Genomic DNA, 72,089 nt, shown 5'->3' on the forward strand with positions numbered 1-72,089 from the left:
AATGTCTTGGTAACAATAATAATTCAGCTACCAGTGTTGCTGGAAGAAGGGTGAAAATGAGTATTCACATAGAAGTGAAAGATGAACTAATCCCTCCAGTGCATCAGTTCTGGGACACAATCATGATCCAAGTTCTCATGTCAGCTGCGTCACAATGCAGCTCCCCTGATGCCACATAATCATCATCTCCACATTTAAAACATCAAAATGTAAGCAAAAACCAACATCTTCTTTAATCCACATATTCATTTTATTTCTCAGGAAAGATTAATTAACAGAGAGATGTATTATTTCATACCAGTAAATATCAAGTGATTTAAGTTGTCTTAGTAAACCATTTGGCTTAATGGATCTCTTGGAAAACAGTAATTGTCCACTGCACCAAGATTTATTCAGCTTTAATATGTACTGTATTCCAAACTAAAACATATAATTGTACTTCAATAAAGTTTAATGCAACTGGTTGTGCAGGTGTATACACATCTCAAAACACAAATTAATACCTAAAGAATATTTCACAGAAGAATACAAATCTAAAACAGGACTAATACCTTCCAAGTGTTTTTCAATTTGCCATTTCGATCAGACTTTTTGGTAGCCTACACCATTGATTTGCATTTCTTGTTTTACTAATACCACAAACACTATAAATAAATCTATACACTGAACTGTTTCCAGTGTTAAACTAACATGGGAATAAGTCTCTGATCTACTTAAAAAAAACTTATAATAAAAACAATGCCAATGAGTGGACTTATATTGATGTAAGTATTAACAATGAAATTTCATCAACAAGTCTTGATGATGCTCCATTGATGATACTGACAAAAAAGGATCTCAGTTCAGTACACATGTACTTGAGTCAACTGAACATGCAAGAAAAATAATTTTGTCAAAGTGTACACAGAAAAAATGCACAAATAATATGCCGGAAAGATGACCGTAAAGGTCAAATTATATAACAGATAGTATTTTTAATGTGCCTTACGGATAAAAATAATAAACAGAAACAGTCTGAATCTATCTATGACTTATTTCAGGGTTAAACTGAAAATTTACTCAAGCCAGATGAGACAAAATAAATAAGAACTAAATCATAACAATTACAGACATTAAACAAATATTTGTCTGACATTTGAAAAAAATACAGTATTTGTCATATTAAGCACTCTGCTCAAAGAACCTACTAATGAGTAAAACATTTTGAAAACATAATTTCAAGCGTCTTTTATCATGGACCTAAATATTCCTTTTGTTCTTACTTTGTCCATAAAGTTGTTGGTATATAACATTGAAGAATTTTGCAATTTCACTAATAACAGCATTTGTACAATACCTCTGATGAAGATTAGACAAACCCTCCATAACATATCATATGGTGGTGGATATTTTATACAAACCCACCATAACATATATGGTTGTGGATATTTTATACACCCAGTAAAGGAAATTTACACCAAAAAGGGGGTACCACTGATGAAATATTAATGTTGTGTGTGGGGTTTCTTTTAACTGTTTTAAAAAGCTGACTTCTAACTGGCTTGAACTCGCACATCCTTCATATAAATATCAGACTTGACTCAGGGTTCACCCAAGACAACCTGTGGAGGGGTTGTCAGATCTTCAAGCAGAGAGCTATAATATTGGATTAAAATGTCTGATTTTAACAATATTAAGGAATTTGAAAGCATAACTCAGTAAAAACATAATGGTAAGGAGAGACTATCTTTCAAAATGCATGTGCCCAAAGTGCTTAATATTTAGAATACAGTACTTATATATGTAACCAACTCACACTTAAAGAGATATCCAAGGATACTTGACTGTCAACTGATAAACACATGAAGTAATGGTGTAGGGATACTGTATGATATGATAGTATTTCTTTTAATATAATTTGTATGGTATAGCAATTACTCTGATGAATATTACCAGTAGTTACATATGTCAGTAGGGTATTGGGGAACAGATTGTTTATGAGCAGAGTAATTAATCAAAATCAAAGTCCAAGGCTGATAATGCTATGTTCACAGTTACACTGAGAGATTGTTTTCAGTAAACATCAGAAAAACAGAGCTCACAAATGCAGCACCTTATCAAACAATTCAGTTTGTCCTTTGTGGTCAAGACGATTGATATTATCCTAAATTGAAGGTGAGAACACCAAGATACTGTTTTGTATATTTTATTCAGACTTAGGCATATTGCCTAATTAAATTAAAAAATAATAAATTGAAATGAATAAACCAAATCTGCCCTATAATAAATGACATTAACTTTTAGTTGAATATGTGCATGTAAAAGGTTCTTCGAGAGGCAGTGCACATCGTACAACACTCGTCCACACCCGATGATTCAAGATGTTGCTTCTTTTCACTATCCAAAACAGCATATATTTATTCCAAAACATTGTTTTCAAGATGTAATTATGTTACACTTGAATTCAATGCATAACATTTAAGAACTCATCAATAATGTTATGCAATCTCAGACAGAATTCAAACTTTTTATTCTTTATCCTACCAGAACTGAATAGTAGTATTATGCAAAATAATTAATACTCAAGACCATATTTGTGTATACTGTCTAAAAGTCCCCCTGGCACTCCGTCAGACAAAATATTAAAAACAATAACGTTAATCTGTTGTTATTTTTGCTGAGATGACAAAATTAAAAGTACAGATTATGAGGAGGACAAATTATCACTTGGATTCTAGGCAGGGGACGGTGCCATGTTTTATCATGTTACTGTAGTCACACAGTCCTTGCTTTCAACACTGAGAGCATTCATACACAAGAATATTGTAAGTAACACATAGTGTCAGCATCATCTATACATAACTCAGTGGTGACACACTTCATCATTGTCTCGTCCTGGAATCCCCACAATGGAACAAATGAGGATGCATCTACAGTCTGTACATGGAATTAAATCTGAATACAATTTTCAGCAACAACAAAATCTGTTAAACCAGGTAACCCTTTCAAAACCATACTTCTTTATACAAGGACAGTGCCTTCAGAATCAAAAACTTTGTAGAAAGGGATGAAAAAGACAAATACTTTGCCAGTTTCACAAAGAACACTAACTTGAATTTAGAAGCAACACAAATGAAACTCAAATATAAATTATATTAAAGCAGTTTGGTTCAACAGAATACACTCTCACTTTGGCAGGGATATAAAACAAAGGGAGGTAACCCTCATAAACATCCTGCAGTGGTTAGCCAGAATAAACTGTTCTGAATCTTGTTCAGACAAGGTTGTTCGAAGTGAAACTGAGCATGTTTATGTCTTTTGTCTCCCCCACAAACCATCCCAATATGTACACCCAGAGTCCCCACCCCCAGGCACCAACGCAGACATTGCATAATGACCGGTAGTCAGGCACAAACTAATATACAAACGCCATGGCCAGTAAACACAGACACCATCTGAAACACCATCATGAAATCACAGATTTCTTTTATTTTATTCACTCTCAAAGGTTTTCTTTACAAAATTCATTACTCATTTTAATTTAATATTGTTCAATGAATCTCCAAAATATGTTTATTTCAATTTTGATTTTCATACAATACAGACAAAAGAACTGATAGATGGAAAAGATGAATCTGGTTTTACTGAAGCAAACAAAACTGCTCTAAGCACGCATCCCATTGTAGCTAACCTGTATCACAGATATGTAATTGCACATCAGATATTAAGTCTCTTCATCCTAGCATCTTTACACCACATCATTTTTCCCATATCAAGCATTGTAGCACAGTCTTACTGTATCATTGTATACTGAAGATCAGCAATAAGGGAGAAACAATTTTGTTCAAATTTGTCAATTTTTTACATGGAGTTTTCGAACATAAAATTGAATGTATTTGACAATTAAAAAACAGCTGTTGAACAATAAGAGTTGACATTCACATTATATGAAAGGAAAGCGCAGATAAACTACACATTCACATTCCAACCTGACCAGTCGTAATCTCAACACATACACTCGTAAATTTCCTGATTATTTCGTGATTTGGCCAGAAGCTAAGCAACACATGAAAAGTTGGAATTCCCCCAGTAATTGAGATGAGGGCATTTTCCATCCTCATTTGCTCAACCTCTACGTCCACTGCGATACCACATCTACAACACTGTCCCAGTCATCGTTATCCTTGTCCAATACCTGCAGCTTAATGATGTATATTACACTGATGGAAACCAACCCAACCATCAGATTCAGCTGTTACCTCGTTCCATTTGTGACACAAAACAGGCCCTGTCTGAACTAGCTGCTGAGTTTACAACTCTGGAGTATTATTTACTGGGTCTGTCGATTACAATGCATAATGCTATTTCAGTCCAGTATTGTATCTCGCATCCTTTGTATCGATACAAAACAATGTTTACACAGGAAAGACACTTCCACAGTTCAAAAATAATTGTCAATACACTTACTTAGGCTGTGTCATTGTCAAGAAGATTACAAAATGAACAAATTCAAGTTACATTTCTCTTTTCCTTGTAATTGCCATACAGTTCTACGAGTTATGAGAAAAAGGATTTTTTTTTTTCAGAAACCTTGGTTTGAGGTCCTGTAGAGATAGACAGATTTCAAAAGACTACGGCCGAAACGATTCACCATTGCTCCACAATATTAAACTTGATTCAGTACTCTGTATTCTTCAGTGTTCAATATAAAGTGTGGTCCTGATGTCCTTGAAGTTTGCTCCCATAGAAAATAAATCTAGGGACCCTCATATTCTTAACTTTTAATGACAAGGACCCCTTGCCTTGAACGCTAAATTTCAAATACAGTGTGCCATATCAAGTTCTGACTTCAGTGTATCATTTGAGCCCTGATAATGCTACAGTTCTGACAGTCATCATGCAGTAGATGTATTTAAGTATACAACATAACATTATCTTTCACTGGCATTCATGTTACAGCCTCATATTTTTCTCAGAGAAAAGGGTTGTTTTAGAGGAGTCAGCATTGGTTTGGAAGTAGGGGAAGGATGTGAGATATCATATACAGCGAAGTGTTTATATGGAGGATTGCGAAATACTAACAGCCCTTACTGTCTCTCACATCAGGCTAATATAGTAGGAACGGTACTCCACCATCAGCCAATTGGTAGCTCCACTGAAGAGCAACATCTATTCTTGTTAATGTTTTTGAAAATCTACATTTTCTTTGCTCAGAGAATAAGTGGCTCATACCCTTTCTTTCTAAAAATGTTTCTGACAAACACTAAAAATATTCATGTCATATTTGTTATTTGCAACTTGACAAGTTTCAAAGCTCCCAGAAGAGTTCCCATGTTAGTTCAGTTTGATAAGATTCAACAAAGAGGGTATCTCCTAACAGGACCGAATCCTGATGTCCATAGCCCGCCCTATGTGGATACACGCATCACCACTACTCCGGGGATGTCACTCAGGTACGAGGATGGGAACGCGCTTGTCCTCGGTCAGACAGCTGTGGTGTGTGGTAGCTCCTGCAGAGGCGAGGTTGGCGGCAGCAATGGCAGGCTGCAACATGATGTGGCAGCTGCGACAGACACGCACGGCCTCCTCTAGGTGCTGACGTGGCACGGGGGAGAAGTAATTTGAGCACGTGTTGCAGTAGATGCGACCACAGCTCCTGCAAAAGAATATGAATAATTCGTCAAGAACATGGGTGTGACTTGGACGTAATCATGGTAATGCCACTTTGAACAGTATATTAGTTTTAACGTGATGTCAGCTGAAACATTGGGGAGGTTCTAAAGACATTTATCAGTTTGACACTCTGTGACTACACATAAGAAACTACCATTTTTAGTCCACTGGTCCTTATAATAATAATAACATATAGCAAAACTCTTAAAAATAGCAAATGTCCTTAGGATACCTTATCTACTAGGCAGTTTGGCAAGGCCTATAGGACTAGTGCCAATTTCTAACGGGTCCCCACAAACCTTTGCTAAATGGATCATGTGGGTATCACATCCCAATTGTGTGGATCGATGCTCAATCAATGGTTCACACTCATTCTTTTACAGATCATCATAGCTGGATCATATCGGAGTGCGACGTTAAACAGAGAAACAAACAAAGAAACATTTCCTGTTTAATAAACATAACCTACTATAAGGTGCACTCAACACTTACAAATGTAAGGCTAAAATAGAGCAACACAGAGTGTGTCTAATGCCTTGATTTCCTACCTGCAATGGTGTTTCCTCCTGACGAGACTGAAGGCATAGTCGCAGCCAGCACAGTGAGTCACAGCATGGTCCGGCACCCACAGTGTCATCTTGGACTCGCCGTCATCCACCTGCTCCCAGCTCACGTCTGATGCTGGGTTGCTCACGTTCCCCAGAGAGTGGAAGTCTCCCCCTTCTGTAGACTCGGGCAGAGATGCCTAGGAAAATAGACAAGCTCTCTTAAAGACATTATTTACAATGAGTATGTGATAGTCAAACAGAGGAACAAAACAGCTGTGACACATACACAACGAGAAGGTTCAAAGAAACAAACAAGTAGCAGGCAAACAACATATTACCTCACAATCAGTTCTGCTACCTGGAAACTCTCATCAATGTTTGAAATCAAGATAAAGAGGGTCTTCGCCATAACAATGATGTACAACAACGAGTAGTTGGTCTGTTGATCAAGGTACCATTGTCAAACATCTGCAGGATTGCAGGAACTGTCTTCATTTCTGCATCATCAGGGTGCAATGATACATCCGAGTCAAGGGATATAACTGACTGCAACAGTTGCCATCCTTGCCGAACTAGGCAGGAACTTCTTGGCCCGATTGAAGCGCCATCTGTGGCCAATATGAGTTATGGCCTTGCTATGTACCTATTGATTCCACCTCTCGTATTACTTGCATTTGCTTCATAAAAATGGCGACAACCAGAAAGGCAATCTGATCGATAATCAAAATCTATATTGTGCAAAGTGCATCAAATCAGGTGAGCACCTTGATTAAAAACATGAAAATATTTGGAAAATCCTCTAAAGCTGCATTGGCAGTACACATGCTTTGCAAATCCTGCAATCGTCCGAAATCTGCACAGCAGTTTATGAACTGGATGTTGATTTCGTTATACGATTTTGAATGGACTAAAAGAGTTGTTAGTCAAGGCAATATGTAACTCCACAATTGCACCCTAGTTCGGCAAGGGAGGAAACTGGAACTTTACAGTCAGTTAACATCTCGCGAAGATGACAATGATACAGCCAAGTCGGACATTGTGTCAAACCAATCCTCGTTTTAATCGTTTAGTAAGACAGGTATGTGGTTCTGGAGACCTATTCCGATACAGAGTCCCCAGCTTCCACTTCAGGGCTAGCTTCAGGATATCAATCTCATAGTCTCTTCTAGATGTAAGACCCCTCTTTGCAGTATCGACAGTCATAATCAGGAAAATATGGTATTTCACATGACATCAATGCAGACAAAGAGTTTGGTGTACGACATGTATATTATTCCTTGATGACAGCTTACATTACTCCGGTAGACTTACGATATCATCTCTGTAGTCTGGATATGTCCTGCCATTCCCATTACTGCAGCCATTCTGCTGTAGGATTTTGCGAGCGGCAGCCAACTGTATCTCGAGAATCTGGACCCTGCGCTTGTACTCAGACTCCAACTGGTACATACGCTGTTGGACAGGGTCCACAAAAGTTGTTAGGCCGTCTTTGTCCAAGTGCCGCCCTAAACCATTGTAATGGCGGCTGAGAGGGGACTCGGACATCTACAAAAATAGAAAAACAAGTTGAACATGGTCATTGTGGTGATGTCCAATTGAAATTCAGAATGCAGAAGGATTATATGAAGCCTGCATTACAGGACATAAATCAAATTGTACATGCCATTACTTTTAAATGAGTGAGTGAGTGAGTCGGGTTTAACACCACTTTTAACAGTATACAGTTACAGTTATACAGTTATATCACGGCTTAATGTGGGAGGAAAGTCCGAAGTGATGCAGGTCTCAGACGTTTACCACTTCGGTGAAACCCAAGAGCACGGGTATGGTGCTGACAAACCTAGAAACATAATTGAGGTGAACCTAGATTTGAACCCACAATCATAGGTTTCTGGCGTGCCCAAGGGACGCAACTCTGCACAACGAATCGCGGCGCCTTAAACAACTGGGCCACCCGTGCCCCTCACGTTTAAATGAAACAAGAGTGGTGCACACAGCTTACATCATGGTACATGTTTATACTAAACGTCATATATATGAACAAAACAACATAACACTCTTTGTCCAGTCCACTAGCCCCAACATGCAGTGTGGTATTATTTTAAGTAGATTTGTCTTATGGAATAGAAGAAGCTTATCTTACTGGACCTGATGAATGTCACTAGCCAGGACTTGGTTCTTAGCATAAGTTTTAGTAGATTTTTAGCCTTATAACATGGACTATTCTTTGCTGAACTTACTAGACCGGACAGATTTATACTAGACTCTGGCTTCAGACCAGTCCTCCTAGTCGCTATAACTGACTTACTATCCTACATACAGGTACATGGTACTTGAAACTGGAACAAAACATGAGACAGTAAGAAGAAACAATTTCCATTCTGAACAATAGTAGTGTTTTTGTCTTCATAAATTGATAACAATAACATCTTCAACAGACTTGTGGATCAGTAGGGCAGCCGACTGGTTAATATGCTTGTCACCCTAAAGGCCCAAGTTTGATAACCCAAATTGTCACACCAGTTGAAGCCCATTTCTGGCGTCCTCCGATTGCCTAAATATAGCTAAAAGCTGAGTAAAACCTAAGTCATTCACTCGACAGATTTGTAATGGTAATTCATTATTTCAATCCCTACTGTCTAAACATAAGCCAATAAATATTCAGTAAATACTTTTGCATCATAACTCCTAATCAAACACAGACAACACAAACTGAGTGATCTGTTAAGCAATGTGGTCCATTACTCCATACCTTGCCATCCCCGGTGCCTGGTGTGGGCGGACATGTTGAGTTTGGCGTTCTGGAACTGACAGGTGTGGGGAATGGAGACGTTGAAGGGGATGGACTTGCACTTGTCTTGTCTTGCCGTGAGCACATAACATTATTGCAGTTGAGACGCATTGGGATACAGTGAGACAACTGTCTCAAATCTCGGCTAATCGAGCGCTTTTCTCCGAAAGCGCTATGTACATTAGAGTCACTGATATCTGTTGTACTGGTGCTAATACTTGTGTTCTGATGTTTCAGGTAATCCTTCGATGCAGCCTCCTCTTCATCTGCTACCCCATTCACATCCTCATCGACACCCTCATGGCAATTGTTTGCATAGCCATTCACAGTACCATGACTTTGTTTCCGCTCCCCATTATCACTCAAATCAGTTATCGTATCAGTTGAACTTTCAACCGATCTCAAAGTCCGTTCAGACAATTTTTTACTCATGATATCAATTGTTCCTCTTTGGGTTGGTTGTCTGTCGTTATTGTGACCTTCAGAGTCAACAGGAAGGTCATTGCAGTTCAGAGCGTCCTCACTGACTTCCTCTTCACTGATATGGCCGTTAACAAGACCATTTTGTAATGTACTTTCACTGCTTTCTTCCTCTGTATTATCCTGACTGATTGGAACACCAGTCTCTTCCACGCACCGCTCTATATCAGAATCAGAAGTCTCGCTTTCATTATCACATAACCCATCAGATTCTACTCCATCTGAAAGCCCATTCTCTACAATACCATTCTGGATAAGATCCATTTCATCATGGCCGTTCTCCATCACAGTCTCGTCTTCATCGGATTCATCTTTTTCATTTCCTGTCCCATGACTTGAATCTACTTCTTTTGCAAGAAGCATTGCTGTATCGGGTGATCCATGGATGATGTTCGGATCACTCATCCTGCGCCCGGGAATACTTGGATGCTCCCCTAATTTGTTGAGGCTCTCACAGGATCGTGTTTTCTGAAGTCCTGGGGCTTCCTGGTCTGGTGTGATATCACTGTCGCTTGTCTTCAAACACTCGTCAAGTATGTCAGGACTCGTCTCCAAGGAGTTCTTGGACAGATAGATCGATTTCCACAATTCTAGTTGATGCATTCCATAGTCGGGATACAGAACCTGAAATAAATTATTTGGTATTAATGATTTTTAGGAGCATTCATCCATAATGAACTTTACTTGCATTCTACACTGCGTGTGCCTGTGTGCGTGCATTTTTTTGTACTAGTCCGGGCTAATGTCAAATTTATAGTGCCAGCCGACTGCGATGCCGAGCACCAGACAGGATAACCACAAGTGCCATAAATAAATGTCTTTTGGTATGATGCAGCTGGGTGGTCAAAACCTGGACATTCCACTCTGCAGGCGGATGTTCTACCACTATACCACGGAGGCAGTGTGGACATATTGAAGACCTGGGTGCCGTTGTACAAAGTGATCTTAGCGCTAAGGTGATTGTAACTCCTATACCTTAACATAGACTTACGACAGTCATAGTGCTAAGGTTGTTTTGTACAATGAGACACTGGTGTGATGCTTGGTGTCAGCTGGAATATTGCTGAAAGTTAAGAAAACTCTCAACTCCCTCTGGATCACACATAGTGGCATCAGTGAACATGGTCTTATGGCCAGTCGCCCGGCTGGCTTAAAAAGTATTTGCGACCTGATCAGGGGTGTGCAAAAACTGATGCCCAACTTGCCCAAATCATTTCATGAAATCAGCAGACAAAAAAAGTAATCAGCTTCAGTTTCCCATGGAAAACCTTGCAGTTCAGAAGATGTTTAGTCATCTTTGATAAAATATTTGTAACAAGTTCTAAATGTAGCACTAAAAAGGATAACACATCATAAGAATGACCTTTCCAACTTACAACAGTGTATGTACTTCCTTGTTCTGATTTCGATCATACTTTAGGACAAGCTCTCTGATTGGTTTTCACTCATCTAGACATGGATGAATTCAATATCAAAATGAAACAAGAGTCATCCGAAGATGACATATCCCCCCGACGTGGCATGTCGGTAAACTGTGTGTACCTTCAAATGTATTTAGAATGGCAAGGAAATCTTTTTGCTTGATGCCAAAACCAGAAATATAATGAAGGTTATTAAATATTGGTTCATGTAGCTCACTTTCTGATGATCTCATGAAATTGTAATAACAATAACTTCGCAGATTCGCATATGAATAGCTCTGTAGTAGCCTCATGACACAAAGGCATAAAGAGAATGTACTAGGTTACGTAGCTCACATCATTTATAGTATATGATATTGGTAAACAGTACACCTTAGAATTATATGTCAGGGGCTACAAATTAAAAAGATTGAAATATAACAAACTGCACTACTAGTGAACATGATTGATATGTGCATAAAGTTTGGTGAATCTCTGTCGCAAGGTTTAGAAGATATACTCCAGACGAGGACATTACCCTCGTAATCGTAGGTCCATCAATTTTCAATTTAAATTGAAAAAAGAAAAAAAAAAGAAAAAATCTGTTAATAGCAAAGGCACCACTACATAACCTGCTTGATAGGTGTAAAAACTTTTGAGAAGCTAAGTTGTATGGTTCGGGAGCTAGGGTCCGGACAAGAGCACTACCCTCAAATTTCCTAAGTTCATAATATTTCCATGGAAATGACAAAAATATTAAATTCTAAAAATCTCTAAATAGCAAAAGGCACTTTCCCTGTCATTATGTCGGGGGGATAATAACGCAGGCAGTAAGAGATTGATTTTGGGTCAATTATCTGGAAAAGTAGACTTTTTCTCCAGACAAGTGAATTTTTCATATGCCAAGTTTTACTGAAATATGTTCATTCGCCCAGAAACGAACCCTACGCTTGTCAGAGACTGACATCAAAACATACAAAATAAAATCTGGAAAAATTTCAAAATAGCAAAAGGCACCAGTCAAGCTGATGAGCAATGCATATGCTAAGTTTCATAGAAAACATTGAAAAAGTTACCAAGTTATGGCTCAGAACAGGTTGGGAATGATGGCGCTGACAGAAACCAAGCCAAAAACAATAGACCCTTTGGGGGGAGGGGGTGGGCATGGAGAGACATAATAAAACAGGATAAAAAAGGGAGGGTCAAATATAAACAGTCAACTGAGAATAGATTGTTGAAACTATCACAACTATCACACATGTGACAGTCAAAATACAGGTCTTCATCAATCATCTGACCACATAACCATCAGAAGACACAGAACAGTGCCACTGACTCACATGTGGGTCCGAATTAGGATTGTAGAGCAGATTGACGAACTTGTCGTTGTTGAGTAAGAGTGTCCATACAGACTCTGTTTTCTCCGAGATCTTGTTGACTTGCCGTTCGCGGGCATTGTTGCACAGGAATGTTCCAAATAAGCGGGAATAAGTATGTTGAACCAGCTTTACCTGGAAATGAAAAAATCCACAACTGTAAACCTATAGATCATAACAGAATGCATGTATCTACTGTTTTGAGTAGCTGTATCAATGTAAAAATTGAGGAATATCATCAGACTCTTCTGGCAGGAAGAAAGTTAACATTTTACAGAGAATCCCATTTAAACAGGAGTACAAAATGCCAACTACGAAATCTCATTTTGCTATGATCAATATTCATTCAGTTCACAAAAAAAATCAATGATATACTTTGGTTGAAGGGGAAAATACATAAAGATGTAGCATCAGTCCTGCTGGAACGACTACATCATTTTTCTATCCTGTTTTTGTCCTGTTACACAAACACTGAAATGGACTGGGGACTAGTTTGAATTAACCATGTCTTCTTCTGCATCAAAACCAACTGACTAAAGTACTGCATAAATTCAAATTTGCCTTGTATTATTTCCCCAACCCAGATGTCAAGGAAATATTTAGTGAATAACCTATGAACAAAACATTTACGAACTTCTTCAATCTTGTTACTATGGTGTCATTACAAAATTCATAAAATGTATCAATATATTCAAACTGAATTTCCCTTCAAGGACTGCAAAGGACTGCATGTGTGAGTTTTGAAATGTACAACATTTATGTGTTAGGCATTGGAAGTTGATTGTGAGGATGGGTTAGGAGGGTGGGAGTGTCCAAAGCATATGACTGATGTTACTTTGCATAGACTAAGAATTGTCGGAAACCTTTCTTCAGTTCAGAAACACCTAGGGGACTATTTAATATATTCATGCAGGCTCTCTGTGAACGTATCTAGACACGTCAGAAGATATTTGCATGATTCTTCTTTCCAAATAAGAAAAACCAAACATCATATTTTCACCTAACATCCTTGTATATAGGAACATGTCCCCTGAAACTGCAAACTGGCAGTTTGTTAACTTCCCTATTGCCTACAGCAACTGCACTGATGAAGTAGAAAACATGTACAAATCAAATATTTCCTCCAATTTTAAGACAATGAGGACTGTGCCTAAATTCCATAAATATTCCACATAACTCATCATGACTGAAAGTGTTACTTAATAGCTATGTCCGTGCATAGATTTACGTTTACAAAATGAATACAAAACTAGTGTTGGAAAGAGACTATAGTCTCTTTATAGGAGAGGAAACAGTCTGTGATATAAACAAGCCCTAATTTCAACATACCAGGAAAGCTTCATTGAACTCGAAAGCACATGGAAATTTTCTGTATACTTGAAAGACACAATCAAGCCACTGTAAGAAGATCGGTGATCGTTCATTTGGGTCATCACAGTCAGTGGAATGGCCACAGCGATCGGCAAACTTGTGACCGAAATCCAGCCATTCTCGTTCTATTAAAGCATGGAAGCCCTGGAAAGTGCAAACATGAAAATACATCAATTCTACTTCCGGAATCAACAGAAGCAACTGATTTCTTTGACTTGAACTATGCTATGGTTCATAGATAATTTCTCTATAGATTTTGCATATTGACCAATTGTTGTATGAGGTTTAGTTGTTTAAAGTTGGTTCAGAACATCTTCCCAAGGCAAGTGTGTCCACTAGCCTATGTCAAAGCTACCCTTGCCACATCAAGGCAACTTTTCTTGGCTCTACCCTGGCGCCAACACGTGTAGATCACGAGGTGTTCCCCTTGTAATAAAAACGCGAATGGCAACTATGACAAACTAGTCAGTCAGATAACAAAAACATTCAGACAAGCACAAGTAATCGCTGAGACGAAAAAGACATATTTGTGGCAACAAAGACAGATAGTGGTAAATCACTTTTGTACGAATATGTACCAGTCGTGGATGATCACTTCAAGGACAACATTCTCTCACTGGACTATCCATATGTGCGATAGTCCAATTATATACTCAACAACAAAAGTTCCTGTGACACCAATATTTTAGTGTATTTTTCAATATTGTAGTACATGTATGGAATCATCGTGCTGACAATCAGTCAGAAAAACAACAAAATTATGCAATTATTCAACATTACGAAATGCAACGCCTGTCCGAAAATGAGCATCTGCTTGAAGCAGGATCGAGTCAACGTGATGTTGCAAGACAATTTAACATCCACAGAAACACCATTAGGTGTTTATGGCAACGTTGGCAACAGACGAATGCAGTCAACCTCGGAGTGGCAGGCCACGCATAACCAATAATCGACAAGACAACTGGATTCGAACAACACGCCTACGAAATCGATTCCAGCCAGCAACAGTCACTGCAAGAAGCATACCTGGCCTTCGAGGAATTTCTTCACAAACCGTACGTCGTCGTCCAGATGTGCAGGGATCGTCGCCAGAAGACCCGCCAGATGTCACATTTTGACAGGAAATCAAGCACGTCTACAGTGGTGCAGACAGCGTCTACGCTGGACGGCCATGCAGTAGGGACAAGTTTTATTCGCTGACGAGTCTCGTTTTCACCTCAGCCAAAGCGATGGACGGATTCGAGTGTACTGACGTCGAGGTGAACATTACCTCATTCATTGTGTTATGGAAGATCGGTTCGGGGGCGGCAGCGTTATGGTATGGGGATTACAGGAAGACGGAGGACCCGTTTGATAGTGGTAGAGGGAAATCTCAATGGACAGCGATACCGCGACGAGATCATTGGCCCTGTTGCTCTACCGTTTTTGCGTTGTCATGGCCCCAGCATTACCTTTCCACATGACAACACCCGGCCTCATACTGCTCAACAAAACAACGTGAATGTCATCCCCTGGCCGGCTCGCTCCCCTGATCTCTCACCAATCGAGCACATGTGAGATGAGATCGATCGGCGCCTTCGACGTCAACCACGGGTTCCACAGACACTCCAGGAACTTCGAAACATGCTCCAGCAGATATGGACAGATATCCCACAGGACTTTGTGCGATGCCTGGTCCATTCCATGAGATAAAGATGTGTTGCTTGCATTGCTATTAATTTGTAAATTGACATTTTGGCATGTTCATGTTTTTTTATGAAATCACGCATTTTCTGAAGTCAGTATGGCAAATTAAACCATTTGAACACTTACAGGAGTCTTTTATCTGTTGCAAACCGAAATTGTTTCAGATTTGGTAAATAACATAACTTTGCATTAAATCTTATTCAATGTCACAAGAACTTTTGTTGTTCAGTATATTTATCACAGGAAAGTGGGCTTGATGTGGCAAGCATGGAAACAAGACTTTGATAAAAAGGCTAGTGGGCACTCTTGCCCTGGGAAGATAGGTTCAGAATGGCCATTGAATTCCTGGCTCAGAACCTACTGCAACACAAACCTGATGTCACCATAATGGTTACAAATATGGTAAATTTTGAACAACGACATGAGTGATTTAGGAATTACACCACTGTCAGCAATATTCCAGCTATATCATGGCAGATTCAACCAGAAATGGGTGTGGAATGGAACCCGGGCCTTAAGTGGAGTGAGCAAACACCTTAACCACTTGGCTACCTCAACCACCCAAAATGTTTTCATGGTAGAAACTCTAGTCTTACTATCGATCTACATGGCCAGGAATCCTTGTAAAAGTGTTTCAGAATTCTAACTATTAAAAACTCTAAAGTTTAGCTGATATGACAATATCTGAGGACAAAAATGATCAATTATTCTAGCTGATGTCTAAATGGTTTGACTCCATTTACAGAAGATGGTTTTCATAAGGGGGAGAAAGTAGCTGTACCTTTATTGTCCTGTAGTGAGGGTCAAGGAGAACTTCAGCCAAGGACACAATCTGCGGTGTCCTATCCCAGCCATCTGAGCAGTGGACAAGCACTGGACGAGCCTCCTTGTCAATTGCATTGACCACCAAGGTAGCAGCCCTCAGCAGTGAGGAATTGTACTGCAACCACTTGGTGTGCTCCAGAGATGACAACCAGCTGGAAAACACAGCACACCCCACTATTGACACAGACAGTTCACAGCAACATTGTCACATATAACAACTTGACAGCTTTAGGAATGGTATCTTACTTACGAACAAAGACATGCATGATCTCTGCTTGAAATATTTTTAGCAAGATTACTGAATTCAAGTTATCAACGAGGAAGAAACATTTAACCTTATCTAGAGAAAACATTAGCAAGCAGATTTAGGGATCAACCCCCCTTATTTTTTAATAACATATGGACCAAAATTAAATACTTTTTACACATAAGAATAAAAGGGTCTCATGCAGATCTATATGTGCTCTATATATACAAAAATTCATTTCAAAATTTCTTTTGTTAGCAAAATAAAAAAATGATAACAGTGAAAAAATAAAAAAATAAAAAATATATAACTAAAAGTGTTGATGTGAAATGGGGTTTAACGTCGCGTCCAAGATTATTGCACTTATATAGCGATGTGCATGCACGTGTGTGTGTGTGTGGCTGCTTGTACTAGTCCAGACTGATGTCGATTTATAGTGCTAGCACACTGAGATACCATGCCGCAGTTTAACATGAATATCCCACACAGACACAGTATACTGACTCCGAGCCGACCAGCCCGTGTTTTAGCCCCTTAATGCCGAGAGCCAGACAGGGTAACAACAAGTACCATCTTTTAACGTCTTTTGGTATGACGCGGCCGGGGATTGAACCCCGGACCTTCCTCTCTCCGGACGGACGCTCTACCACTAGACCACGGGGGCGGTCATATAAATAAATAAAGAAAAAATATATAAATAAGTTAAATAAAAAATAACATGAAATAACAGGACAGGAATGAACTTAACTGAACAGAAGTGAACCCTACCTGCTCCAACCATCACACACAAATTCTGTGCTCAGGATAATACTTGCACATTAATCTAACCAGGCGTTCAATGAATCAAACAAGGCTTGACACATATGTACTCGGGTGGACAGACTCACCTAGCTGGATCAGGATGCGTGCTACACAAGGTTCGGAGGGCTATGAAGCTCTTCCTGATGGTGTGGATGTTAGCCAGGTTCATGAACTGAATCTCACAGGTAGGGTAGTAGTCTGAAGATACACAACAAAGAAATAAGCCTTCACACATCACAAGGATTCTAGTTTTATTTATATGAAATACTCCCAAGCTTCAGTCACATGAGTACTTAAAGTAAAATGTGCACCTTGGTCTTTTTTGTCATCCCACCTAAGCAACATTATCAGAGGTTTAAGGTCACCCCACACTGAAGTTCCACTGTGCAGTTTGTTGGCATAATTTTTATTTTGTGTGTGTCAATGTTATTTTCAATAGCAACCAAATTAACAATTCTTTAATATAACTTCAGTTAATGTGTAATGGCATGACAGATTAATTATAGTAATCTGAAACAATTGTGTGTTCTTTAACTCCTTTTGAGTAGTATATGTCCTCAAAAGCATGATTTGTTTAGTAACTATTCATAGGTAATAAGTAAATGGATTGATAACGTCAGAAATCAGTTACTGGAACAACTTAAAAGGTAGAGATTTTCATGTTCTGTGAGGCAGTGACGTCTGGGTATCAGATTTCCCTTAAGCACTGAGCCAAGCAATTCGGGACGAGGCTGGGATTCCCTTCTATAATTAGCAAACAGGCCTCAAAGTGTTACCTGTTGTTACACATTCCATTCTTCTTCAAAGATTTTTCCTGAACTGCGGCTGTGATGCACTGCCTGAATGTGGGTGCTGAGCTTACTCTGGCGCGTTAGTATTGTTAGATCTACTGTGTACACCAATATACCATACCTGCACTCTCACACCCTCCACCCTTGGCTCTGTTGGCAAATGCAGCCCCGTAAGAGCGACAATCAATCAACAACATTTTCTTGGGAGTCACAGCTGTCTGGACTGGAAAAGAACACAATAGTTAGTATGTAATGCACATGGATACAGGAGTGAAGACGTTGGATGTGTCAGTGCTTGGAACATAATTTTTGCTATTTCACGGCATGTCAGCTTCATGTGCAACTCATGGATGTTTACCAGGTTGGTGTGGCCCACAAGCAGGGTGCTGACAACCAAGAATCATAATCTGGGATTCAAACATATGACCATAGGATTCTGGCACACCAAGGGCATGCAACTCTGCATAGCAAACTGGAGCACCTTTCGTGCCTGGGCCACCGATGCTTCTAACAGATATAGGGTAAAACACATTAGCAACTAAATACAGCATTAATAGTTTTACTATTGTTTTTTTATGGGTTTAAAGCCACATCCAGCAATATATTTCAGCTATATGACGTTCGTCTAATCAATCAGGTCAAAAACAGTGATTGATGTAATATGCATCAATCAACTCAATCAGGTTACAACGACACACAATCAGTCACAGTCACAGAGTCTGACCATCCGATCCATGAAGTTGAATCGTACGAGAAATATCATTTCCCAGGGACCAATTCTAACCCGGAATTGTAACATGGAGTTTAACTACACCAATACTCACACTGCTAGTACAATAAAGATAGTATCTTCAAATCAAAACAAAATGCATCTAGGTATGATGTAGACGTGAAAGTGGAACTTTTTAGTCTGTGTAGAACTGAAACATGGAGCTTCGATTTCATCTATATCCATGACAAAGTATTCAATCAAAACTATATGGCACTTTTATATCACTTTCACATTATGTACAAGAGTGTTTCGTAGACAGTGGTTAGTGGGCACAGGTTATGGCACCATGAGCCAAATCAAACTAGTCCCTAATTCCTATTTCCTACCTTCTGCATCTGTTCCCCCATCGCTGGTTGTTTTCTTCACATCTGTCCCTGGATTCAGAGCACAGGCTTTGGGTATGGCCCCCAGCAGGACCTCGTCCTCTGTGTTCCGCCACCCCAGCCAGCCCAGCTCTGGCTGGCTACAACGTACCAACACTGCACCATTCCTCTGGTCCCTGTCGAATAACAAACCAATCTTATAAAAATCAGATCTTAGTTATCGCTATGACTGAACAAAGATCTGAGGACATCCTATTAAAGGTCACGTCATTTTGACCTTAAGCGAACTTTGACCGACCAATGAAATGACAATCTTCCCGAGGCAAGGGAGTTAAGTGACTATAAAAGTTCAGTTTCCACCCTTGACGAACTAGGCTGGAATTTCCATGCTCAAATGTAGCGCTACCAGTGGCTATTACGAGTTATGTCCTTTCTACGTAACTCCTATTGACAAATCAGATTCCACCTTTCATAGCACTTGCATGTGCTTCAAACAAAATGGCGGTGCTCAGTCAAGACGATCTGATTGATAATCAAGACTAAAATTGAAATAAAACAGGTCTTACCTCACGAAGTGCATCAAATCACTTGAGCACCTTGATAAAAAACATGAAAAGATTTGCAAAATATCACATGCTTTGCAAATCCTGCTGTCGACCGAAATCTGCATGATGGAAATCCATGTTGCCTACGAACCGGATGTCTAGTTTCTTACAGGATTTTGATTGGACTATGCATAGACTCGTTAGTCCAGTCAAAATGTAACTCCATAATTCCAGCCTAGTTCGGCAAGGGTGAAAACTGGACTTTTATAGTCAGATAATGCCCTTGCCTCGGGAAGATGTGAAATGACTGACAAGAAATCTCTAAAGCTTTACAGCACTACTTTCAAGCTGGTTACTTCCATTCAAGACTACACTTTAAAAAATTCTTTGACAGTTCTTCGAAAACTGAACAAAAGAAAATTTTGGAACGCCCAATAAATGGCCAAGATTGTATGGCAATACTTCCCACTGGCTTTGGAAAGCCTTCTGTTACAAATGTTTATCCCATTGAAGCAAGAGATAGACAATAAGTTCACAGAATCAGTTGTACAGTAAGTTACTGTTGTTCGGAATACCAACAGTTAACCTTTTCCAGGCTGATTGATTAGAAAACACATTCCGACTGTCATTTTCCTCATCTGGTACATGATGCTCAGATCAGAAGGATGAAAGGTCATTCTGATATGACCCTTATTGAGATGTCCTCAGATTTTTGTTTCACAGAAACAATTTTTAATGAGATCAAAAACAAACTGCCTACAGACACATGGAATATGTTAGTACAAACTAGCAGAATATCCACTTACCCGTGCAGCACATCAATACACTATTGAAACAAAAAAATACACCCTTGCAGTGTATCGATCTAACCACCCTTGCAACCTATATGTTCACAATTGTAACAGTGAGTGAGTGAGTATGGTTTTATGCCGCTTTTAGCAATATTCCAGCTATATCACGGCAGGGACACCAGAAATGGGATTCACACATTGCACCTATGTTGGGAATCGAATCCGGGTCTTCGGCGTGACGAGTGATTGCCTTAACCACTAGGCTACCCGACCGCCCCACAATTGTAACAAATCTGCACAACCTTGGAACATATCTGTACACACATTCAAAATATCCAATCTGGGACCAGAACTTTTAAGCCTACTTGTCTGAACTTGGCTCTTAGCATAATTTTCTGTAGATTTTAGTGTTAAGATATGGACTAACATTTCTGAACTTTCAAGACCGAACAGAAGTTCACTGGACTCTGTCTTACAACTTGTGACTAAAGTCAAGGACTGTATTTCTGATCAACCTTGCAATACTGTTCATCTTTGCAACCTATCTCTTCATCCTTAAAACCTGTACATCTGTACTCAAAATGCTATCCCACAAGTCACCAAAGTTTCCAGGTCGAAGTATTTATACACCTTTCACTTTTTTTCAGAGATATTCTAAAACTTAAAATAATATTCCTAGTATTTACTGTTTTGCGGTATTTCATCTCGTACCTCCAAACAACTGATGGAAACCTCTTGAGAGCCCTGAAGCTGGCCACACTTTTCAATTCTTCATCTCCGATCGCTGCTGGTACAATGTGATACTTGGAGTAGGAGGAAGTTAGGCTGGAAATAGAAACATCATGTTACCATGGATACATTAACATGATCAAAGTTTACACCTAATCACCACATGGCCTTTCATCACAGCAACAAAGAGATAGGAGGAGCATGTGACACCAATTTTGCAGAAGTTTCACTAGCTTCCTGCAAAACAAGGCATCAAGTGAAAAACTGCCAGCAGCACACTGTGCCATTGCTTGGTGACAAGAGCTTTCTCTGTTGTTGCCGTTAATCTCTGGGGCTCAGGTCCAGATAACGTAAAAGCCATGACAAGTACTGAAAACTTCCGAAAACAGCAGTAAACTTCAAGTTTTTAGAAGCCTATTTATCGTAGAGAATCGGATACACCCAGAATCACCAGGACTGTCTGACACCCACAGTTGTCTGGCTCTTTATTTCATGATCAAAGTTGGAAGTCAGGCGCTTCATAAATGCATTATTATTATTATTAATATTATTTCTGTTGTAAGGTTATCAACATATGTAACTGTGGATTCAGTTAAGCACTGATTTCTTGAGTATGTTAATGTTGTGTTGTATTATGCCACAGTTTGCAATATCATAGGTGGATCACAAAATAACTGCGTCTAGAGGATGGGTGTTTCTGAGTACTGTCAATAAAAGTAGCCCTAAAAATAACTTGAGCTACACTTACATTGAAGAACACTACATTCTGTCTCACAGTCTAGTCAAGGTTTAGATTAGAATGTCAAAGGGTGCTTTTGATAATTAATTTACAAACTATCATACGACTGATTTCCCCATTTTATTTACAGATAAACTCCATCTCATATATTCACTTACAAGAAAGCGTTAAAGATTACAGGGTGTATGATGCCATGGGGCTCACAGCCACTGTGTCAACAAGCAATCTCAGACAGGAATCATTGACCCTCTTCATAAAAACTGATAATTTCTGTAGTCTGCAGTTGGGTCCCTCTCAGTAATAATTGCCAGCTTGTGAATGTGTCAAGTCAAGACTAGTCTTCCAGGAATCATTATATCTTCCCTCTTTGAAGGAGGTTCAGTAAAATTGATTTTTCAGACATGGAATGGCTAAATTAATCTGAAGTTTAGGGATTTATGAGAGAAAGTTTGACTTTTACCAAAAGTTTTCATTAATCAGCGATATCCTCCACGCTTTCTTCTGGTTGGTGTCAAACTGCATTCTATCAACATCCTTCCCAAATGTGTAATGGTCCATTGTGTTGTCTGAAACAGAAAAAAGCATGACTGTCACTTCCTAAACACAACATGCAGGGGTTAAATCATGTAGGTCTGAAGCCACTCACTCAGGAACAGCTCTGGTTTGGGAACAGGTTTCATAATACTTATGTTAAATGACTTGTCAGTTTTGACACTAATCATATCAGGTACTGTGAGTTGAGATGATTTTATTAACACACACTCACACCCTGCACCCCCTGCCCAGGAACAGAACGGAACAGGACACCAGCACTCTATTGCTTGTCATATTAGGTGATGAAATAGGATCAGTGCAGAGACTTTGCCAGAGACAAATGGGAATAGGACATTTTCATGATTTTACACACATTCAGTAGAACATTCCTCTAAATCATTACCAAATTTGACAAAATACCTACAGTACATTTTGATGACACTCAATGTCCTACAAAATCTGATGTGAAACCCTGAAGTGACTTGGTTGATCACGTGTCATTCTACCCAAACAGGTCGATTATTTACAGACTGTTGGAATATTGCTGACTAATCTCATTAAAATCAGATCTTAGTTCTCGCTACAACTAAACAAAGATCTGAGGACATCCCATTACGGGTCACGTCAGACCGACCTTGCGAGAACTTTGACCGACCAATGGAATGACCAATCAGAAGGCAGCTTTCTTGTGCTTTACGGCACTAATTTCAAATTGGCGACCACGCTTCGAAACATATTTGGGCAAATTCTCGATTACAAATTTGAAACCTGGACAAAAGAACATTCTGGAATGGCTAATAGATAGTCTAGATTGTATGGATTCAGTCGTTAAACCCGTAACTATCGTTCGGAGTTAAAGTTTTCGAGGTTGCATGATAAGAAATCACATTCCGACTGTCACTTTCATAATAAACAATAGTCCAGCCAAAATGTAAAGATGCTCTGATGGGTCAGATGAAATGTCGTTCTGACGTGACCCCTAATGGAATGTCCTCATATCTTTGTTTAGCGGTAGCGAGAACTGAGGTCTGATTCTAATGAGATTGATTGCTGACTGCATCGTAAAACAAGAGACAAAAAAATTCATAAACATACACAAAATACAACTTTTTTTGTAAAATATCGTCAGTATTCAAGCTGGCTTTTGAAACTACCAGTCCTGGTGGAATGGCAACTCTAAAAATTACCAGTCCTCATTAATTTTTGTCAGTCCCAACTTCAACAAATAAAAAACATATGAAAATTACCTGGTTATAATTCTTTCAACATCTTGTTCAATGCAATGACATCATCTCTGATGTAACTTAGTTAGATCTACTCGTCATTCAAACAAAGTTCAGTCACAATTTTCATTTTTTTCCAAAGATATTTCAAGGTGAAGTCGCCACAAATATATTTTTAACCTTGAAGCAAGGCAAAATGTTATTTCCTTGCATAAAAAATCATCAAGGGGCACCCCTGATGGTAACATACAAGCTGACTTTGTTAAAAAATAAAGAAAAAGGTACTTTTATTTGCTGGTCCACAGGGACTGTCAGTGTCATGAATTACTGGTCCAAGCCTAATTTTACCGGTAAAAAACTAGAAATTACTGGTAAACGGGAATACCGATCTTATGTCATTCATTAACATGACATAAGAGATAAAATATGCTGAATTTTTATAGTTCACAAAATAATTTAGCAATGTTTGTCTGCCATGGTTACCATAGTTACTTACCCTCCAACTCTGTCCGTGACGGTGCAGTGTCACTGGTAGGTGTGTCATTCTCCCTCCATGCATGGTATGCGAGGGCAAATAGGTCATTGACCTCCTTGGGCGCTGCAATGGCATCTAACAACCTCTTGTACCACTGCTGGCACTGTTCGTTGGTGGAGAATGCACACCTGTCATGTAGAGAACATGCATACTAAGAAACAGACGCATACTTAAAAAACATTTGATGCAAAGTGCTTTACTTAAGGATTGAAGTTGTACTTGTTGACGTTCATCAGCTGATGAAGACAGTGCCTCACCTCAGCAAATTCCATGATGTGCAAAGCACTTCATGGTAAATTTGGTCACGTGCGGCACTGTGAGGCTTTAAATCCCGCCTCATTCATAGCCTGAAACACATGATGATACTGTCCCTACTTGATGTTACTTATAGAGATTGAGGAATTCCCATAAAGTAGTTCTGTATGTCTCCGCTTGATTGACAACGTAATCAAATGACATATTCACGTTCATCGGGAAAGGAACAACAGTTAGCTTGGCAGTGTTCACCTACAACTGTCAATATTGATAATTGAAACAATAAACATGACAAACAGTTTGTCAGAGCGAAAACCAAACTTTTAACCTGGTATAACATAAGTCTCATTCAGTACGAACCTATTTCTTACTTATTCTTATTATTAAAACACCAAACATCAAGTTGTGTTTCCAGTTACAAAACTGACCATAATGTGCCGTACGTTTATGCCACAGCTTTTTTGCTACATTATTATCAGGGTTACAACTAAACAGAAAAGTTTTACTAGCCCAGGTAAAGATAAAATGCCCTGGTAATGTTAAAACAATGGGGAAATTTGTAAACATGTCCTAGCCCCGGACTAGTGGGCTTGTTAATTTCATACCCTGATTACAAAACAAACGTTGAAACTTATTTATTGACATTGTTTATTTCCCTTCGATTGCTATATATGTCATCTTTAAAAGCACTTTAACTGAAACGCAAGCTCTATTACGGAGGGGGGCTAACTCTGATCAGGTGACCCTTCCCATATACGTACCTGACTGTAGTAGCATCTTTACAGTAGACAGTAAGGTAGAAGATCTCTCTTGTGTCCACAGTGTCAATTAATCCAAGCGGCACATTCACAAATACGTTCTTCTGCCGCACAAACAGCCGGAAATTAGATAATGCTATGACACCGTCTGAAGTCCTGCCCAAATATGTCACATACTCTCCATTCATGGTAGGAAAGGGCACCTGCAGCGTGTCATCTTCCAACACGATGGATTTCTTGGGAAACAGCTCCGACTTGTGGATGCACTCCAGGCTGTGAGGCTCCTCGGTGCCCTGTCAAAGCAACAAGGTCATCGGTAAAGTATTGTACTCAACCAATTCAGGCAACCATGTTACATCACATGTTCATATTAATATGATTAGAAGTGCCATGATACGCTTACCTAATCATCAATACATACTGCGATACTTGAGTAACAATAAAATACATATTACATTACTTCATTTGATTCTTTTCTGAATGAAATTCTAAATGTTCAATTTGGACAGCTAACTGTGCTGACAAGTTTAAAATAAAAATCAATACAAAACTAAAACATGAATCAATACATGGATAGCGTATCATATATCGTGTAGTCACAAATAAAACCCAGATACATAGGTAAATTGTGACAACCATATGTGGTGTAAGTGGTGTGGTGTGGTGTGGTGTGGTGTGGTGTGGTGTGGTGTGGTGTGGTGAGTGGGTTTCTTGGGGTGGCCACCACCCTTTTTTAACATCTGATGACATTTTGTATGCACATTGCCAACCATGATAACATGCTGATCTTGTTCAAGTAAAAATGATAATGGTTCACATATGGTGTTTGTGATTTTTTGGGTATGCACATGTGGACTCCCCTCCCCCCTGAAGTTTCAAATGGCCCACCCTACCCCACCATCATCTTTTACAATCCTGGATCCGTCCCTGATAAAAAACAAAACATGATTAAGTATCAACCATTAAACACTATACCAGGAAAATGTATAACTTACAACACTGTACATTATGGTAATGGCTGATAAAGAAAGGAGCTAAACAAAATATTTATCACGACACATTTCCTAAATCATGTACATATTTTTACATCATTTCCTTACATACCAGTGATCAGTATCATGTACAGTACACCTAATGCTTGCTAACATCCTCATGATCCGGTCTCACACCATGTACAATACACGGAAGTGCATCAGGAATTCTCCCACAGCAAATTTTCTGATGATGGTGCAGATAATTCAAAGGTGTTGATCTGCTTACTTACATCATATATTATTATTATTTGAGATAACGAGGTTCGACTTTATGTCACTTATATGTATTTGTTTCAAGCTATGAGTTTTCATCACCTCTCATTAATGTTCATAAATGGCTACCATAATGGTAGTGGACTCGCACTAAAGCTAAACTAGAAAATGTTTGATTGTGCATTGTATATGAGATAGCTACTTTCCCTCCCCAAAAAGCATAGTTATAAAACAGAAGTTATTCGGACTATAAAACCTACTAGGGAGGGCCTAAGAATATGCGATGAATATGCATGAGCATGGCCCAAAGCTATGTTTGGACATGTGACCTATACTGAATATCTGATACTAACAAACCTTGAATTACCGAAACAGTATTCCCATTCATGTAGTGTAGTACATGAGTTCATCCCAATCTTGATAATTCACTTACATATCAAAACAGTTTGCTTCAATCAGCAATTTGCTAGATTGCAAATGGTTGAAATATATCACCAGTCATGAATAAATCTGCCATCTGGATTATATATGTTATGTTTTGCATAACATTGTTAACGCCACATTCAGGATTAATCCAGTCTTATGACGATGACCTGTAAATAATAGTGTTTGGAAAAGGTGCGGTGGGGCGAGGTAAAATGGGTTTTAACGTTATGCTCAAGATTATTGCACCTATATAGCGATGCGCAACCATGTGTGTGTGCTTGTTTGTTGCATGTACAAGTCCGGACCAATTTTGGCTAGCCCACTGTGATGCCAAGCTGCAGTTTAACATGAATACCCCACACAGATACAGTGTACTGACTCTGAGCCAACCAGTCCGTTAATTTAGGCCCATAAATGCCGAGTGCCAGGCCTTTTTTTAACGACGCTAGACCATTGAGGCGTTAAGCTTGGAACAGACAAACCAGTGAAAGATAATATCATGTGCAACCTCCCATGCTATAACAAATAAGAACATGGCTAACGAGTAAGTGAATGTTGTTTTACGCTAATAGTATAGTGCTAGCCCACTCATGAACATATACCTAGCCAACCAGTCCTTGTTTTAGCCTCTTAAGGCGCAAGTACCATATCATAAAATCTTGGTATGACATGCCGGAGATTGGTCCACCAACCTTCCGTCCTCCGGGAAGCCACTCTATCCACTACACCATGGACACAGTTCAAAAGCACAAGAAGTGTGTGGTCAACATTGGACAAATATAATATATAATAAAACTTGATAGCTCCCTTATCAAGATTTGTTGTCTGCTAAATGTATTACTACGTTGGCTTAGAATCAAAACATGTCCAGTTTCAAATCACAGTTTTTCCTTCAAAGTTTTCTAAGACATATTTCTAGGAAGAGAAACAATAGAATTCTTGGTGATTCAGAAATCAATGGTAAACGATCTTCACTCACGACTGACCACTGAGCATGGAATATTCTGGAACCACATGGAAGCAGTCTAGTCGAGGGACAGGAAAAATCAATAAATGCTCCCAACATTGACAATATGACAGGTCATAATGAGGACCTCGTCCTTACAGTTTGTTCACACAGCATTCTTTCACTCACCAATTTCAGTGCCATATGTTTACTTGAGCTTTTCCAAACCTAGAATTGACTCCGTTATGCCTCAGTATTCGAAACTAAGAATGAAAGCCAAGGGGACCTTGTTCTGTCCTATATCCTAATGTTAAACATGTTAAAAGCTAAAGATTTATTGGGCGCATCAGTAAAATTCAAAAGAAGACATGATGGACCCCTGGGCCAGATTTCATTTTGAACCCTGCTTTAAGATTTCAAACTTCCAAAAAATTTCAACAAAAGTAAACTGTATCTTTCTTACACAAAGAGAATATCTTTCTTAAAATAATAATTGAATTTGTCTTGGCTACATTATAAAATGTGTACTTTTAACATGACTAATAATTTACAAATAACAAATACTACCTATTCAAAAGGTTTAAATATTAATGAAACATATTGACCTGGAACAAATGACCAGCACTACAGCTGTAGGTTGCTGATACAGTGTTATACGATAGGCACATGCACTCACTGATCAGCTGGCCCAACACACGTTTCCCAAGTACCTAGATCAAGTTACTCATAATACCTCTCCAAACATACATGATATACTAATAGAGAAGAGCACGTTTGGCTACGAAGAAAAACCAAACCATAGAACTAACAAATACACATACTGGTAGTACTGGGAGGTGACAGCTTTCAACATGTCATAGCAGTTTTACAGATCAAATTCACTTGAAATTCACAGAAAAGGCCATTTATTGAGGCTTCCTTTGACGTGTTACTATGCTTATAATGGTTACTGGGGGTGAATAAAACCATGATAATTGTTATGACCAGTTAGACAACAAGAAACAAGATAGTGTCAGTTGCAACTTGTCCTAACTGGAAATATGGATACAAGGATTGTGCCCCTAATAGATAATATCCTGATAAGAGTGAACTTGGTGTAAACAGTCTTGATCATGTTGATAGCATCTACATATGTCTAGAAATTGGAACAAAATTGGCTGAGTAATAACCATAAATAGATTTTTCAAAATGGCCCTTGTGGCAGCCATATTGAAAATCAGATTTGAACCTCTTCAACAAATTCAGGTGTCATCACTGGAAGGAACATGCCTGTGTAGTTTCAGCTTCACTGGTCCAGATAATTTGTTGATTATAATGCAGACATGGCAAAACAGTCTTGATAGCAATTACATATGGATTGAATAAATGGATATTTTAAGTCATACTATGAACACCAAGCTCTATTTTGGCACTGCCGACTTATCATATTTGGCACTTTCCTTCAATGCTGTGTTGCGAAGTGGGACTGTAAAAAGTAGGCACTTGTAATCAGCAAATACTTTTCATGCTGATTGTTTTTTTTAATGAATTCATATGCTGCCAGAAGAACTGTAAAAGTTAACTCAATAATGACTCCAGGTGGTGAAAGTGAGCAGGACAACTTACCATGGTGCTGGAGAAGCTCTCCGACAGGCCCCCACTTAGTCTCTCTGTGAATGTCCTGGAAACAGAACACACATTGTAAACATCATACAATGAGTACATGGGGCAAGGGAGGAGTGCATTTGGTTTCACACCGCTTTGAACAATATTCCAGTTATATCACGATGGGTCAGCTTAAAGCGTGAAGAAAGCCTGAAGTGATGCAGGTTTCAGATGTTTGTTTACCACTTTGGGTAAACCCACGAACATGGGTATGGTGCTGACAAACCTGGAAACATGATCAGGTCAAACCAGGATTTGAACCCATGATCATGATCTGGTGTGCCCAAGGGACACAACTCAGCACATCAAATTGTGGCACCTTAGACGAATGGGCCACCCATGCCCTGGAGGAAGCCATGAGAGTTTTCTGAAAAATAGCTAACATGGCAAACTAACCACTGAAGCGGTCTGATCATTGACATTGACCCCAGAAAAAAGGCCCTCCATTTGAAGGCTCAAGCAATCACAAACTATTGTTTCTTTGTTTTACATTGCAGCCTGCAATACTCTACTTAAGTCACTGGAACCTGTAAATGCTCGATTCTGGCCAGACAAACTGTAGAGGATATTATGAGTAACACATCATGTCATTAAGGTTCAATGACACTCAATCAACTAAGAATTCAAGCCTGGTCATCTAATAATGTTGACAGTTGTTTTTTAAGATCATGACATATGTCACTGATTGATAATAATTTCAAACATTTATTTTGACTAACCCATAAACCATTTCACCATTGCCCATGGCCAGTAATGTTTTCAAAGGGACAGCATGGTTAGCGGAACATAACATTTTCTAGTCCTGTTAGCTTATTGAATCTGATTGAAAACTGTATGCTACTATATTTACCGTAAGATTTTCTGGGTTGATTTTCTTCAGTTATCAAAATTAAGTGGGATTCACCATTTTGATAATGGCTAAGAAACAGTTGAGAGTAATACTTAACCCATTACTTTCATCAGATTTTACCACTGAACAGAACCTTGACTTTCATGTCTATTGTTGGGAATGTTACAATCATGATCATATAATTTCTACATTTATAACATCACTATTCTAATGCTCTAGGTGTAAATGTCATTTCAAATTGCAACTGATAAACTTTATACGGATGCAGCTAAATACTGGGTAGATGACCATGGAACAGCAACCAACCTAAATTACAAACCATGTTGGCTCTAAAGTTAATAACCAATACATTTAATGTTCATGACAAAATCTGAGGTTGATTTCACATGGTGAACAATAATTAGTTTTGTTTCTCAAAATGTCGATGCTATTTTTTTCCTTTTCACTTCAGTATTAAACATGTTAAAGAAGCAGTTGTCAAAATAAGGTAAAGTAGAATCATATATATCATTATCATGTATATCAATGGTATATATGTCATTACCCTTGACATGCCTTGTTCAAAGTTAATACTTTAGGGGGTCCCTGGTTCAAATAACATGGGAGCAACCTGCATAGACCACACAGCCCGTTTAAACACAATAACAGTGTTAAAAATAATAGCAGTAGTAGTAACATTAGTAACAGTAATAACAGTAACAATCATAATAATTTAATATTAGCAGTAATAATAAAAATAAAAACATAAAGCTATCACCTCAGCAATGCTGACATCATGATGAATGATACTATTAGTGAGGTAATGGATTACAATATATCAACTTTATCACCTGGGCGAACTTGATAATGCATGACTCACTGGCTCGTGGTCTGACAATACATCACACTGCACCTGATAATATCATATTAGACACACTTCTCTCCTGATACGGCCCTGAACTACATGTTACTACCTACATCAGTAAGCAGGATGTTGCTTATCTGCCAGCCCACACAACATGCATCAAATGACTATCACCAAATTAATAGAACCAGGACAACAAAGCAGGCACTTCTTTACAAGGATCGTTGCCTCAGGACCAGTGTGTGAAATATTTTTTTAACCCAACAAGACTGTTGGACAGGTGACCTATAAATGTTGCCTGCCCATCAAGTCCTACATTCAGGTATTATATACATGTATATTGAAAAACACAAAATTGAAGAGACAAATCATATCTAGATTCAGTTGAAATAATGCAAACAATTACCGGGTGCTTGCGAATGTAGGAGTTATTATAAAACTGAAGATGAATAAGTAGTCTTTAATTATCTGCCAGACAGTCGGGCAGGTGGAGTAAAATTTCATGCAGCCCGACAGAATAGTAACCTGCCACGAGGAGGCAGGCAGTTATTTTGGACACTGCTGGGGACAAATAAATAATCTTATCAATTCCTAACCATGTATACCATGTTTACAGGAGTCATCCTTGACATGTTTCATACCACCCAAACATGCCAAAATAGTCAACGTCAGATTGATAAATGTTTCTTCTTGTATGAACTGATTATTTAGACCAACATACCAAATGCAGAAAGGGTGAGGTGAGGTGAGGTGAGGTGAGGTGAGGTGAGGTGAGGGTTTAACGTCGCATCCGAGATCATTCGACTTATATAGCAAGGTGCATGCATGGTTGTGTGTGTGTGTGGCTGCTTGTACTAGTCCAGACTGATGTCGGTTTAGAGTGCTAGCACACTGAGATACCATGCCGCAGTTTAACATGAATACCCCACTCAGACACAGTATATTGACTCTGAGCTGACCAGACCTTGCTTTAGCCCCTTAATGCCAAGCGCTAGACAGGATAACAACAAGTACAATCTTTTAACGTCTTTTGGTATGACGCGGCCGGGGATTGAACCCCGGACCTTCCACTCTCTAGGCGGATGCTCTACTACTAGACCACAGAGGCAGTGTGGTGTAGGGTGGTGGTGTGGGATGAGGTGAGGGTGTGGGGTTTGGGTTTGGGTTTGGGTGTGGGGTTTGGGGTTTGGGGTTTGGGTGTGGGTGTGGGTGTGGGTGTGGGTGTGGGTGTGGGTGTGGTTTGGTGTGATTGTGGTGGTAAAGCAAATTCTACTTGACTATGTGGACTGAAAATAAATATAGATAAGCATATAGAAAAACTTGTCATTTAACATGTCACATTGTCAGCTACACACACAATTCATACAGAGTTTACTGATTATTCTTCCTGATGAAGGGGTTTATCTACACCTGCTCAGAGGCTAATATTCAGCCCAAAGTCTACAGCAAATGTCAATGAAAATTCCCAATTCATTTTAGAATGTACTAATATATATAACTAATAACTAATTTTATGGCTTTGTAGAAGTAACCTGATATTCACTTCCAAAAAGACCAATACATAAGAACAGGTTTTAATGCTTCGTTTTATATTATTGCATTAAATGCAATCTCAAAATACCTTTGACTTTAAGCAAATATGAAACAATACTTTTTTTCCCCCCAAACTGCCTGCCATGGGCACTTAGTTAAGAATCCTAAATCAATCCTTGTGATGAATATATATGCTTATTGATTTGTGAGAGATGAATGTGTTGTAACTTATTGAAATTTAACAGCACCAGCTCAAACAATTGTCCTATGCTACAGATTGCCTCAGGTGAGCAGCAAGTAGAAATTTTACAATGTCTTGCGATGTTTTCTACTATGTTTTAACTAGTTGGACTGGTAAGCAGTTTTGCCTCATGCACTCAGTGCTTCTGATGGCCACCATTCCAACCATGACCTTCCATTCTGATTGACACTGATGTGGGGCCACCGGCCCCCTATTTCCTATACACCTGTCCATCATTTTCCAATGTAATGGGTTATTTGACCTATATGCAAATGAAAAGCAAAAGTAGTATTCCCAAAAACCTGACCAAGCAGAAGCTGGCTGCTTGTACATGTACTAGTGCGGACTTGTCTGTTTTATAGTGCTAGTTCACTGAGATACCATGCCACAGTTGAACATGTATACCCTACTACGTCACAGTATACTGACTCTGAGCCAACCAGCTTTATCATGTTATTGCCGACATGGCAGGGTAACAACAAGTACCATCTATTCATGTCTTTTGGTATATAAACAAATCAAACATAAACAAAACATCACTCTCAGGTATTATTTTTGTAGCTAGTGACTGACTTTTCCAGCTACATCCCCAAGACCTGTGTCTTAATGAATCTCAGCCCGGCAAACAGGTTGTTATCCATGATTCACCAAGGAGGGGTACAATGAGACACTATCATCCAGGTCATACATTGTAACCACTCCACATGCTCCATCAACTTACTCACCCCAAAAGTATGCAAGTGCATGTACTACCAATTTCACCATGACATCTCCACACAAACATTTCCAAAACTGCATAAAAATACACTAAATGAAATATACTGAGCTACCTGAAGTTCAGCCTATACTTATGCACTTGCATGTGACACATTCAAATGACACCCTATGTGCAAAAATTCTATATGATAAATGAAACAAAAAAAAACATACCGATACATCTGCAAAATTAAGTTCAAGGTGACTCACCTAATCTAGATGATATACATGCTGTTGTTATCTCCACAGCCACTTAGGGATGTCAACCATGGCCCAGATGGCATTTAAGTAGTGTGACTCAACTAACCATTCAGACATGATATTGACTACAATACAGAATTCAACACACAAGACGTAACACCACCACAATGTCAGCAATGGAGACGGTATAAAACCCCACTGCAACACATTCAATGCATCATGGCGACTTATTGATATACTACAAGAACGAAAGTAGCCTATATTTAGAGCCAACTTTAAAGCATGTGACAAAGACATCACACAGTCCCTTAACCATGTTAACACTGCCTTTCCAAAGCACAATAAGGTAGCTGCTGCTGTACTGTGTTATTGAATAACATGAGATTGCAATACTGAAGGTTCCAGTATTTACTTTGAAGCTTTTAACATTGTTTAAGCATTTTCAGCATATTTCTAATGTCCTAACACTATCAGCGATTTCAACCATGTCGCCGATTACTGATTTAATGGAGCTTACAGACTACACTTGTGCATTACACCCAAGGTACATGTTACAAAACCCAAAATCATATCCAGAATCCTACACCACTAAACACCAGTATTGTTTTACACTTACATTACATTGATCAACATTGTCCCATGTTTGCTATCCAGTAGAAACAGAATACACCGAACCCATGGTCATGTGAGTGACAGTGACTTGTCAGCTTTCAAACTCATCTGTTGATTCTCACTGTTTGTAATATTGATTTATTGATGAGATGAACAAGAGAAATATACACAGACACATGTATATTTACAGCTTCTCAATTAACTTGGGTCACTGAGTTCACAGTTTAGACATACGCAGATTTACTTCATGGTAACCAATGCAATTATTTCACCTTTATGCACCTTTTTTTAGATTATCGTTTATATAAATATATATGATAAATTTTAAAATGGTATTGTTGCTTAAATTTGATTGTCTTAAACATGTTAAAATTACAAGCCATAATATTGTTTGTAAGCTGTTTCAACCACAGGTAGAGATTTGAAACTTCTGACCGACCAAGTAGAATCCAGTGTTTTCTAAATTCATTGTCATGGTAGAATATGCTGTAATTCATTTTTATCACCAAAAATGTTAAGAAGCACCAAAGTTCTGTTGAATCTCTATTAGACATGCTAGACACAATAGTGCTTAGCTTTAGACTTGATCTATCGCTGATTTCAAAAGTCTCACAAACTTAACTTACTTTGTTCATCCCCAAAATAAAGTCACATCACCTGGACGACCATTTATTTAATTTTACTGGTCCTTAAGACAATATACCAGACTCGGGCCAGTAAGCAGTGTAAGTGTCGAGCACTACTGTCAAATGAAGGACTAAAACATTTACAATATTTTCACTCTGGAAACTAAAAACTCACCTCAGTGAAATTGTTCTTTGAGAGCAGTGACTGGAAACTAGTCCTGTTTGTCTCAAACTATCATAGTACACTAGTACACTGGTAGTTGAACAAATCCTAAATACTGACAGTTAGCCTGAGTAGTCTTATTTCCCAGCTTGTAATATCCATCCTGTCCTAATGATATAGACAAACTTGTGTCTTGTAGTCATCATGATCATGTTTATTAAGGATATAATTTTTTAGTACACAGTCATTTTGGTGGCCAATTATATTCCCAAAAAATTCCTGTTTTGTTGTCTGATTATGCTGGTGTATTTTAGAGCTGAACATCATACTTAGAAAGGAACACCATACAAAATATAGGTGTACTCTATTCAGCATTTAACGTACAGCTGAGTAAATACCCCAAAATAGACAATGCAAAAAAGATAAATATAAGCCTATTGGTGACATGGTAAAGAAATCCTATCAAACCTTTATCATATTTGTGTCTTGCATGCATGCCCCAAAAATCATCTCAATTGAAGTAAGAGATCAGGCTGACAGCCACAAAGCAACACAACTGACAAGGGTGAAATCAGCACCTATAAATACACCAATGTTTGTAAACATTGTCTTGCTATTTATATCTCACCCATGTGAGTTGGCATGTGCCTTGTTGTGTGACCTGACCTAACTTCCCGGCCTCTTGGTGTTGACAATGTTTACTGTTATCATATCGTTGGTGATCATAAACATCTGAGTCACACCCTGATAACGTTATAATCAGAATAAGCTAAACAGTCTGTGGGATTACCAAATCATGCTGTACATGTTGCAGTTATTTCTAGTGGTATATAAATTTGATACACAGGCTTCAAAGATGATGGGATTCTACTAGGAGACGTTTCCGTGTTCGAAAGGAAGCTTGAAAGTCAGTGGGTACTTGTCACTGCCCTAAATGCTAAAAGTTGGACAATTTAAGGATCACTAGATTCAAATACTATTGGTGCAAACCTCAAGGATACCAGACTCCCTTAACTTCAAACACAGCTTGCAGTATTATACTTCTTAATCAGTTCCTGTATCAAATCTGAAATATAAGATTTACTCTTAATCAGTCTTGTTAAAACATTCGTTTTAGGATTACTATGTATGTTAGTTATATGAAATTTTGTGTTTTAGTTAAGATAATCATGTTAATCTGTTTAGAACATTTGGATAGAAAAATATTCAATATTCTAAATAACCTCATTTCAATGGTGGCAGACACCAATTCAAATTTAACATGTATAATCGCTCAAGTCAGGAGTGTGGCACATTTTCAGTTGATTAAAGCTCCTTTACCTTGTTCATCAAGATAGATATTAGTCTTATAATATGTGTGCCTTAAGATAATGAGTGTCTTATTATCTAATGAATGTTACATTCACCAAATTCTTTCTGGATATTTTATCACACATAATTTCATACAAAACCTTTTAATCCAGACATTTAAATGGTCTGGATTATCAAAAGTCCAGAAAATTGAACCATAGTACAGTGTAACATCCCTTTGTACATATATAGAAAGCTTATGATTGTTTGTTGCTTAATGCCTCACTCGGCAATAGGGGTGAAACGATACAGTAAGATCACGATTTGATATGTATAATGATACAAATATTTATGTCAAACAACATGGAAACTTCTTGACAATAAATATTTTAGAGCAGGTTAAAAAGACAAAGCTAGCAGTAGACACATGTTTGTCATGTGGTGGAAATTTCTAGTAGTGAACTTAAAGTGCTAATTTTTCAATATTTGACTGACAAAACGATGAGGATTCAATGAAATGACTAGTTAGTAATTTATTTTGGAAAAAAAAAACCTATCGTGTATTGTATCATTGCATGAAAATTCCTGATTCAACAGTGCACCAAAGTATCTTTTTACAACTACTCGGCAATATTCCAGCTATGTGATGGCGGTCTTTAGAAAATCAACAAGATCAAGTCTGGACAATTATGAGCATCGATCTTCGCAATTGGGATACAAGGACATGCACCAATCAAGTAGCAACTCTGAACACCTAATTCTGTTACCTGCTGCTGAAGACAATTCGAATCCAGATCTAAAGGGGTCAATTGATTGTAGTTTATACGCTCTTGAGACAACCTTGGCAAGAGCAACCTTGGTGGTACTGATTGATGTATGGCTTCACAATATTCAGTTTTTAAACTAATGTGACAGGTCAAAAAATACCAAATATTCAGCGTCTGTGTACAGGTGTATCCTTATCGGTTCATTTGTGAAAAGAAGTTTGTTTATTTGGTTATACATATTGCAACCGTCATGTCATGACATTTCAGCCAAAGTATCTCCATGAAGATTCCGGTCAGAATAGATCCTAGCTGGTCGCACAAGATGCCAAATAGATCAGTGGTCAGCTTTGGTCACTTGGCTGATTGCAAGTCATTGTACCCCGAGAACAGGGATCGTTTCTCAAAATATCAATCACTGGATTTTCTAGGTCCATACAGCAGCAGCTCCTAGCCAAAGTGCCCAATAGTTTAGGTATCATAAAGACTTGTAGAAATTTGCCATTTTTAGGGTTTGTTCTACATATTATCATAATAAGACTAGGGGGATAAGAATGTTAGTTTCTATCACTGTAAAGGCTGGAATATTGGCTTCAAATAGCTGGAATATAGCTGAGTGCAGCATTAAACAACACATAAAACCAAAACATCTTCTATACAGGAAACGTCACTCAATGCACTGATTCAGATTGCAGAACATGATAGTGGCATTGTCGTCTGTGGTTGAGTTTTATTCATAAACATGCTTCTTTGAAGATCTACCGTTTTATGCACAACATTTTCCTTCTTGTAAAGTTAGTTAAAAATTGAATGAGGACACAGATGCATTAAATTTACCCCATACTAACAAAGCTGCACCGAGGTCGCTGTTGGACCTGTTTGAATGCTGAGATAGTTTTAGTGTGACATTCCTGAGGGAACATTCTTGTGCCTAGATATGACATGTCAAAATCTGTGTGTGGGACTGGGGGCTAATCACTCAGTCAATGTAATATAATAGGACAAGAGTATTGTGTGCCCATGGCTTTTCTGGCAATATTTCAATCTGCAAGATGTTACGTAACAGAATTATAAGATTGAGTAGTGCAGATCAATGAAATAAAGGAAATAATGATAAATAAATAGAATGAAATATGATCCAATTATCCTACTAAACAATATTGGTGGGACGATACACTGATGCATTGGTGGATCGCGATTTTTTACTGCTCGAAACAAGTATCGATACCAGTCGCACACTAAGTAAAAAGTAAAAATATCAATTTTGACCTAAACGTTTGCTTTATAACACTAATCAGAAGGGCAAGTGAAAACATAAATATTTTCATGTGTTGTGCCATACTTGACACTGCCAACTGTAAATTATCAGAGCACATGCAAGTATCATGATACATATTGGATCGTGAGTAAGGTATCGTGATATGTATCTGTTTGCACAGTTGGTGTTTCGTCACAGCCCTACTATACAATGCTGTAGGTACGAAAATATTAATTCACAACTTCAACATGTTCAATAAAAGAGTTTGGATGAAAAACATGAAAAGGAAGGTGTTATAGGTGTTATATTCCTGAACAAAAATGTAATGTTCTGATGAAGACTCTCTGCAATTAACGCTACAATAGTAAAACCCAATTTATCCATTGTTTGCAATGTTATGATGTATATAGAACAAGTGATGTCACATTATTACCAAGTCATAATCTCTGATCTCTTATCATATTCTCAAGAATTCTATTGCAGTCTGTCGCTTTAGTCCCTAGTCTTAAGCCCAATATGAGTAAAATGTCTTTCCGTCTAGTAAGCTCAGCTCATAATAGACCATACATCAAAATAAAAAATTATTCAAAATGTTGATAATAAATTAATTCAGTCTTATTGACTCAAACTAGATTGGCACAGACTGCTTCAGTATACCATTTGCTTTGTTACCTTCAGGCTCTCAAAAGCCTATTTTTTATAGGTTAGAGGTAAAATGTACACTAACTACCCAGATAATTGGATGGAAATATCAAAGCAAAAATGTCGCACGAAAGGCTAAATAACCAATAGTTGATTTTTTGGTCAAAAAGGCGAATTAGACTGGTTTAGTTTCCAGCTCTGCTTGTTACACTACTCAGGGCTACTGCAACCCAATTGTCACTATTGCAGGTAGAAATGTTTATGCCAGGAAAAGCAAAAGTGAAATAGTTATTTAGGCCAAATTATTTTCCTTTAACAACACCTATTTAGGAAATCTTTATCTCTGCTTCTCATAGACAGTGGTTACTCCCTGTCGTACTTTGGAATCAGTATTAAACATATTTTTGTGCACTACAAATATAGATTTATATGTAATCGACTAGCTCGACTTTGACAGATGAATGAAAGCTCAGGAGTAAACATTGTTCGATACTGACGCTTGCGTCATGCGTCAATAAGCAGTAACAACCAACAGCTGACCCCAACACAGAAGTACACAACCGTTTTAGGCCTCTCGCACGGCTATCGCAAGCACATACATTTAGCTGCCACGTTCACTTGTAACACATAGACAGGTGGATATAAGTTTATCGATAGAATATGAAAACATGACCACAATCTTTCGCATTTTCCTGACTCAGGGATATGCCACTTGGCAGGCAAAGAATCACTAATGTATAGCCTAATAAATTACCTGGTAATGAAAAATCTGTGGAATTTGTATAGTCCAAAGGAAAATTTCAAACGTCAAGGTCTCCCCGTCCCTCCCGGGACAAAGATAAACCCCAACATTTCCAATAAAACAACGAACTTTTGTCGTATTATCCGGCTCTAGACCTAAAGATGGCGGTACAAAATGTCAACAGAGAATATGTGACGTCATGGTCGGGGGAGGTGTCATATGACCGAGGTCGTGGGGTCAAGGTCGCTGTACCAACAAGAGGCTATGTATTCAATAAGTTGATAACAACCAGCCAAGCAGTTATGTTGTGCCGTCACTGCTGTGTATGTTGTATTTCTCTGCTAGTATAAAAATACTCTCGTGAACAGCCAATACAGATGGTTACAGGTCCATGTTTACAGATACAGCTTAGATTCGATATGTAAACTCTGCGTGTTTGGGCAGTACTGGTACCGAGAGTATATCATACAAATACATACAAATGGTCACATAGATTAAATATATGCATACATGAATGAAACATTAACATATAACAAAATAAATGGGTAAATACTAAGTCTATACCGAGGAATTAATAAGTAATTAAATATATAGAATAACCATATGCAATTATATTTGAAACGGTGAATTAGCATCACTGAAGTGAAATCCCTTGTATTACGTACGATTCCTTAGTCGCAAACCTCGCCATTGATTTAGTTAATCTGACCGCTTTGATGGATTTTATAGCAGTATTATCAAACGATCCAGGTCCCTTTGATAATCTCCAAAACGGCTTTAAGCCCACCACCAGCCCCCCCCCAACACACACCCTCACCCACACACCCACACCCCTCTCCCACCCACACACACACACCTAGCTTCTACTTCAGTAGATGATCTCAGTCTAGCGGTCTATAGGAACATAGAAATGGATGCAAACCCACCAATTAATTGTATCAGTCAGAATATATATTGATGGAAATGAATAAGGGAACAGTTAGTTTTAGACACAGTAACATGATATGCTATCATGGGTTCCCAGCCTAGGTTACCAAATACGCGTTGGAAACAATGCACACAAACACACCTCAACAATTGATTCTTTCAAGTGTTGAATTTGTATGCGCGCTATTTCAAGTGTACTGACAGAAAAGCTTATTTCCCTATATTTATCATTGTTCCTTTATTCGTCTCCATCAGTATATTTGTCACTCGACGGCCCGTAAATATTCGACCCTAGCAACGATCTGTGGCAAGCGGTTTTCACATTTATAACGGAATTACTGGTATCTTCAGTTGTTTTAAAGATAAAATTGAAATAAATTAGAGATAACTTGAATTGAAATCAAGATGTCTTGAATTGAAGATATCTTAAATACAGGTAATTATAGATATTTGCAATAAAATGTATATCACGAAATGAATGAAAGATATGATGAAGCATATTGCTTATATCTTGGAAAGAATCACTGATATCTTAAATTCGATTAAAGCTATCATAATGTGATTAAAAGATATAAAAAATTAAGTGTTTTATAGTATCAGTGATCCAATTCCTGATATCTTGAAAGAACATTGATATCCTCATATCATGTATTGATATCTCGAATTATTATACTGCACGATGGTAAGTGTTTTAATGACATCTTAAATACATTTAGAGATATCACGAGATATGTTTTTGATATCACTAACATTTTAAGATTGTATTTTGAATATCAGAAATTAATTAAAGATATCTTCAATTATTTATAGATATCTTAAAAAAGCATTATTGCATGATACCTTTAAATATAATACCGATATCTTTAATATAATTGAAGATATCAGTAATTCCGTAATAAATGTGAAAACGACTTGCCACAAGTTGATACGCTTTAACCACCTGATCCATTTTTTAGTCGGATCAAACCACAAACATTAAGCACTGAGAACCTATAACGCACCGTAGTCACTATGGGGTCCAAACACACGCAACAAGGACAAGACCGGATACAGCTTGTTTTTAAAGGAATGTGCATTTTGTGATCACAAGATATTACACACTTACATTTGCTAGTCGTCGTATAGATGCGACGTTAAGGCTTCTCTTCATCTTTATGATAGTTCGTTCTGCCGTGAAGATCCGGGTCAGAATCATATTTCCGAGAAAAGGGACTTTTACAGTCAGTTAGAATAGGCCTTCAGCAACTCGTGCTTGTCGTAAAAGGCGACACATGGGATGGGGTGGTCATGCTCTCTGACTTGGTTGATCGATGCTCATGATATTAATCACTTGATTTCCTTGTCCAGACTCGGTTATTTACAGACCGCCCTCATATAGCTGGAAGATTGCTGAGTGCGCTTTAAACTATGAAAGAACAAACCCCCCAAACAAACAAACTATGATAGTTCGGGATACAACTGAAATACTGTTAAACCCAACTCACTCACCATTCATATGACACAAACTATTACAGTTAATTTAAGACATTATTTACTTATGATATTGTAATATAATGGAGACTGTCCCAGTGTCATACATATGAGTGAGTGAGTGAGTATGGTTTTACGCCGCTTTAAGCAATATTCCAGCAATATCACGGCACCAGAAATGGGCTTCACACATTGTATCCATGTCGGGAATCGAACCCGGGTCTTCGGCGTGACGAGCGAACGCTTTAACCACCAGGCTACCCGACCGCCCCGTAATAAATATGAAGCCTTGGCAATTGATTTCCACAAATACCCCTCTCTCACCCTGTTCGCGGTTGGGCCATGATATATTTATTTAAGAGCTTGCCGGATATTTTCATAAAATTGAAATCAATAAGTATTTCTCACAGAGTATCTACATCTAGAGCTTTATTGTGCCAAATTGTTTGTAACAATGGTTATCAACCAGCAACGGAAATTCCGGATACATAGCCCTACACATTCACGTAGATATTTCAATTTTTATTATAATTATATTTTATATATATAACTGATCACCGATATTCCATGTTAATGAGTTAATCAAAATTTGCAAAAAGGAATTTATTTAAAGGATATCAAGTTTAAAAGAAGTAACGTGTTTCCTTACGAAATGTATTGCTTCCCTGTAGGACTTCGTGCACAAAACGGCTTCCTGATAACTTATACTGATATGCACAAGAGATGATTACATACTCAACAACAAAATTTCCTGTGACACCAATATTTTAGTGTATTTTTCAAACAAAAAAGTTTGGCCTTCAATTTTGTAGTACATGTATGGATTCAAGTCACAAAAACGCAACTGCTACAGAAAAGCATGCATTCGATGCAAAAGTTCACTTTTATGCATGCCCCATGCATTTCACTACCATAGAATGGGTATAAAAACATGTGCGTTAACGGGATTCCATATGCATTGTTTAGCATTGTGCTGACAACAACCACTCAGAAAAACCACAAAATTACGCAATTATTCAACATTACGAAATGTCACGCCTGTCCGAAAATGAGCGTCTGCGAGCCATTGGTATGACTGAAGCAGGATCGAGTCAACGTGATGTTGCAAGACAATTTAACATCCACAGAAACACCATTTGGGGTTTATGGCAACGTTGGCAACAGACGAATGCAGTCAGAGACCATCCTCGGAGTGGCAGCCACGTGTAACCAATAATCGACAAGACAACTGGATTCGAACAAGACACCTACGAAATCGATTCCAGCCAGCAACAGTGACTGCAAGAAGCATACCTGGCCTTCGACGAATTTCTTCACCAACCGTACGTCGTCGCCTCAGATGTGCAGGGATTGTCGCCAGAAGACCCGCCAGACGTCCCATTTTGACAGGAAACCACCGTCAAGCACGTCTACAGTGGTGCAGACAGCGTCTACGCTGGACAGCCATGCAGTGGGGACAAGTTCTATTCACTGACGAGTCTCGTTTTCACCTCGGACACAGCGATGGACGAATTCGAATGTACCGACGTCGAGGTGAACGTTACGTCAATCATTGTGTTATGGAAGAAGATCTAAATGGACAGCGCTACCGCGACGAGATCATCGGCCCTGTTGCTCTACCGTTTTTGCGTCGTCATGGCCCAGGTCTCATATTGCTCGACTTGTTCAGGAATCTCTTCAACAAAACAACGTGAATGTCATCCCCTGGCCGGCTCGCTCCCCTGATCTCTCACCATTCGAGCACATGTGGGATGAGATCGATCGGCGCCTTCGACGTCAACCACGTGTTCCACAGACACTCCAGGAACTTCGAAACATGCTCCAGCAGATATGGACAGATATCCCACAGGACTTTGTGCGACGCCTGGTCCATTCCATGAGACGAAGATGTGTTTGCTTGCATCCCAACCACAGGTGGACATTTGGATTAAATCACGCATTTTCTGAAGCCATTATGGCAAATTAAACCATTCGAACACTTACAGGGTCTTTTATCTGTTGCAAACCGAAATCGTTTCAGATTTGGTAAAAAACATCACTTTGCATTAAATCTTATTCAATGTCACAGGAACTGTTCAGTATATTTTGTTTGTATTGTGGCAGGACACCATGACACCATGACACCATGACAACCTGACCTTGTCCACACAGTGGGGCATTGATGTAGATACTGGTATTATGGTTGAGCAAGCTGTCGTCATTCTCGAGGAAAACTGCATGTTGAATCAGCAAAATATATAAACCGATCCCAAATCTTTCCTCACTGCTAACACTACTAGTCAAGTACACATGTGAAACACGACGCAATGAAAAAAGGTATCAGTCTTGACTGTGTCAAAGGCGATACTGTCGTAAATCTTGATAGACAGGTTCAAGTATCATTGTCTTCTATATTGGAGTGTTTAGAGTTAAAGCATGGGCCAGTATAGCGAGGATCCGGATTAACAAGCAACATTTCGGATTGAGAGAGTCCGAATTTGCCGGGTTTCGTTGTAGCAGGATCTGGGCTCTCGATGTCCCATACTGACAGTGTCTAGTTTATCAAGCCTGCAGAGTAGCATGCCCCGATTATCTAGAGCTTGTAATAACAGTGATCGGACTCCACGCCATTACTATCCAGGTTCCTCACTTACAGGTTCTGGTCTAGCCGGCGTCTGTATCAAACGCTATATGGAGTTTTTGGGTCCCGACCATCGACAGGGTGCCCGGATTAACAGTGTCCAGACTATTCAGGCCTCTGATTAACCGGACCCGTATGCATAAGTGAAGCACATGCTCTAGCACTTGCTCTAGCTTTATCTAGTCGACAACGCCACCAGACTGGCTGCGTGGGGCACAGTTGGACCCTCTATATATTGTAATATTATTGTCACTGGTACATTGTTTTGACTAGTGTACCTAAGTCCACATAAACATCCGTCACTGTTGGTTTGACAACACCATACCACATTCCGTTTCTCATTCCCCCAATTCTCTCTCTCTCTCTCTCTCTCTCTCTCTCTCTCTCTCTCTCTCTCTCTCTCTCTCTCAATATGTGTGAGGCATTTTACTTCACTCACTCTTCAGTCTGGGATCGGGTTTTGCCTAGTTATTAATGTGATGCCCAAATCTTGCTGAGAACGTAATTAACCCTTACACGCACGGATCTATCTATCATTGTCGAGATGTAGCCCCATTGCACAATCCAAGTGTCAACAGGGAAGTGAGTTCCTGTCCACAACCAACCCACCCATCACTCTTGACCTAGCGGTATCACCAACGACACAATAACCGCACATCCACTACAACACACCCATCTAAACCCATATGACACGCACATATACGCACGCACACATGAGCACCCACAGAGAGAGAGAGACATACACACATCACAGAGAAAGACCCACACGTGCGTGTATACACACCCACTCACACCCACACGTATACACATCTATACACCACCACACGCAAATAGACACCCCCCCCCCCCCCTTCCCCATGCTATAGCGAGGGCGATTTGATCGCACACACGTTATAAACTGTGAAACAAATATGATGTGACCACCCAATACACATACCTCAGCATATCTCCACCAGGTAAGGGTAACTAGCTACTTCCGCCAGAACGCCGCGCACCTGTCCCCTGCAAGCACAGGTATGCACACTGTTGATTCAATGTCACATTTGCATAAGGTGGCAACCGCGGCAATACACATCTACACAGCATACCTGCAAAAAAATGTCGCGGTAATCATAGACGCTTCAAGCATCTGACTTCTCGATTTAAACATACATTGGAGAGAGAGAGAGAGAGAGAGAGAGAGAGAGAGAGAGAGAGAGAGAGAGAGAAGAGAGAGAGAGAGAGAGAGAGAGAGAGAGAGAGAGAGAGAGAGAGAGAGAGATAACCGAATGTGACCACCCAATTTCGACATGAATAGACATATGTACACGCACGCGCAGACACACACGCACGCGCACACACACACACACCACAACCATCACCACACCACCCCTTTAAAACATGACCGCACCCTTGTCAGTTCTAAAGGGTGGTATACGCACATATTTTCAGGTTGAAATACCAATTGTGTTCAACATGTAACGCTCAGTCACGCACAAGGGAGGACCGGTTATTCCCCGAACATTAAAAGACGAACACACAATCGTACATTGCCGTTACACAATCGCTATATAAACTATACATTTCATCATAACAACACACAGTGCCCTGTATTCAATGCAGATAGCTCACAGTGTTATTCAGTAAATATACAAAAGTTGAATCAATAAAGCGTTGATTCAACGCAATGCATAACTTTTGAAATGCCACCCCAAAGGACATAAAGCGCCTACCTGTCATTACGCCACAGGTAAACTGCTGCGTGATGCAGTTTGAGTGTGTTATTAGGTACCTGTGTTCGTGCACCGAGTCAGTTCCCGGGTCTGACGGAAACAATCTCGGTGACAAACCCCGTGTGTACGTATCCCCGACACTAGTATTGCTGTGGGCACGGCTAGCTGCAGGATATACAACGTTATCTGACCTACCACTCACTGTTACTACTGTCGAGCTGGGCTACAGCGCAACGATGCGGACAATATTCAAGAAAACAAAGTTCATAGAAAATTTGCAAATAATTCATATGCATAATGATGGAACGTATTGTAAACAGTATATGCAATATTTTTTTATGCATGAAGCTTATTTATGTTGAACTAAGTTATTTTAGTTATGGAAATATTTCTCGTTGTGTAGGCATTTCTTGTGCAGTATTTAATGTGCATATTGATGGAGCGTATTTGAAATAGGATATGTGCTATTACTTTTAAACACAAATATCTACAAAAAACATATTTTACAAAAAACAGCAATCCAGTTATTTTAATAAAACGTTTAATCAAAAAGCTACTTGGCAGTGAAAGAGGGGGAATATGTAAACACCCGCACACACACACACGCACACGAACACGTACACGTACACTCGCGCGCACACGCAGAAAGGCAATGTGTTGTGTTTGCTACATACATGTATACATCTACAGACACCGGCCGGCAGTTTTTAAATGTCCGCCCACGTATAAGTTAATTGTGAAGCCCACAGCTGACAGTTGGTGAAACCCGATACTACAGACAGATAAGGCTGGGTCTGTGTCAAGTGTTGTGTTGAGCAGACATACGACAACATATAGTGAGCCACATGTACGCCTACAGGTCACGTGACGTCCTTATAAGGCTAGCTAATGTCATACTACAATATGTGAACAAGTGCGCTGTGAGCATTCGTGTCATAACTTACATCGCAGCATTATAACCAACTGAGTGAGTGGGTATTTCTCCAAGCGTGCAACATAATTCATAAGACTCTCTTGAAGACATAGATTATTGTATATGGCTACATACATGAAGACATTGTCATATCAGACACGCAATTGTGACTATTTGTTGTGCACATGTAGCCACTGGTCTATTCTTTGCAGGTTTCAGGGGCGGTGGGGTAGCCAAGTGGTTAAAGCGTTCAACTGTCGCGTCCTAGGCTCGAGTTCGATTCCCCACATGGGTACTATGTCCTATTTCTGGTTTCCCCTGCCCTATCAACTTCATAGGATTAAGACAGGGGAATATATATTTAACAATTTTAAAGTGAAATCTAACACAGAAATAAATTACGGCTGCCCGAAATGTGAAAAAAATGCAATTGTTCCATATCGGACTACAAAATACTTAACACGGGCTTATAAAGAGGGAATAACCCTGCAATACTACAGTTTACAAGTCAAACTAACTATCAATTTAAATGTCTAAAGTTCAAGACAGTCTTTATATTCACACTCATATTCTGGACATGAAGAGACGATTATTCAGTAATGTCAGAAAAGTCATGACTTGGTCCATTTGAAAATGTCATCCCTTTGTATTGTCCACATGCTGAGGTACATTGGAAACAATTTTTGTCTGCATGAGCATGTGTTTTCATCACACTTTCCAGTGCAATTGTATCTGATTATTTTCAACAGAAATTTAGGAGTGACAGCTTGGTGCCTTGTGATTGGTTTCAATATAGTGCCCTTGTTGCTCTTGTGAAGCGTCCAGCCCCATTCTGTCGCATCCATATTGTTACCTAGTCAGGTCTGCACTTGGAGTCAGACTCGTTGGCTAGGCAATCTGGCAGCATCTGATGTCGGTGGAAGGTGTCGAAGAGGTAGGTAATTTGAGCTTGATACATACTTTCTCAGTGAATTTTGTCACACGTTCAGAATTCAAATCCAAGCCAGGCATACAGCCGCAGAGGATTGCAAGTGCCTGATTACCAGCCTGCTCGATTTCTGCATGGTTTCCACCTGTCACCATGAAAACCTTTGAATATTCCTGAGACCATCCCTATGCCATATGGCCTCGATGTTGTGTCGGTCCCTGACAATGCATGTACAAAGAGCAAAGAATGGTTGAGATTAGGATCAAGGATCATCTGTAGGATGAAGATGTCAGTGATCTTTGTACTTGTCTGAAGAAAGATGGCCTCATGGTATCGGGTCTGAAGTGATATTGCAACAGGATGAGAAGGTCGGTGTCATTCCCTACCACTACCACAGGCTGTGTTTGAGCCGATGTACAGGCAGACATTGAAATGTCATAGTCAGCATCTCCGGATGAGTGTTTAATCTGAAAACCCACCTTTTTCGATTTTTGACACCAACAGAGTGATGAATTTCTGTTTGTTTCTTTCATTTGCCAAAAGGGCTTTTTCTTCATTTTCAGAATCAAGTCTGGTGTGAAATCCACATCCACTCCAATCTCACTTCCAGTTCTTCTCTGATGGGTCTCATCCTTGGTAAAAAAACACCACAATAACCATCAAACACGATAAGAGCATTGCAGAAGTGGTTCCTCAAGAAATGAGCCCGCACAGCTTGTGACACTGATTTGCCGGACAACATCTGATCTGCACTACCCTCTGAATATACTTGAGTGATGATCTCCTTTAACCCAGATCCAGCCATCAGATTCCAAACTGTACCCACAAAACTCATCTAAGTATGGAATCCCCCCCAAGACCAGGGCTATTTGATGCAAGGGGCTCTCAGCTGGCCGTGATTCGATGATCATGTATGCAATTCACCAAAGTTGCTGGTCGATTGTAATAACCGGTGAGATTCCATGTCGTCTGGCATATTTGGAAATATACTCCAGCGTTGATCTGACACAGGATTCGTCACTTGGTGTCACGTTGATAATCGACAAGAATATCTCAGAGCTCTTCCTGGGGTATGGAATGTCAGAATGGAGCAACTGCATGCAACCGGAACACAGTGGTCAACACACACAGAAGTGGCGCACTCCACAAATTATCTAGTTTGCTATTCTTTTCATCAAGACAGAAGTCACCAATTGGTGAATAGATAATGTTCGCCAGCACTGCCTTTGGATTTCTTTGTGAGAATGGTTTGACACTGTTGATTTTTTTAACATCATCCAAGTCCACCTTAACTCTTGGTACCCTCCGTCTCACCATCTCGCCCATGGCATGGATTGAGCCAGTCCCATCAAACCTTTTGCTGGCATGATCTATATAACCAGTCTGGTATTGCACGAATGTATCTGCAATGTTTCTGATTAGGTGAAGGGGCGGTCGGGTAGCCTAGTGGTTAAAGCGTTCGCTTGTCACGCCGAAGACCCGGGTTCGATTTCCGACATGGGTACATTGTGTGAAGCCCATTTCTGGTGTCCCCCGCCGTGATATTGCTGGAATATTGCTAAAAGCGGCGTAAAACCATACTCACTCACTCACTCTGATTAGGTGAACACCATGAGTGGTCACCGAGAATTTTCTAAATTTACGAGGAGCTGAAACCGAGTTGGCTTATCATATCCACTAAATTACGATGACCATATATGTGTTATAGTGTGATACTTTGTCAAACTTGTCGTGGAGGCAGAAATGATGGGGACATTTCGAATGCATTATTGCCTGACCCAATGACGCAGCTCAGCTCTTGATGATAGCTTGAAGGAGGATGCGTAATGCATGTGGGAGGTAATCAAGATTGGTGTCAATCAATGCCATCTGCTCATTGTCGAGATACACATGAACATGTTTCGACACGCTCTCTACCTGCGTATGAACGTATCCTCCTCCAACTTTAATCAAACTGTCCATGTCAGATTTGTCCACCTTTGCAACATTTTCATATGCCGTAAGAGATGCAATGTTAGGTTGTTGCCTGATTAGTTATGAATACCTTGTTCCCATAGTAATTCATGAATTCCCTTTTCAGCTGAGATGTAGTGTGTAGTTGATCATCACTCAGTGCACTCACTGACTTCATAATGTGATGCAAAATGTCCAAAGGAATCGTTTCATCATCATTCTCTTCCAAGTAATAAATGGCAATCTCAAATGCTGCCATCTAGGACATACACTTCAGTCGATCAAGTCTCCGTTTCTTTGGTGGAGCCTCCCCATGTTCAATATAAGCTGCAGGTATACTTGTCTCTCTCCGAAAATTCTTATCACAAGCATGGTGATGGATAGCTTCTTCAGCTGGTAGATCGTATGTGGGCACAATACTTGACTGTACCATCTTGGCCCAATCATCTTGCCTGTTGACACAGTATGTTGCAGACATATGTTGAGTAACTGAAGAGCCATCGCATGGCTGAAGTACACTTCTATATGGATGTTTGTACAAGTACCACATAGAAAACAGTGAGTTTTAAAATTTAAGGCTTAAACATATGATCAAAAAGTTTTCAGCTACTTTGATTGCCTTTGGATTTATATGCATACTTCGACACTGTCTGTGTACCAACAGGCTACAGTTGTATATGATGTCTGGTGCATCGAATTTACAGCAGCATTTTGCTGTCAACTTCACATAATCCTGGGGTTTGTCCAGGTTAACTGGTTCCATACATAGCAAACAAGTCGCCATCTGTGATCTACATAGGACACCTTCAGTTGAGAATAGTCACCTGCGAATAGTAACAGTTGATAGAAATATGGTTGACATGTGTCCAGATACAAATGTTGCTTTTCCGATTATAGCAAATGATTTTTGTGCTAAATGTCTTGATTATATCTTCTGAAATAACTTTTAATAATGTTTCTGAGAAGCTAATACCATTTGAGAAAAATAACTGCTTCCCGGAGTTTGGATTATCTCCCTTGATTTTCCTTTAAACAAATGTTGATGTTAATTTTAAGGCTCTGTTTCAAATTTAATATTTATATTTGTTCATATTTTCATCAGTTATTCCTCTCTAGAGCCAATCAACTATATATTATACAAGTTTTCATTTTAGCTATAAAAGAAAAATAGCTTATACATACCTTTATGTTCTTGATGTCTATCTTTAAAACATTGTATGCTCGGCCGCCATTTTGAAGAAGGGAATACTTTGGGTTTTTTCAATTATATTTGTTTCTAACTTGATTATTTATGTGAAGACAATAAACTGCATGATTTTATATGTAAAACGTCAACATTATAATAAATCGGTTCATGTTCTGCAAGAATCACTGATATTAACAAATTTATGTACTTTTTCGTCATTTTGAAGCATTATTTTAAATTTCTATGTGAATTTTCCTTTCAAAATTGTTAAATATACAATCCTTTGCATTTATCCTGGCAAGCTAATATAGATAGACTCATCATAAATGGTTTTTTTGTTATTGGTTCCACGTTTATTACTTTTGTTGGCGGCCATCTTGGATTTGATCTATTTTCGGATGGTTCCCCATGTCCGATTTTGGTAAACTATTTTTTATTTTAATGTATAGGTGCCAAGGCACCAAAATCCAGCAATAAACCTTTTCCGTCAATTTTGTTGAACCTGGACCTTTTAATTACTGGACTATGTACTAGTCCGGACTGATGCCGATTTTGGAGTGCCAGCCTACTGAGATACCATGCCGCAGTTTAACATGAATACCCCACTCAGACACAGTATACTGACTCCGAGCCGACCAGTCCTTGTTTTAGCCCCTTAATGCCGAGCGCCAGACAGGGTAACAACAAGTACCATCTTTTAACGTCTTTTGGTATGACGCGGCCGGGGATCCAAGCCACGACCTTTCGCTCTCCGGGCAGACGCTCTATCCATTAGATCACGGAGGCGGTCGGCAGTGTTTGTTTGTTGTACATATCAGTAATCTCTGTCACATGACATGATTCTTCAGATTTAAATTTCTTTGTTCAAGCAGCGAGTGTCATTCATTGATCTTTCTTAATGTGACAGGATCTTTTCAGCACCAAAAGAAATGTTCCAAATGAACCCGTCCTGGTTAACATATCACTGGTATATAGAGTGTGTCCCGTTCTGGTTAACATATCACTGGTATATAGAGTGTGTCCCGTTCTGGTTAACATATCACTGGTATATAGAGTGTATCCCGTTCTGGTTAACATATCACTGGTATATAGAGTTTATCCCGTTCTGGTTAACATATCACTGGTATATAGAGTGTATCCCGTTCTGGTTAACATATCACTGGTATATAGAGTGTATCCCGTTCTGGTTAACATATCACTGGTATATAGAGTGTATCCCGTTCTGGTTAATATATCACTGGTATATAGAGTTTATCCCGTTCTGGTTAACATATCACTGGTATATAGAGTGTATCCCTTTCTGGTTAACATATCACTGGTATATAGAGTGTATCCCTTTCTGGTTAACATATCACTGGAATATAGAGTGTATCCCTTTCTGGTTAACATATCACTGGTATATAGAGTGTATCCCTTTCTGGTTAACATATCACTGGAATATAGAGTGTATCCCTTTCTGGTTAACATATCACTGGTATATAGAGTGTATCCCTTTCTGGTTAACATATCACTGGAATATAGAGTGTATCCCGTCCTGGTTAACATATCACTGGAATATAGAGTGTATCCCTTTCTGGTTAACATATCACTGGAATATAGAGTTTATCCCGTTCTGGTTAACATATCACTGGTATATAGAGTGTATCCCTTTCTGGTTAACATATCACTGGTATATAGAGTGTATCCCTTTCTGGTTAACATATCACTGGAATATAGAGTGTATCCCTTTCTGGTTAACATATCACTGGTATATAGAGTGTATCCCTTTCTGGTTAACATATCACTGGAATATAGAGTGTATCCCTTTCTGGTTAACATATCACTGGTATATAGAGTGTGTCCCGTTCTGGTTAACATATCACTGGAATATAGAGTGTATCCCTTTCTGGTTAACATATCACTGGAATATAGAGTGTATCCCTTTCTGGTTAACATATCACTGGTATATAGAGTGTATCCCTTTCTGGTTAACATATCACTGGAATATAGAGTGTATCCCGTCCTGGTTAACATATCACTGGAATATAGAGTGTATCCCGTTCTGGTTAACATATCACTGGTATATAGAGTGTATCCCTTTCTGGTTAACATATCACTGGAATATAGAGTGTATCCCTTTCTGGTTAACATATCACTGGAATATAGAGTGTATCCCGTCCTGGTTAACATATCACTGGAATATAGAGTGTATCCCTTTCTGGTTAACATATCACTGGAATATAGAGTTTATCCCGTTCTGGTTAACATATCACTGGTATATAGAGTGTATCCCTTTCTGGTTAACATATCACTGGTATATAGAGTGTATCCCTTTCTGGTTAACATATCACTGGAATATAGAGTGTATCCCTTTCTGGTTAACATATCACTGGTATATAGAGTGTATCCCTTTCTGGTTAACATATCACTGGAATATAGAGTGTATCCCTTTCTGGTTAACATATCACTGGTATATAGAGTGTGTCCCGTTCTGGTTAACATATCACTGGAATATAGAGTGTATCCCTTTCTGGTTAACATATCACTGGTATATAGAGTGTATCCCGTCCTGGTTAACATATCACTGGAATATAGAGTGTGTCCCGTTCTGGTTAACATATCACTGGTATATAGAGTGTATCCCGTTCTGGTTAACATATCACTGGTATATAGAGTGTATCCCGTCCTGGTTAACATATCACTGGAATATAGAGTGTATCCCTTTCTGGTTAACATATCACTGGTATATAGAGTGTATCCCTTTCTGGTTAACATATCACTGGAATATAGAGTGTATCCCTTTCTGGTTAACATATCACTGGTATATAGAGTGTATCCCGTCCTGGTTAACATATCACTGGAATATAGAGTGTATCCCTTTCTGGTTAACATATCACTGGTATATAGAGTGTATCCCTTTCTGGTTAACATATCACTGGAATATAGAGTGTATCCCTTTCTGGTTAACATATCACTGGTATATAGAGTGTATCCCTTTCTGGTTAACATATCACTGGAATATAGAGTGTATCCCGTCCTGGTTAACATATCACTGGAATATAGAGTGTATCCCTTTCTGGTTAACATATCACTGGAATATAGAGTGTATCCCTTTCTGGTTAACATATCACTGGTATATAGAGTGTATCCCTTTCTGGTTAACATATCACTGGTATATAGAGTGTATCCCGTTCTGGTTAACATATCACTGGTATATAGAGTGTGTCCCGTTCTGGTTAACATATCACTGGAATATAGAGTGTATCCCTTTCTGGTTAACATATCACTGGAATATAGAGTGTATCCCGTTCTGGTTAACATATCACTGGTATATAGAGTGTATCCCTTTCTGGTTAACATATCACTGGTATATAGAGTGTATCCCTTTCTGGTTAACATATCACTGGTATATGCAGTGTATCCCTTTCTGGTTAACATATCACTGGTATATATAGTGTATCCCTTTCTATGTATACAGACATATGACAGGTAAATGTCAGGAAGAGTGTATTAACGGAGTCTGTAATAACAAGGTTCTACTTATTGAGCATATGGTTTAGTCTGAAGTCTGAAGGGATGCAGGTCTTGGACGTTTACCACTTCGGTGAAATCCATAGGCACGGATGTGGTTCTGAGAAAACCTAGAGACATAATCACGCCGGTGCCTCCAGTTCTATCAGAGGCCAGCTTCAGTCAACACAATCCGAGCACGCAGCAACATATGATAGTTAACTATAGCTGCTATTCAAAGCACTGTTACAAAGGGCGGTGTATAAGAAGAGTTCTGTTTGACCCACGGGAGCTGCATGATTCAAGAAACGGGCACAACTTGTATATATCGTTATAAAAAGGTATCCGGTGTATTCAACTGAATGAGGATAATCCTTTGGGCTCATTCCAACAACTGTGTTGTGGCATTTATCACAACAACAAAAGCAGCATAGGTAAGGTACATATTTTGTCAAAAGGCCTATATTAGAGGTTTTAAGGAAGCGTTTTTCTAATATTTGAACATGAGCAAGACTTTGACCAAGCTGACATCGTTAAGTGAGTGAGTGAGGTTTAACGCCCCCTTTAGCAATATTCCAGCAATATCACGACAGGGGACACCAGAAATGGGCTTCACACATTGTACCCATGTCCGGAATCGAACCCAGGGTGTTCGGCGTGACGAGCGAACGCTTTAACCACTAGGCTCCCCGACCGCCCCTGATATCGTTAAGGTTGATGACATCAGTAAAAGCATGTGGTAACAAACAATCATCTTGGGTCACAAGTTCGATAACTCGCCAATTTTCACTCGTTTTAGCAATATTTGTGTTCTTGATTATGTCAAAAGTCCAAATCTTACAAGTGAAAAAGGTTACTGGTCAATATGACCATGGCTGATACGTTCCAACCCAATATTTCAATGACTACCGTCACTTTAATATTTCCATTAGGACCAAAAGGGCTTTTATCCTACCTCCTCCATCTCCACGTGCAAGTTAACAATCATCAATATGGACGTCATGGAATATTGCCATGTATGAAAAATGAAAATATGACAAATTAAATTAAAAAGTATAAATAATTTGAATCATATAAAGTTCAAAATACGCCAACAAAGCAACATGTGGCATATGTTTCTACTTCCCACACAAAGGTCATACTCCCTGTATGTCAAATAACACAATGACACAGAATATATAAATATGTCAGGGGCCAATATGTAGCCACAATATTGCTGAGATCAAATGTTCATACGTTCTGTGGTTTCTGAGTGGAAATGCAGTATGTTCAGGCACACATGAAGGTCAAAGCCAGAGTGTGAAGGCCAAATGTCAGAGTGGGACAACATGTCTAAGGACTATGAACAAAATATTAAACTGACAGCGTAAAAATACCCATGCTATATATATACTTCCTGGATATGAAATGTCACAATGATATATTCAAGAACCATATAAGCAAGAAATTGGACAACATGACAAATTTACTATGGCGGTCACAGGTAAAATCGGACCAGATCATATGCTTGGCTTATATACACAACATGTCAATTTCCAAACCCGTTGTTTCAGACAAGGGGGAACACATTCAATCGAGTAAATTTACGGAAATATGTCAAAGGTCATACAGAAGTGTCAAATTCAAAATATGCACAAACACATAAAAACCATGGTAACTTCATACGACCTGCTGCGTGTTTAATGACTCAGCGCTACATGCGCAAATATCTGCGTTGGGGACAATAATAACATTCTAAAATTAGATGCCGTGACGTCCGTGATCAAAATATGATATAACATACTTACTGGAAATACAATTTACTAGAAACATGCAGAAATCGCTGAGTAGGGAGGAAACTTGCGTTTTCATTATGGCTGCTTTATCGGCCATGTTTTAAATTCGGATCGGAATGTTTGGCTATTTGGAAATCCGATACCGGGATCGCCCATACACAGTTTCAGCTTGAGGTCTTGTTGTTTGGTCGGTCAAATTACAGCGTCTTCCCGAGGAAAGGGAAATAAATGAAAGTTTAAAAGTCCTGTTTCCACCCTTGCCGAATTAGGCTGGAATTATGGAGTTAGATTTTGTCTGGACTAACGAGTCTATGCATAGTCCAATCAAAATCGCGTAACGAAATCGACATCCTGTTCGTAAACTGTCGTGCAGATTTCGGTCGATTGCAGGATTTGCAAAGTATGTGTACCGCCAACGAGGCGTCAACAAATATTTTCCAAATCTTTCAATCTTTTTTTTTTATCAAGGTGCTTATGATGCACTTCGCGAAGTATCAAGACTCGTTTTATCACAATATAGATTTTAATTATCGACCAGATCGTCTTGACTGGGCGCCGCCATTTTGTTTGAAGCAAATGCATGTGATATGAGAGGTTGAATCTCATTGGTCAAGAGGAGGGACATAGAAGATACATAACTTGTTATAGCCACTGGTGGCGCTACGATCGAGCCCTGCCTAGTTCGGCAAGGGCTGCGATTCGATGTGCAGAGTTGCGCACGCCAGACACCAATGATTGTGGGTTCGAATCCCGGTTCGCCCCGATTATGTTTCTAGGTTTGTCAGCCCCATACCCGTGCTCATGGGTTTCATCGAACTGGTAAACGTCTCAGACCTGCATCAGTTCGGGCTTTCCTCCCACATTAAGCTGTAACGCCGTGATATAACTGGAATACTGTTAAAAGCGGCGTTAAACCCAACTCACTCACTATTATACCATGGATAATCGAGGATAATTAATTATTACAGGAGTACGCGCGAACACGGGTAGGCATATATACGCCATCATATATCTGGAAAATTACTGAGTGCAGCGTTAAACATCAAACATAAAAAACAAACGAAACAAGGTATATATACACATAGGAACAATACACTAATGCCAGTAAGTGCTGCGCCCTCTCTACGGGTTTCGTGCGTTACGTGACCACACGCACGATCTCTGCGCAAACCCTCAGATCAATACATTTGGATTATTGATTTACTGCCTGTCACGATTCTCTGCAACGGCTTGTCCCGACTATAGAGTAAATCCTTGCCTCGAACGAGCGTCCAACCCTTTTTGTGTAGGCTACTAATTAATTCTCGTATTTATGGACAACCTCTCGCTGTTGTGTCGCGTCTTTGGTTTTGTTTACAGGACAGGGTTCTACTAAACGTGTGGCCTTATATCTGACTCACGGAATGGAACGGGTAGAGAAATCAATGTCTGTATCAGTTTTGCGTATACTGTGAAATATGTCGAAGTATTGGTGACAAGTCGTTAGCTATGTTTAGTCAGATGGTTGGAGAAAGCAGCCACACTCCACACTGACATGTTGGACTAGTTGTCAGGTCAACATTTCCGACGAGGTGTGTGTACGCATATGATACGTGCCCCGCCATGATGGTGTAGCTGGCTCGTGCGCTTGCAGGTTGAACTTCACTATGACCACAACTACTACACTGTCTGTTGCCTACTACTACTACTACTACTACTACTTTTAATAGAGGGGGTTAGAGGGTGCTGAGGGAAGGCGAGGAATAGAGGAGTTTAGAGTGGGCTGAGTAGAGGGGAGGAATAGAGGAGTTTAGAGTGGGCTGAGGTGAGGAATAGAGGGTTTTACAGTGGGCTGAGGGTAGGTGAGGAATAGAGTGGTTTAGAGTGGGCTGAAGGGAGGTGAGGATTAGGGGGGTTTAGAGTGGGCTGAGGGTAGGTTAGGAATAGAGGGGATTAGAGTGGGCTGAGGGTAGGTGAGGAATAGAGGGGTTTAGAGTGGGCTGAGTGAGGAATAGAGGGGTTAGAGTGGGCTGAGGGGAGGGGAGGGATAGAGGAGTTTAGAGTGGGCTGAGGGGAGGCGTGGAATAGAGGAGTTTACAGTGGGCTGAGTAGAGGGGAGGAATAGAGGGGTTTAGAGTGGGCTGAGGGGAGGGGAGTAAAAGAGGGGTTTAGAGTGGGCTGAGGTGAGGAATAGAGTTGTTTAGATTGGGCAGAGGGGAGATTAGGAATAGAGGGATTTACAGTGGGCTGAAGGTAGGTGAGGAATAGAGGGGTTAAGAGTGGGCTGAGGGGAGGCGTGGAATAGAGGTGTTTCGAGTGGGCTAAGGGTAGGTGAGGAATAGAGTGGTTAAGAGTGGGCTGAGGGGAGGCGTGGAATAGAGGTGTTTAGAGTGGGCTGAGGGGAGGTGAGGAATAGAGGGGTTTAGAGTGGGCTGAGATGAGGAATAGAGTTGTTTAGATTGGGCTGAGGGGAGATTAGGAATAGAGGGATTTACAGTGGGCTGAAGGTAGGTGAGGAATAGAGGGGTTAAGAGTGGGCTGAGGGGAGGCGTGGAATAGAGGTGTTTAGAGTGGGCTGAGGGGTAGGTGAGGAATAGAGGGGTTAAGAGTGGGCTGAGGGGAGGCGTGGAATAGAGGTGTTTCGAGTGGGCTAAGGGTAGGTGAGGAATAGAGTGGTTAAGAGTGGGCTGAGGGGAGGTGAGGAATAGAGGTGTTTAGAGTGGGCTGAGGGAAGGTGAGGAATAGAGGTGTTTAGAGTGGGCTGAGGGTAGGTGAGGAATAGAGGGGTTTAGAGTGGGCTGAGGGGCTGTGAGGAATAGAGGGGTTTAGAGTGGGCTGAGGGTAGGTGAGGAATAGAGTTGTTAAGAGTGGGCTGAGGGGAGGCGTGGAATAGAGGTGTTTAGAGTGGGCTGAGGGTAGGTGAGGAATAGAGTGGTTTAGGTTGGGCTGAGGGGAGGTGAGGAATAGAGGGGTTTAGAGTGGGCTGAGGGGAGGGGAGGAATAGAGGTGTTTAGAGTGGGCTGAGTAGAGGGGAGGAATAGAGGATTTAGAGTGGGCTGAGGGAAGGTGAGGAATAGAGGGGTTTAGAGTGGGCTGAGGGTAGGTGAGGAATAGAGGGTTTAGAGTGGGCTTGGGGGAAGAGAGGAATAGAGGGGTTTAGAGTGGGCTGAGGGAAGGTGAGGAATAGAGGGGTTTAGAGTGGGCTGAGGGGAGGCGTGGAATAGAGGTGTTTAGAGTGGGCTGAGGGGTAGGTGAGGAATAGAGGGGTTAAGAGTGGGCTGAGGGGAGGCGTGGAATAGAGGTGTTTCGAGTGGGCTAAGGGTAGGTGAGGAATAGAGTTGTTAAGAGTGGGCTGAGGGGAGGCGTGGAATAGAGGTGTTTAGAGTGGGCTGAGGGTAGGTGAGGAATAGAGTGGTTTAGGTTGGGCTGAGGGGAGGTGAGGAATAGAGGGGTTTAGAGTGGGCTGAGGGGAGGGGAGGAATAGAGGTGTTTAGAGTGGGCTGAGTAGAGGGGAGGAATAGAGGATTTAGAGTGGGCTGAGGGAAGGTGAGGAATAGAGGGGTTTAGAGTGGGCTGAGGGTAGGTGAGGAATAGAGGGTTTAGAGTGGGCTTGGGGGAAGAGAGGAATAGAGGGGTTTAGAGTGGGCTGAGGGAAGGTGAGGAATAGAGGGGTTTAGAGTGGGCTGAGGGAAGGTGAGGAATAGAGTGGTTTAGAGTGGGCTGAGGGTAGGTGAGGAATAGAGGGGTTTAGAGTGGGCTGAGGGGCTGTGAGGAATAGAGGGGTTTAGAGTGGGCTGAGGGGAGGTGAGGAATAGAGTGGTTTAGGTTGGGCTGAGGGGAAGTGAGGAATAGAGGGGTTTAGAGTGGGCTGAGGGGCTGTGAGGAATAGAGGGGTTTAGAGTGGGCTGAGGGAAGGTGAGGAATAGAGGTGTTCAGAGTGGGCTGAGGGGAGGGGAGGAATAGAGGTGTTTAGAGTGGGCTGAGGGGAGGTGAGGAATAGAGGTGTTTAGAGTGGGCTGAGGGAAGGTGAGGAATAGAGGTGTTTAGAGTGGGCTGAGGGTAGGTGAGGAATAGAGGGGTTTAGAGTGGGCTGAGGGGAGGTGAGGAATAGAGGTGTTTAGAGTGGGCTGAGGGGCTGTGAGGAATAGAGGGGTTTAGAGTGGGCTGAGGGTAGGTGAGGAATAGAGGGTTTAGAGTGGGCTGAGGGGAGGCGAGGAATAGAGGTGTTTAGGGTGGGCTGAGGGAAGGTGAGGAATAGAGGTGTTTAGAGTGGGCTGAGGTGAGGAATAGAGGGTTTTACAGTGGGCTGAGGGTAGGTGAGGAATAGAGGGGATTAGAGTGGGCTGAGGGTAGGTGAGGAATAGAGGGGTTTAGAGTGGGCTGAGTGAGGAATAGAGGGGTTAGAGTGGGCTGAGGGGAGGGGAGGGATAGAGGAGTTTAGAGTGGGCTGAGGGGAGGCGTGGAATAGAGGAGTTTACAGTGGGCTGAGTAGAGGGGAGGAATAGAGGGGTTTAGAGTGGGCTGAGGGGAGGGGAGTAAAAGAGGGGTTTAGAGTGGGCTGAGGTGAGATTAGGAATAGAGGGATTTACAGTGGGCTGAAGGTAGGTGAGGAATAGAGGGGTTAAGAGTGGGCTGAGGGGAGGCGTGGAAGAGAGGTGTTTAGAGTGGGCTGGGGGTAGGTGAGGAATAGAGGGGTTAAGAGTGGGCTGAGGGGAGGCGTGGAATAGAGGTGTTTCGAGTGGGCTAAGGGTAGGTGAGGAATAGAGTGGTTAAGAGTGGGCTGAGGGGAGGCGTGGAATAGAGGTGTTTAGAGTGGGCTGAGGGGAGGTGAGGAATAGAGGGGTTTAGAGTGGGCTGAGATGAGGAATAGAGTTGTTTAGATTGGGCAGAGGGGAGATTAGGAATAGAGGGATTTACAGTGGGCTGAAGGTAGGTGAGGAATAGAGGGGTTAAGAGTGGGCTGAGGGGAGGCGTGGAATAGAGGTGTTTAGAGTGGGCTGAGGGGTAGGTGAGGAATAGAGGTTTTAAGAGTGGGCTGAGGGGAGGCGTGGAATAGAGGTGTTTCGAGTGGGCTAAGGGTAGGTGAGGAATAGAGTTGTTAAGAGTGGGCTGAGGGGAGGCGTGGAATAGAGGTGTTTAGAGTGGGCTGAGGGGAGGTGAGGAATAGAGGGGTTTAGAGTGGGCTGAGGGGAGGTGGGGAATAGAGTGGTTAAGGTTGGGCTGAGGGGAGGTGAGGAATAGAGGGGTTTAGAGTGGGCTGAGGGGAGGGGAGGAATAGAGGTGTTTAGAGTGGGCTGAGGGGAGGGGTGGAATAGAGGATTTAGAGTGGGCTGAGGGAAGGTGAGGAATAGAGGGGTTTAGAGTGGGCTGAGGGTAGGTGAGGTATAGAGGGGTTTAGAGTGGGCTGAGGGAAGGTGAGGAATAGAGGTGTTTAGAGTGGGCTGAGGGGCTGTGAGGAATAGAGGGGTTTAGAGTGGGCTGAGGGGAGGGGAGGAATAGAGGTGTTTAGAGTGGGCTGAGGGGAGGGGAGGAATAGAGGATTTAGAGTGGGCTGAGGGGAGGGGAGGAATAGAGGGGTTTAGAGTGGGCTGAGGGTAGGTGAGGAATAGAGGGTTTAGAGTGGGCTTGGGGGAAGTGAGGAATAGAGGGGTTTAGAGTGGGCTGAGGGAAGGTGAGGAATAGAGGTGTTTAGAGTGGGCTGAGGGAAGGTGAGGAATAGAGGTGTTTAGAGTGGGCTGAGGGTAGGTGAGGAATAGAGGGGTTTAGAGTGGGCTGAGGGGCTGTGAGGAATAGAGGGGTTTAGAGTGGGCTGAGGGGAGGTGAGGAATAGAGTGGTTTAGGTTGGGCTGAGGGGAAGTGAGGAATAGAGGGGTTTAGAGTGGGCTGAGGGGCTGTGAGGAATAGAGGTGTTTAGGGTGGGCTGAGGGAAGGTGAGGAATAGAGGGGTTTAGAGTGGGCTGAGGGTAGGTGAGGAATAGAGGGTTTAGAGTGGGCTTGGGGGAAGTGAGGAATAGAGGGGTTTAGAGTGGGCTGAGGGGCTGTGAGGAATAGAGGGTTTAGAGTGGGCTGAGGGGCTGTTAGGAATAGAGGGTTTAGAGTGGGCTGAGGGGCTGTGAGGAATAGAGGGTTTAAGGTGGGCTGAGGGGCTGTGAGGAATAGAGGGTTTAGAGTGGGCTGAGGGGCTGTGAGGAATAGAGGGTTTAGAGTGGGCTGAGGGTAGGTGAGGAATTGGTGTGTTTGTGTGTCTGAGGTGGGGTGCTTTTGTTGTTATGGGTGTCGAGTGCTTTGTTGTTGTTTTTTTTGGGGGGGGTTCTAAGAACGTTGCATCATACATGTTAATTATGCAGGTCAAAATATAAATTGGTTGATCTACAACAGCGTGGTATCGTTATCTAGAGTAAAATTCATTCAACCCAGGGCATTCTATATTTAGTTGTCTGTCTGTCCTTCCCTTCATAAAAATGTCAGCGGACCTTGTACGACCAGAGTTGGGTGTTGGGGAGATACTAAATGCGCTGTAAATTATACACATGTATCTACACGCACACAATAATCGTGGAACAAAAAACGTTTTTACTTCTAGTCTATTTCTGTCTTTAGTTTTAATATTTTTAACAGGTCCGGCAAGTGCCGACTGAGCATGTCGGCGAGTGTGTGTGGCGCGGTCGCCTGGTTGCGCCACAGCGTCCTTGTGGCCGACAAACACCAAGACGAGACTGAAATTCAAGTGATACTTCAGCAGGTCACCTAGTTTTAGTAGACTTGTCAAGGTCGCTGTAGTAAGCTCGACACAACTGGGTTGCTTCAATGAGTATGAATGAGCGTTTGTGGAGAGCCTGCATCAATTGTGTCCGTTGGTTCAGCTGCTTAGTGGTGATTGAAATCAGGAAAAGATTCACAATACCCGGCGGGATTATAAACGTTGGCATCCCTAATGCTAATAGTACCCAACCCCCACAAACCCCCTTCCCACCAACCCCCACCCCCGAATATCCGATCTAATATTTCACTCTCCGAATACGTATAACAAATCTCAAAAGCATTGAGAAAAGGGAGAGATTTGAAGTTAACTTACTGAAAAAAATGTCGAAATAATATAATATATATATATTTTTACGTATTGTTTTTTAAATGTTGAATTTGCGTACCTGTATTCCACACTGCTGGGTGTCTAATACCCGCAAAATAGACCCCGAATCCCCCTACCAAACAGGGTTGGGCAGCCTCATTAAGGACAATGGTGTTTGTATTACATCAACAATGGTGTAGGAATTACCTTAACAATGGTGTCTGAATAACGTCAACACTGGTGTCTGCATTACGTCATCAATGATGTCTGTATTACGTCAACAATAGTGCATGAATTACGTCCACAATTGTGTCTGTAATACGTCAACACTGGTGTCTGCATTACGTCATCAATGATGTCTGTAATACGTCAATAATGGTGTCTGTATTATTTCAACAATGATGCCTGTATTACGTCAACGATGCTTTCTGTATTACGTCAACAATGGTGTGTGCATTACGTCAACAATGGTGTCTGTATTACGTCAACAATAGTGCATGAATTACGTCCACAATTGTGTCTGTAAGACGTCAACACTGGTGTCTGCATTACGTCAACAAATGGTGTATGAATTACGTCAACAATGATGTCTGTTATACGTCAATAATGGTGTCTGAATAACGTCAACGCTGGTGTCTGTATTACGTCAAAAATGGTGTATGAATTACGTCAACAATAGTGTCTGTATTACTTCAACAATGATGTCGGTATTACTTCTACAATGATGTCTGTATTATGTCAACGATGGTGTGTGTATTACGTCAACAATGGTGTCAGTATTACGTCAACGATGGTGTCTGTATTGCGTCCACAATGGTGTCTGTATAAAGTCAACAATGGTGTCTGTATTACATCAACAATGGTGTCTGTATTACGTCAACAATGGTGTCTGTATTACGTCAACAGTGGTGTCTGCATTACGTCAACAATGGCGACTGTATTACGTCAACAATGGTGTCTGTATTACGTCAACAATGGCGTCTGTATTACGTTAACAATGGTGTCTGCATAACGTCAACAATGGCGTCTGTATTAGGTCAACAATTTGTTATGAATTACGTTCACAATGGTGTCTGTATTACATCAACAATTACTTTAGCAATGCACTGTGTTTTATCTTCCCTTTTGCTGTTGTTTGACGTCATATACAGATATATACAGATATATTCAAGCTGCATGTATTTCTCAGCGACCTGTAAATAATCAAATCTGGGCCAGACAAACCAGCGGTTAATATTATGAGCATCACCCAATTGGGCTTGGAGTGATGACACGACATGAACCAAACCCGAGCCGGACCACCCGATCGAGTTTTTTGCCTGTTATGACAACCAACAGAATGTAAGGGTCGATACATATAACCATCACGACGCAACATTATGATTTCATACACAAACAAAGCTACGGAGAGGTTGAAATTACTGTTGTGCTTGCTATTGTGATAACACATCGGTTATCTTATAACGGATAGCAAATATCGGGATTGTTTACTTATACGAGCAATAATCTATCATAATCTACGCATACAGACGTATACAGAGATAAGTGGTTGTGTCAGGCAGACACGGAAGAGGGTAGACATTTTGTTCAGACTTTGCAGCGCTTGCGTTAGATTTAAAAACCCTGGGCGACCAAGGTGAACCCGTGTTGACCAAGTATAAACCGCGTTAACCTTGTTAGCTCATGTTACGTCACATCTTCGTTTGAGTGAGTGAGTGAGTATGGTTTTACGCCGCTTTTAGCAATATTCCGGCAATATCACAGCGGGGAACACCAGAAATGGGCTTCACACATTGTGCCCATGTCGGGAATGCGACCCGGGTCTTCGGCGTGACGAACTAACGCTTTAACCACTAGGCTGCCCGACCGCCCCTACTTCGTTTGACCTAAGTGTCCATACCTACTGAAACCCAGGGCTGCGTTACTCTAGTTTGCAGCCTTCAAGTGCATCGCCCGAAACGAATCAGGAGTTTCATTTATTGATTCAGTCATGAAAAAATGCATTTTTAATGACTATCATGAACTAGGTATTGAGAGTATATGTGTATTCTGTTCTGATATGCGACAGGGAAACTTAACTTTAGATTGTCGATATAAATACTTTAGAATCAATAATGCAACTTTGATGATGATTATGCATGTTTGATGTTATCAGCGTTAGTGTGAACTTCCTTGTCGTTTTACATGCAGTAAATAGAAAGGGGGCTCTGACACGCCGTGATATAACTCGAATAATGTTACAAACGGCGTGTAACCCAACTCACTCACTCACTCAAATAGAAAAGGTACAATGGCGGCTTTGTCAAGCAATGAAGCAGTTGTTAACATCTCATAGTTATGTGTTATAGCAATGGCTCCGTCTCCTTGCGACCATTATGTCTAATGTTGCATTATATGCATACGTTATATTTCGGATACTGCCCTAAGTCATCCTTGATTAACACTGGTTACCTGTTATGATATGTTATCACTCGAATTGTAATAATCGACCGCACCTAGTGGTTGGTCACTGGAAGTGTTCCGACGACATGTCAGTACAGGGATCTGATAATCTGGAGAATTTGTTGTCATGTGTTGACGTTCCCAGACGTGCGTGTACTATGTCGTGTGTGATGTGGCTAGGGAGTCCGTAGCCGTGCCGCTCTGTTTAATGTGGGGGACGCCCCGGGGGTATATCGGACTGTTACTGGGTCGACTGTTGCCCGGGGACACCGACTGAATCTCACTAGCAGTGGCTGTTGATGTACTCGGGTAATTAACTACCGTGGCACAGATTGAGAGATGACCAGATAGACACACACAGACACACATGCACACACTGTCAGACAGACAGACACACACACACACAAAAAGGTGACAGTGCGATAGTGGAGGCACACATACAGATGGTGAGTGAGGGACAGAGAGAGAGAGAGAGAGAGAGAGGAGAAAGGGGAGAGAGAGACAAGGAGAGAGCATCAGAAACAGACAGAGATAGCGAGAGAGGGGGAGAGGGAGAGAGACAGAGAGAGACAAAGAAAGAGAGAGAGGGAGGAGACAGAGAGACAAAGATAAACTACACATCCGACCACCCAATTCATGTTTAACATGACAAACATGATTAATTCAGCAGTAAGAAAACTGTGAGAGAGAAGGAGGGTATTGGTTGGCACGTCGGAGGTATAAGCTCACACCAGAGACCATATAATAGATGGTCTCTGCTCACACCTCACAGATAAAAAATCGGGGGCCTTGCACGCGGTAGTTGCAAGGTGTTTGGGTGCATAAGTCGTCCTCACAATAGTGCTGACTGTGCTACATGCGATGATAACACACCCTGCTTAGTCGTGCACACAATCTCTTAGTGTCGCTGTAGGATCGTGTCGATAATTGATCCTAAAAGGTTGATGTATGTGTGGCGCCCTTTACCCGGGACTGAGAGCTGGAGGCGACGGCATGCAGCGGTTTGCTTTGACTAATATAGGCTATATATGTCGCCATTGATTGCCTTCAGCTGAAAGATAAGCAACAACTGCAAAACGATGATTGTAATGCATTTGGGACATCACGTCAAAGTGTACCCGTGGGGCGAGAGGACTTTACCCGTCAAGAGATGGTAAAGGGGGCCACGTCTAGACATCGATGCTGTGACAATATGTCAGTGCCACCCGGGTGTGTTGTCATATAAGACGAATGGCAACACACCATATAGATGTATGACAACCAAACACACCATATAGACGTATGACAACACACAATACAGACCGATGACAACACACCATATAGACGTATGACAAAACACCATATAGACGTATGACAACACATCATATAGACGTATGACAACACACCATATAGACGTATGACAAAACAGCATATAGACGTATGGCAACACACTATATAGACGTATGACAACACACCATATAGATGTATGACAGCACACCATATAGACGTATGACAACACACTATATAGACGTATGACAAAACAGCATATAGACGTATGGCAACACACCATATAGACGTATGACAAAACAGCATATAGACGTATGGCAACACACTATATAGACGTATGACAACACACTATATAGACGTATGACAACACATTATATAGACGTATGGCAGCACACCATATAGACGTATGACAACACACCATATAGGCGTATGACAACCAAACACATCATATATACATATGACAACACGGCATATAGACGTATGACAACACACCATATAGACGTATGACAACACGCCATATAGACGTATGACAACACGGCATATAGACGTATGACAACACACCATATAGATGTATGACAACACACCATATAGACGTATGACAACACACCATATAGACGAATGAAAAAAACCCCAAAACATATACTCGTATCATAAATTCAAACAAGACCTGTCATAAACAACACAGCACACCATAAAGCCATATCACAGAACAACACGACATACAGAATGGATATAAACAGAACAACACGACATACAGTATATAGACGTACATCAATACAGCTACAAGACATTATAGTATCACAGAACAACACGTCGAACACGACATACAGTAATGTTATAAATAGAACAACGCGACATACAGTAATGTTATAAACAGAACAACACGACATAAAACAGTGTTATAAAAAGAACACGACATACAGAAGTGTTATAAACAGAACAACGTGACATACAGAAGTGTTATAAACAGATCAACGTGACATACAGAAGTGTTATAAACAGAACAACGCAACATACAGTTATGTTATAAACAAAACAACACGACATACAGTAATGTTTTTAAACAGAACAACACGACATACAGAAGAGTTATAAACAGAACAACACGACATACAACAGTGTTATAAACAGAACAACACGACATACAGTAATGTTATAAACAGAACAACACGACGAACGGAAGTGTTATAAACAGAACAACGTGACATACAGTAATGTCATTAACAGAACAACACGACATACAGAAGTGCTATACACAGAACAACACGACATACAGAAGTGTTATAAACAGAACAATACGACATACAACAGTGTTATAAACAGAACAACACGACATGCAGTAATGTTATAAACAGAACAACACGACGAACAGAAGTGTTATAAACAGAACAACACGACATACAGTAATGTTATAAACAGAACAACACGAAATATAGAAGTGTTATAAACAGAACAACGCGACATACAGTAATGCTATAAACAGAACAACGCGACATACAGTAATGTTATACACAGAACAGCATATAGACGTACATCAATACAGCTACAAGACATAATCGTATCACAGAACAACGCAACAAACAGTAATGTTATAAACAAAACAGCATATAATCGTACATCAATACAGCTACAACACATAATCGTATGAAAGAACAACACGACATACAGTAATGTTATAAAGAGAACAACGCAACATACAGTAATGTTATAAACAGAACAACATGACATACAGTAGTGTTATAAACAGAACAATGTGACATACAGTAATGCTATAAACAGAACAATACGACATATAATAATGTTATAAACAGAACTACATGATATACAGAAGTGTTATAAACAGAACAACGCAACATACAGTAATGCTATAAACAGAACAACACGACATGCAGTAATGCTATAAACAGAACAACACGACATACAGAAGTGTTATAAACAGAACAACAGGACACACAGTAGTGTTATCAATAGAACAACACGACATACAGTAATGCTATAAACAGAGCAACGCAACATACAGTAATGCTATAAACAGAACAACACGACATGCAGTAATGCTTTAAACAGAACAACACGACATACAGAAGTGTTATAAACAGAACAAGACGACACACAACAGTGTTATCAACAGAACAATGCGACATGCAGTAATGCTATAAACTGAACAACCCGACATGCAGTAATGCTATAAACTGAACAACCCGACATACAGAAATGTTATAAACAGAACAACGCGACATACAGTAATGCTATAAACAGAAGAGCATATAGACGTACATCAATACAGCTATAAGGCATAATCGTATCACAGAACAACGCGACATACATTAATGCTATAAACAGAACAACGCGACATACAGTAATTCTATAAACAGAACAACGCGACGTACAGTATGCTATAAACAGAACAACACGACATACATTAATGCTATAAACAGAACAACGCGACATACAGTAATTCTATAAACAGAACAACACGACATACAGTAATGTTATACACAGAACAGCATATAGACGTACATCAATACAGCTACAAGACATAATCGTATCACAGAACAACACGACATACAGTAATGTTATACACAGAACAGCATATAGACGTACATCAATACAGCTACAAGACATAATCGTATCACAGAACAACACGACATACAGTAATGCTATACACAGAACAGCATATAGACGTACATCAATACAGCTACAAGACATAATCGTATCACAGAACAACACGACATAAACATACAAATGCATGGCCGACGGGAGACATTTGTACGACCAAGATCGTCCCACTTCATCACAACGCAACACAAATAGCACGAACGTGGTAGAAAATAGCATCAAGAATGACATTTCGTCTTACTTCTTAACACATAATGCATGTTGCAGACAATCTAAAAAAGTTAATGATATTTACAGGACTGTTTTTCTCTTGAGGTAACTCGAATATTTAGGGATTATTTCAAAATCTCAGCTCCAATAGTGATTCAATGAATGCTATGAAAGAACATCTTGGTAATTAAAATACACACTTTCTTTAGTTCACTTGGCATATGAAGACCTATATAGTTCCGACGTATCCGAGAACTATAACGAGGACTGAACCAGTACAGGGTGTAATTGTCCGGACTTTGTATGGCACGTCCCCTGACCGTGGAAACAAGAACAGTCTTTACATCTGCTAAATCTACAGGGGGTTAATCTGTAGACAATGCCGCCATACAGTCACGCTGCCTAGATTATTGCTGTATACAAGGTTAGTGAAATATGGAATTTTTAACCTCGCATTCCTCTAAACTGAATGTTATATCACAGTTTCTGGTTAGATGTCCCTATATGTGCCAGGGATAATGAATTTGCGCCCTTTTTTGGACACGCATGTACAAGTGAAACAAGTGAGTTTCCTCGAGGAAACAATATTTATGCTCGCAATAGTTGACACGTGGTCCCGTGCACAGCTTGACTCCTGAGAGCTTCTGAAGAACATGTAACACGTGTGGTGTCACTTTAGGCTAGTGACTGTGTTCGTAATATGCCTCTGTTCACCCAGGATTGAATAGGTGTGTTTGTTGTTGTTTAACGCCGCACACTCAGCAATATTCCAGCGATATGAAGGCGGTCTGTAAATAATTGAGAGATAACCAGACAATCTAGTGATTGATACCAATAGCAGCGATCTACGCAACTGGGATATGTTGAGGTGCATCTACCGAATCAGCGAGCCTGACCACCCGATCCCGTTAGTCGCCTTTTACGACAAGCATAGTCGACTTTTACGACAAGCATAGGTTGCTGAAGATTTATCAATATATAAACAAACAAACAAACTCTTGTCCGGTTTTAGTGTAACGTTACGTTTCTTAAGATTACTTAGACTTGTTACATTACTTTGGAAATAACAACTTGATCTAAATCGTAGATATTCCATACTGGATTTGCACATATATATTAATGTATATAACTGTACTTTATTATAAGAAAATATATGTGTATGGCTGAATACATCCGTGTTGATACCAAGGTCACAGCTTCACTTGTACTGATGAAGAGAAACAAGGAAACAGGTGGAAACTAAGGGAAGCACGTGCTTGACATGCATCCTGTATGCGGCCTGAAGATGACAGAGATAACTATAAACATATCAAGCACTGACATGTCACTTTCCGTCTAAGGAAGTCGATTAAGCATTGGAAATGGACACGGTATTCATAATTTTTCGTCAATTAATCGACATAACATAAGCCCAATTTATATATTGTGCCAACACCAGGTCGATTTATATACTGAACCGCAAAAGAAACGTCACCCCAAGTAACATTGCATGAAAAGTTGTCATTTAAATATCTGGGTAATTTTTGTCAAAGTTTCTAAAATTTAACATTACCTTGTCCAGAAAAAAGAAATTT

The 72,089-nt window shown here is 40.2% G+C and overlaps 1 protein-coding gene and 1 long non-coding RNA gene across 8 annotated transcripts in view; one reads left to right on the forward strand and one right to left on the reverse strand.

The window, feature by feature from the left end:
• Positions 1 to 231: 231 nt before the first annotated feature.
• LOC124110429 (myotubularin-related protein 3-like) lies at positions 232 to 46,835 on the reverse strand. 7 transcript variants are annotated; one of them, XM_046469796.2, is made up of 17 exons: positions 46,687 to 46,835; positions 45,912 to 45,976; positions 29,397 to 29,451; positions 25,176 to 25,465; positions 24,121 to 24,287; positions 22,328 to 22,433; positions 21,111 to 21,224; positions 19,067 to 19,239; positions 18,090 to 18,191; positions 17,264 to 17,375; positions 16,086 to 16,281; positions 13,577 to 13,762; positions 12,212 to 12,382; positions 8,953 to 10,095; positions 7,512 to 7,745; positions 6,201 to 6,397; positions 232 to 5,635 (listed from the first exon to the last, which is right to left on the reverse strand). In XM_046469796.2, exons 2-17 carry the CDS (start codon positions 45,917 to 45,919, stop codon positions 5,425 to 5,427), a joined length of 3,465 nt encoding a protein of 1,154 aa, XP_046325752.2. In that variant the 5' UTR covers positions 45,920 to 45,976; positions 46,687 to 46,835; the 3' UTR covers positions 232 to 5,424. The 7 variants fall into 7 exon arrangements, with proteins under 7 accessions (XP_046325752.2, XP_046325753.2, XP_046325755.2 ...); XM_046469797.2 differs by having other exon boundaries at positions 45,912 to 46,062; positions 46,687 to 46,830; XM_046469799.2 differs by lacking the exons at positions 45,912 to 45,976; positions 46,687 to 46,835 and adding exons at positions 36,252 to 36,327; positions 39,970 to 40,157.
• A 23,958-nt stretch (positions 46,836 to 70,793) lies between these two features.
• The window catches only part of LOC124110430, a 7,858-nt gene continuing 6,562 nt past the window's right edge, over positions 70,794 to 72,089 (forward strand). The window contains exon 1 of the long non-coding RNA XR_006857269.2: positions 70,794 to 70,939. This is a non-coding gene — a long non-coding RNA (uncharacterized LOC124110430). The remainder of the gene's footprint in view (positions 70,940 to 72,089) is intronic.

The sequence above is a fragment of the Haliotis rufescens genome, unplaced genomic scaffold, assembly GCF_023055435.1.
Source record: "Haliotis rufescens isolate VD_foot unplaced genomic scaffold, xgHalRufe1.0.p SCAF_15, whole genome shotgun sequence".
In the NCBI taxonomy this organism is placed as follows: Eukaryota; Metazoa; Mollusca; class Gastropoda; order Lepetellida; family Haliotidae; genus Haliotis; species Haliotis rufescens.

Bases quoted from the DNA above. Each gene is read 5' to 3' on its own strand.
- LOC124110429 (XM_046469796.2), bottom strand. The intron at 24,288-25,175 runs GTACGTATATGG...TCTACATGACAG, and splicing joins AAAGATGCTACTACAGTCAG to GTGTGCATTCTCCACCAACG. The intron at 21,225-22,327 runs GTAAAAGTCAAA...TTCTATTTCCAG, and splicing joins CTGATTAATGAAAACTTTTG to CCTAACTTCCTCCTACTCCA.